Source organism: Cryptomeria japonica, chromosome 4, assembly GCF_030272615.1.
Source record: "Cryptomeria japonica chromosome 4, Sugi_1.0, whole genome shotgun sequence".
Taxonomy (NCBI): domain Eukaryota; kingdom Viridiplantae; phylum Streptophyta; class Pinopsida; order Cupressales; family Cupressaceae; genus Cryptomeria; species Cryptomeria japonica.
The window spans coordinates 181,909,477-181,981,565 of record NC_081408.1 but is presented as its reverse complement, the minus strand read 5'-3'; the positions used below and the strand labels follow the sequence as shown (position 1 = coordinate 181,981,565).

At 36.6% G+C, this 72,089-nt stretch overlaps 2 protein-coding genes across 3 annotated transcripts; both read left to right on the top strand.

The window, feature by feature from the left end:
• The first annotated feature begins 22,897 nt into the window (after nucleotides 1-22,897).
• On the top strand, nucleotides 22,898-29,039 carry LOC131875430 (TMV resistance protein N-like). The gene is made up of 5 exons (XM_059219682.1): nucleotides 22,898-23,624; nucleotides 25,331-26,030; nucleotides 26,275-26,553; nucleotides 26,722-27,924; nucleotides 28,251-29,039. The coding sequence occupies exons 1-5, from the start codon at nucleotides 22,996-22,998 to the stop codon at nucleotides 28,737-28,739; spliced, it is 3,300 nt and encodes a 1,099-aa protein (XP_059075665.1). The 5' UTR covers nucleotides 22,898-22,995; the 3' UTR covers nucleotides 28,740-29,039.
• Nucleotides 29,040-37,394: 8,355 nt separating this feature from the next.
• Nucleotides 37,395-43,919, top strand: LOC131028066 (TMV resistance protein N). Of its 2 annotated transcripts, XM_059219681.1 has the most exons (6): nucleotides 37,395-37,577; nucleotides 38,215-38,566; nucleotides 39,188-40,361; nucleotides 40,855-41,139; nucleotides 41,315-42,658; nucleotides 43,188-43,919. In XM_059219681.1, exons 2-6 carry the CDS (start codon nucleotides 38,367-38,369, stop codon nucleotides 43,692-43,694), a joined length of 3,510 nt encoding a protein of 1,169 aa, XP_059075664.1. In that variant the 5' UTR covers nucleotides 37,395-37,577; nucleotides 38,215-38,366; the 3' UTR covers nucleotides 43,695-43,919. The 2 variants fall into 2 exon arrangements, with proteins under 2 accessions (XP_059075664.1, XP_057814246.2); XM_057958263.2 differs by having other exon boundaries at nucleotides 37,395-38,566.
• The last annotated feature ends 28,170 nt before the right edge of the window (nucleotides 43,920-72,089 follow it).

Genomic DNA, 72,089 nt, shown 5'->3' with positions numbered 1-72,089 from the left:
TCCTGTTACTACAGATTCTACAAGCTGCACTTATGAAGATAAAGCTTTAGCTACTAAAGTTGAGGAGAAAGATGAATGGGTAATTGACAATGGTTTCTCTCATCATATGAAAGGTGATAAGAGTAAATTTTTGAACTTGGAAAGATATGATGGTTGTATAGTAAGATTTGGTGATAACAAAGCTTGTGTAATATGTGGTAGAGGTTCTATTTCTCTTGATGGTAAGCATAATATTGATGATGTGTTGTATGTTGAAGGTTTAAAGCATAATATTTTGAGTGTTGGTCAGATGGTTGATAAGGGATATACCTTGCAATTCAAGAATGGGAAATATGAGGTCTTCAGTAGCTCTGAAACTGAGATTGCATCAGGAACAAAGACTAAAGGTAATATCTTTCACTTGAATGGTGGTGGTAAAAGTTGTTTGATTGCTCAGATTGATGAAAATTGGTTATGGCATAAAAGGATGAGTCATGTAAATTTTGATTGCATGGTTAAGATAAGTTCCACTCAAGCAGTAAGAGATCTACCTAAGTTAATAAAGCCTTCTAATCTGGTATGTAAGGAATGTCAATTAGGTAAGCAGATAAGAGTTACTTATAAGAGAAAATAGTATAATTCTAATGGATTGTTGGATCTTGTGCATACTAATCTATGTGGTCCCTCTAGAGTGATAAGCTTGCAGGGTGATACGTATTTCATGTTGTTGATTAATGACTATTCAAGAATGATGTGGGTTACCTTCTTAAGGAAAAAGTCTGAAGCATTGGAGAAGTTCAAGATTTTCAAAGCTAGAGTTGAAACTGAGACTGGAATGAAGTTGAAGTGTCTGAGATCTGATAGAGGTAGAGAATTCACTTCATGTGAGTTTAATGCATATTGTGAAGAGGATGGAGTTAAGAGACAATTATCTACTCCTAGGACACCACATCAAAATGGTGTTGTGGAGAGGAAGGATAGAATAGTTCAAGAATATGCTAGAACCATGATGATTGAAGGAAATGTTCCACATATATTTTGGAGAGAAGGTATAAGTACTACAATATACACTCTTAACCAGGTAAATGTCAAAGGTGATACTGGTAAGAATCCTTATGAGTTATGGTTTGGTCATGCTCCTACTATTAGATATTTCATAATTTTTGGTAGTAAATGCTATATCAAAAGAGATGAAGATCTTGGAAAGTTTGATGCTAGATGTGATGAAGGAAGCTTTCTTGGTTATTCAACTAGAAGTAAGACTTATCAGTGTTATAATAAAAGATTGAGAAAGATGGTTGAAAGTGCTAATGTGAAGGTTGATGTAGGTAATATAAGATAGATTAGATCTTGCGGATATGATTTTGATGATCAAGACGTCAATTCAGATAAAGGAAAGCTAGTGCAAACCCTAAGTCAATTTCAAGTTGATCCAGAAAAGATAGAGAATCAAGGAGAAGTTGCAGATATTCAAGAACTTGAAATTCAAGAAAATCCAAAAACTCCTAGGTATGTGAGGTTGAATCATTCAAAAAATCAGATTATTGGTGACAAGAATAAAGGTGTGATGACTAGAAGAAGCCTTGCTGAAGAAATTTGTTTGATTTCTAAGATTGATCCTAAGAATGGCGATGAAGCATGCAAAGATGAGAATTGGATTAAATCTATGGAAGAAGAATTGAATCAAATTGAGAAAAATAATACATAGATTCTTGTTACTAGACCTAAGGATAAAAATGTAATTGGAACTAAATGGGTATTCCAGAATAAGTTGAATGAACGGGGTGAAGTTGTCTGAAATAAAAGTAGACTTGTTTGTAAAGGTTATTCACAGATGGAAGGAATTTATTATGAAGAGACTTTTGCTTCAATGGTTAGAATTGAAGTTGTTAGATTATGTCTTGCCTATGCTACTCACAAAGATTTAAAGGTTTATCAAATGGATGTCAAATCATCTTTTCTTAATGGCGGATTGGAAGAAGAAGTCTACATTGAGCAACTAGATGGATTTCAGGTGACAGATGAAAAGGACATGGTTTACCGATTGAAGAAAGCATTGTATGGATTGAAGTGAGCCCCTAGAGCCTAGTATGCCAAATTGGATAAGTATTTGATGAAGCTTGGATTCAATAAAGGTACTGTTGATAGTAATCTTTATTTCAAGATTGATCAAAATAATATTCTGATTGTTGAAGTTTTTGTTGATGACATTATATTTGGAGGAAATGATTGCCTATGTAAGAAATTTACTGAAGAGGTGCATAATGAATTTGAGATGTTTATGATTGGTGAAATGAATTTCTTTCTGGGATTGCAAATTACTCAGTTGGACAAAGGTATTTTCATATCTCGGTCTAAGTATGTGAAGGAATTGTTGAATAAATTTGGTTTTGAGGATTCTAAACCTGTTGGTACACCTATGGTGATTGGATGTAAGCTGACAAAGGATGATGACTCTTCGAAAGATAATTAGACCATATATAGATCTATGATTGGTGGTTTGTTGTATTTGACTCAGACTAGACTTGATATAATGAATGTTGTATGTCATGTTGCTAGATTTCGAGCTGATCGTAAGGAATATCATGTTAGTGCTATAAAAAGGATATTCAAATATTTGAAGGGAACTATTGATTTTGGTTTGTGGTATTCTAAGAATGATGAATTTATTTTGAGTGCTTCTACAGATGCTGATTGGGCAGGTGATGTTGATGATCCGAAGAGTACTACAGGTGGTACATTATTTTTGGGAAAGAAGGTTTGTTGGGCAAGTAAGAAGTAGAATGCTATTTCCTTATCTACTATAGAAGCTAAATACATTGTTGCTGCTAGCAATTGTACTCAGGTAATTTGGATGAAGCAGATGTTGAAGGATATATGAGTTATTTATGATGAGCCTATTGCTATATATTATGACAACTTAAGTGCTATCAATATTTCAAAGAATATAGTGTTGCATTCCAAGACAACACATATATCAATCAAGTTTCATTTCTTGAGAGAGAAGGTGATTGAGAAAGAAGGCAGACTAAAGTATGCATCTACGAAGGAATAGATTGCAGATATCTTTATGAAGCCTTTGCCTAAAGATACTTTTGAGTATCTTAAAGAAAAGTTAGGGGTAATTTCCCCTCCTGATGAGAAAAAAGGTGTATGGATCTGCATTAGTCTAGTGAACTTCACAGAGGTATTTTATGCTTCGGATTGATGAGTGCGACTGCTACTTGGGGGGAGTAGTCAGTGTCAGTGTTGGTGGTTCATATGTTCGGATTTGTAGGGAGAGAAGCCTGATTCTTGAGCCTTTATCATTGATGTCAAAGGGGGAGGTTGTTGGACAATGACTAATATGTTGTCATTGATGTCAACATATGTGGAGATTGTTGGAAAGTTTTTTGTGTATTCCAGTGTTGCAGTTTGATTGGATGAGTTGGTTTAGCCTACGTATTACAGATGAGCTGATGCGGTTTAAAGGGTTTCTTGTATGTTGTTTGTAGATGGTTCATTTCCATTTGTAGGGGTTCGTATGATGATTTGATCGAGTTATGAGATCCTATATTGGATGTTATGCAGTTGTTCATGTTATTTGGTATTTTGGTTTGTGCTTCGTATTGCTCCAGAATTTCTATATCTTTGTTTGTGGATGAGTGGAATGTGTTATGGACGTTGATGTGTGTCCTTAGTTAGTTTGGTTCATGATTTGGATATCCACAAGCAAATCTTTTAGGTTGACAGACAGTTATGTTGATGTTCTTGAGCTCTGGTAGAGAGATGATGATTCTGGTAATCTGAGTTGTTGCGGTTGTTGTGATGCAATTCACGTTACTTGTAAATGTCTTTAGATCATTTTATACATATTGGTGGTCTGCATTGATTTTTGTTTGTGTTATTGAATATTTTCCTTGTCGGGTGATGTTCTTCATGTTATGCGATATTCTTGGTGGTTGTAGCGCGTTGCAGATAATCGAGGCATAATTGTTGGAGGTGTTGCATATTTGTAGTATTGATTTGGGTCCAAACTATGTCTTATCTGACATTGTTTTGGTCTATATGTATTGTTTTAGCGTGTGAGGATATTATTTTATAATTTGTATTGACGGTTTAGCCAACCTCTATTTCATGGGTTGAAGGGTTTGTATAAATATATGTAATAATCATTGAAAGTGATCATGCTATGTATGAATATTGTATCAATCATTCAATAGCAGGGAAGTTGAGTGAAGTTATGTGAAGAAGTGTGTTGTAGTGAGGATTTGATATTGAGCTTAACTGAAACTGTACTCAAACATATGGAGATGCTATTTTCACAGTTCATATGATCCAGATTGTAGTCCAAAAGTTTTTGTAAGTTAGTGATATTTCCTGTAAGGCAGTGAGCCTTCCCTTAAGGTTGTAGCCTTTCTTGTTTTCTTATTTTGAGTAGTGAGCTCTAAGCAGTGTGCCTAAATGCATGTGCATTCCCATTGTAATATTTGCATTCACTGCTAACAGGGTATTATCTCATTATGCATAGGTTCCAACCATGGTTTTTCCCTTAAACATGTTTTCCACATCAAAAATCTTGATGTTATGTGTGTTATTGATGTGGTGTTGTTTAATGCTTTAACTGTTTAATTATTAGATCTATTTTGGGTGCAAACTGATTCAACCCCCCCTCTCAGTTTGTTGCATTGTTGCCAACAGATTTATCATTCACAAACCCAATCTAGTAATTCATTCATCACAATTCAAGACTCCTAATCCTTTACTCAAGTGCAGACCTAAGTACAACGAGTAGAAAGCTATAACAAGATATCTTCAAGTATGATTTCATGATGGATTTGTTATGGTTTATCATGTTATTGCACACTTGGATGAGTTGTCTAAAGAGGATTCCATCATCAGTATTATCAATCTTAACGTATAATCTTATCAATTTAGTATATCAAATATGATTTAGCCTCTACCCTACTAGGGGCAAGATCTCTTTTCATCATCATTATCTTTGTGAAGGTGGAAGCACCAACATGGGGTTTGACTTCTAAGGCAAGCTCCTAAACAACACAACATTTTCCCCCTCTTTTGTGTGTGTAGGTATAGATTTGACAACTAAAAGTTGTGGAATTGCGGAGAGTAGACTATGATAGACATTCTTTGATTTCGAACAAACAGAAACCCTAAACTAGTTTTCCCAACTCTATTGTCTAGCACTCTTTGATCGAATTTCAAGGAGGAATATCCACAAAGCCTCCTAACCCAAAATATCAAACCCTTAGTCAACAAAAGCACCTTCAGGAGTAGGGTGCCTAGTTCTAGTGTCCAACCTATTCTGCTCTTTATTGTTGTCATAGGATCTTTTGTATTTCTTGATTCTAGATTTGTACTTTTGTGTTGGTTTCTAGTTCTATATCTTTCTATTTATACTAAATCTTGTCACTTTCCTATCGTTTTACCTAGATCTTGCATATGTCAAATCATTTCATATCAAACACAAATACTTCAAAAAGGGAACACTTAATCAAAGTTGTCAGCTCTCTTTTGTACTGAAGTTAAACCTTATTGGTTGTTCCCCAATGAAGGAATCAATGGATGTTGGAAGTAGTGAATGAATAAGATCTTAGTTTATATCCCTCGGCTAGGGCTCCTATCTCCAACGTTTTACCTGAAGTCATATCAATTAGATTTCCCTTGCATAAGCAATATTGCTGAATACAAATCCTTAATCACAAGACTTGTAATGGCTATCAAATGATGTATAAGGGAACTTCAAGTTTATGGAGACTCATAACTTGTTATTAGACAAATTAATGATGATTATTCAAAAATAAAAGATGATAAGTTACTTCTTCCTTACAATCTAATATGATGGACAACTTTAAACACTCCTTTTACATGATCACTTTTGAACAAATGCCTAGAGTGAGTAGATTTATTGATGTTATGGCCACTGGATCTTTTCTAGATTTTCCTCATGGTAACCATTGGTATGAATTCTTAATTGAATAAATTTTGATCCTAGCATTTGACATTCCAGAATCTGAAATGGTATGCAAACTCATAGGTGCCAACTCCACTTGGTATCATTATGTTTAAACCTATCTGCATAACAATAAATTTCCATCTAATTTATCTAGTATTCAAAATAAGACATTCATCCACTGTACTTCCCATTTTACTATCCTAAGTGATATTTTGTATCGAAGGAGTCTTGATGGTATTCAAAAAAATCTAAAATTACTTTACATTAGCTACATGAGGGTATTTATGGGGCTCACTCTAATGGACCTACCCTTATCAAATAGTTTCTTCAAATAGGATATTTTTGGCCCAACATGGTACAAGATGCACAATAATTCATTAAGAAATATTGTCAATTTCAACATCATGGATATTCAATTCACATACCATCTCAAGAGTTGCAACCTATCACTACTCCTTGTCCTTTTCTCACAATGGAGATTCAATCTCATAGGAAAATCCATTCCCCTCATCTAATGGCCATAAGTTTATCTTTACCGCCATTGAGCATTACATGAAGTAGATGGAATCCATTCCCATAGCCAATATCACTAGAAAAAAATAGCACGATTTATCCTTCATCATATCATTTTACACTATGTTATCCCTCTTTGCATAATTATAAATAATGGTAAGCTAGGCTTCAATAAAATGTATACCCATGAACTTTGCCAACAATTCCATACCCAACACCATTTTTCTACCTCTTACTACCCACAAGGTAATGGTTAAGCTAATGGGGCTAGTCATGACTAACATTTCCAACTTAATCCTTCTTTATGGGCTTATCATAGTAAAGCCCATAAATTAGGATTAAGCTTCTAACAAAACTATATTGAAAATCCTTCAGAAAATAATTAATAAGGCTAGATTGGTGTTCAAATAATAATAATAATAATAATCTACAAATAATATTTCATTTTAAGCAAATAAAAAACTAAAAAAAGAATGAAAAAAATGAAAAAAAATGAAAGAAAAAAGAAACAAAAACAAGCAAATTACATGCACCTTAGATGAATTTGGAGGTGGAAATTGATCATCATGAATAAATATCAATTATTGGTTTTGATATCCATCTATTTTTGGTTGAGCTCTCGAAAGTTTCTCGTCGTGGTGGGTGAAAATGACTAACGATGGCTCTAATTTTCATTTTATTGTCTCATGAAACAAATATTCGTTGTGATCAGATGTCTAATCGAAATAAATATTTGTTTCCTATGTCAATTTTATTTCTTGACATGCTTTATTTTTAAAATATGATATTATTAATATATTATTATATTATTATATATAATAACTTATTAATATATAATATTTTATGGATTTTTTTGAATCGTCCACCAAATAATGAATATCCAATAATATTGAATATCAATTATGATGGGATATCCGTTAGTGACAAATATTCATTCCGCTTAGGTGTTTGCCATGGCAACATGTACTGACATCCAAGTAAAAACTCTACACGAATTTTCACATTTGTTGGCTAGTGAAAAAAGTTATTTTTTCACATCGCCACTTTTTGGTCTACCATGATCCTGCACATACCCCCACCAATCCAAAATTCACTACCAAGGGCATCCATTCTCGCACCATCTAGCGAACAAAGCACAATCCTTTAGATTGAATAAGGCTAGAGAAATAGTGTTTGATGATATTGTGGCATAGGAAATAGGACATCATCAAAGCAATATAAAAACATATTAAACATTATTAGCTCAATCACAAACACACATTGCAGTGATCTAATCCTAAGAACACTCAATAGAGACATAAAAACAAAGCATTCAAAAGCAAATATCATGCAAACCAGATGACGATTTGGATGCTTCTTCCATGCGGCTCCATTGTTCTTCTTTCCTCTTCAAATGGATTTGTGGATCTCACCTACAAGTGCACATACAATTGAAAGCAAGATTGACTTTGATGAAAAGCTCAAGAGTACTAGAATCATAAATTCGATAGTCTGATAGGGATCTTTTTTGATTGATGAAGATCATCCAATTTATAGAGAAATTTGAGAAATGAACAAATTAGCATGATAGTGATTCGAATAGAAATTCAAATCAAGAATAGCAAAGTTATGACATTTTGCTATGCAAAGATTTATGACAATTTTATGACAAATTCTATGACAAATTGCTATGTCAAGACAAATTCTATGACAAATTGCTATGTCAAGACAAATTCTATGACAAATTGCTATGTCAAGACAAATTCTATGACAAGTTTCTATGTCAAGAACTTATGACAATTTATGACAAATTTCTATGTCATTTCCATAAATTTAGGAGAGAAATAGGAGGAAATTGAATTTAAGAATTAAGAAATTAGAAAAATTAGAAAAATAGGAGGAATTAGGAAAATTAGGAAATTAATGAAAATTAGAAATTAGTGAATTAATTAATAATTTTTCATTTATTAATAATTCACAAAGAGGGAGAATTGATGAAAGATTAGGAAATTAATTAATAATTCTTCATTTATTAATTAATTCACAAAAAGAGGAATAATTGATGAAAGATTAGGAAATTAAGTGAATCAATTAATAATTTTTCATTTATTAATTAATTCACAAAGAGAGGAATAATTAGTTAGCCAATCAAATGAAACATTTAATTGTGACACGAAGACCTAGGATAAATAAATAAATTATTTAATCCTAGAGGAAGAAATGAAACACAAGGTTAAATGATTAAATCAAAAACCCTGGAAGACGAATTAGGTCTTGAAAGATAATTGACTCGATTTGATTTGATTTTGGATTGATAAATGACCAATGTGATAAATGATTTGATTGATAAATGCGCCAATTGACGAGGAACAAGACAAATTGATCCAAATTGACATAATTAAGACAGACAACGATCGATGACAAATGGGTCGCAAAATGACAAGATTGACAAAAGGACAAGAATCGATGACAAAATAGATTGCAAGATGACAAGATTGAAAACAACCATGATCAATGACAAATCGATCGCAAAATGACAAGATCAAACAATGACAACGATCGATGACAAATCGATCGCATGATAACAAGATTGAAAAGGGGACAAAACCCTAATTAGGATTGACGATGTCCAAAATGATAAGATTGATGAGATTGATAAGAGGACAAAACCCTAATTAGGATTGACGATGTCCAAAATGATGACAAATAAGCACGCACATTGATGCAACAAGATAAAATCGATCAAAATCATGACTGGATAATGTTGTCGACAAGACCAAATTCGAATGCGAGATGAATGAAGAATGTAGAAGAATGACTCGATGCTCGCAAATGATAAAAATCAAGTGCGTGACATAGGAGAAATGTTAATGCGATGCAAAAACCTAAAATGAGGCAATGCGCAATTGTTAAAGTATGACCTCGCAAGCGTTGACCATTTTTGGGTGTCTACATTTTGCCCCTCTTTGAGACAATGCGATTTTAAGCGTTGTTTCAAAGAACAATAACGAAAATGCCCCAGACAACTGACAATGACATATGCATGCCCCCTCGAGGAATTGGCCGGAAACATGCGGAAAAGAGGCCAATTGATCGATAAAAATGATAGGATCGAACGGACTGACAATCGGAGATCGGATGCATGAAGGACAAGCAATTTAAGGTGCACAAGACTGCGACCAACATAAGATGGAGAGGACGCGCGTCCATCTATGCAATGACAAAGAGCTATAAATGAGACCAAGAGAGTGAAAATTGCTCATTTGCACTAGCTAAAGAGGAGGATTTGTTGCTTTGGACAAGGACACGTGCAGAGAGATGGCGAACATTCCAATGGCGGATCACCTTGGGGAACGTGTACGCACATTCAGACGACTGGAGGACGTAGGAGCAGCGGTATGTATATCGAAAACCCATGTTTTGAATTTCATGAATTTTGATGGCTTACGGGACATTGCGGGGCCCACAGGGAATGCAAAAGGTGACTTCTGCGCTTGTGTCATCTAATTCTGCACTTGTGTCAGGTGTTCTACGCTTGTGTAGTAAGACACAAGCGCAATTTACCTAACACAAGCACAGTTTCTCTGACACAGGTGCAAGAGTCCATAAATGACTCACTTTTGATTCGAAACTGCATGCAAATGACCTGACAAGGGGGGAGAAGGGTAGGATAGACCAATGTAGATGAAAAACACCCTGATTGGACACGAAAATGAGGAAATGCAACCCGTAGGAGCAAACCCTAAAACTGACAAAAAAGATGCCCCGATTGTGATGCAGAGTCAACAGTATCCATTGATCACGCGGGAGAATCGACCTGACTGTTTCATGCTACGACATAGACTCAGGAGCACAGAGAGAGACACATTAGCAAGACTGGGGATATATTACATCACATACATGCTCGAGATTAGGGCAAACACAGGATTGCTTACTGCATTGGCAGAGCGATGGCACTCGGAGACCTCCTCATTCCATTTGGCGACTGGAGAGGCGACAGTGACTCTAGAGGATGTATGGCGCATCCTCCACATTCCGATACATGGAGAGATGATAGAGTATGACCCAGTGACAGGTAGAGATGCATTGTGTAGACTGTTTGAGTGAGACACAGATTATCTGGACATTGTTGAGAGGGAGATCGGTTGGGAGAGCATGGCTTCCGAGTATGACCGACGATATGTGGTGATAGCAGTTGTGATAGCATGTCTTCTAGCAGGTGACAGACGAGGGCATGGATTCTCGATTGGCTGGGGAAGAGTGCTAGAGCGGATGGTGACAGAGGGGACAGTGTACGCGTGGGGACCATGTGTACTGGCTATGCTCTATTTTCAGCTGCATCAGATAACGTATCAGGGAGTGCAGACATTGAGCTGTGGAGTCACGTTGCTTCAGGTATGGGCATTTGAGCATATTGCCATATGTCGATCGATTACAGATAGACAGGTAGTACCACACCGACCATATGTGTATAGCTATGGGGGAGCACTGAGACAGGGTCTGTTTGGATACATATTATACTGGCGACATGAGCTAGACAGACTGAGAGAGTTCATATGGAGGCCATATTGAGATTGCCCTGGATGGTCAGATGATCATGATGAGTTACCATATTGCAGACAGGAGAGGTACCTGATTGGGCGACCAGTAAATCACCAGAGAGTGATGGAGTTGTACCTGCTAGAGAGGGTCAGACGATAGTTTGGAGAGACACAGGATGTACCGTGGAGGACTGCATGCTTTGCCCAATCTCACAGAGAGACGAGTTAGTGGGGGAGTATGATTCAGCCACACATAGCATATGCCGACTTTGCACAGTTACAATAGAGACAGTGGGATTGGTGGTCAGATGTGGTAGATGCTGGGACGACAGAGGAGTATGAGACATGTTTTGCATGACGACAGCCAGTGCCTTTGACTGATCCTGATATTCCAGTACCGAGGAGACAGGAGGACTTCCCACTCACAGGAGAGGAGGGAGATGATGAGGACGAGGAGGATGAGGGAGATGGGGATGAGGACGGAGCTGATGGGGGTGATGAGGAGGATGAGGGAGATGACGAGGGTGATGAGGACGATGATGGTGGGGAGGACGATGATGAGCCAGACGCAGCGGATCAGGAGACATTGCAGGATATTCCTATAGAGCCAGAGACAGCTAGGACAGAGGAGATGGACATGTGCAGGGCTACCATAGCGAGTCAGCAGGATTATATTGCAACATTGGAGAGACAACATGAGCAGTTCAGAGCGGAGATAGCCAGACTCACAGAGGCTCAAGATACAGCCATAGCTCAGGCACAGCGAGAGGGACAGAGAGTCACTGAGTTCATTGGGTTGATTAGGGATGCTAGTGCACGGGAGATGGCACAGATGCTGGTAGAGACTAGCGAGGAGAGACTGTATTGGAGGACACTATATGAGAGTGCAGTTCCACCGGAGAGGAGAGCACCTTCATATCGGGCACGATTGAGGACAGAGAGTAGGTCACGCTCTCGGAGGTCATTGAGCAGCATGGGGGTGAGTGGACCGATGAGACCACCACAGCCAGGACCAGGAGGGACATCATCTGCGAGACATGGCAGGGATGAGGAGGATAGAGGGAGCACCCAGTGACAGAGGCACGTACTCCTTAGGATAGACAGTGGACATTATGTATTTTGACATTTTGTAGTCAGCCTGCGGGCCATACTTAGGACAGAGAGTTTGATTTTGTACTCCGATATTATTATGATGTGTGATGTGATATGCATCGATATGATGGGATGCTATATGTTATGATTTGTAGTTATTTTTATATATATGGATGACTTATGCACTGGTTTATGAACATGTATGGATGCATTTTTTATGTATTTTTGATGCATTTATAATATGAAATGGATAAATGTTTGATGTGATGCTTGATGCAATGCAAATGTACTAACCAATGAATGCAGGACACAATATGTGTTTGGATATCAGAGCACTAGACCAAACTGACTATCCGGACTGACGGAAGAAATGTTAGTAAGAAGAAATTAGACAGAGGACAGTTAGAGATGAAGAAAAACTTGCTTTCAGTAATGCACTTTGTAGGTGAGAACCTTTATTTTTATGTAGCAAAATGGATGCGTAGCATCATGGCATTGAAGGCCAGAGCTGAAATGCAACCCCTTTTGCAAAAGACAGACACATCATAGACAAACGACAATCACAACAAAAAAGAAAGGGAGCATGAGCCATCCTGGTCACTCTAAATCACTCAGTGACATCATCGAGCAACATAGGAACATGATCGAAGATAAATCAATAAAAAGATAAGACTCACGAATTCAAACAAATCAAACAAACATCTTGATCTTCATTGTCAAAAGTTGAAAGTGCTGATAGGAGGATCATGCTGTCTGGTTTCAGGAAATGTGATACCCCGTCTAAGACAGGACATAGTCTGGTTTCGAGTATACCACACCTTGTATAAGACCCATGATAGTAGGAACAAGGACAAATGATTTTGATACTGATATGCGATTGATAAGACAATTTTGATCAATTTGAATGCTTGGTTTGATTGAAAAGGTTCATCTATTAACGCATGATTTCATTAAAGCACAGTGTGAAATGGATTGCGAGTGTCGTTGGATGAATGCTCAGTGATTTGTCTATGCATAAAGGGAATACTTTATTGCAAAAATGCAGGTTTTTGTGAGTTTTATAAATTTGTTTTTTGTGTTCATTTTTTCAGGACTTTATATGATTTTTAGAGATTTTTTTCAGGACGTTATTCAATTTTTATGACTTTTTTCAGGACATTATTTGATTTTTATGAATTTTTTTAGGGCATTTTTCAATTTTTTTGGATTTTTTTCAAATTTTGCCCCCAATGTCTAGCAAGGCAAGGAATATGACAAATGGATAAACAGGCTTTCTGAAATGTTGGTGGATAGAGGGGAGACAAAGGCCTTTTATTATGGAGACAACGCAGATGCAATTTTCAAGGGCTATGGCGTGATGGGACAAGAGACTGGATATGATAATGTAAAGCAGGAACATGGCATGAGGGACATGTCAATAGGGTTTTGAAACCATGTTTAAATTTTGCGTTCTTATGTCAGATCAAGATCAAGGAATGAAAAAGAGTGTATAGATAGTGATAAGATATGGATAGGATAAGCAAGACCAAGAATGGATAAAGGACATGGATTGAAGGTCGGGATTGGCTAAGGGATAGTGGCAGAAAGTTGCAATAAGCTAGGGAATATGGATGAAAAGTTATAATAAGCAAATGGATAAAGACCAAAAGCTATGATGGACTAAAAGCTACAAACAAGATGCATGATGCTCATGATGATTCTCAGCCTTGTCAAGATCAAAGGTGGAAAGAGGAAATTGGACATGAGGGACAATAGGATAAGGAAGGGTAATAGGACATGAAGGAGTATGACATGGTATGATAGGATAATGAAGGGCAATAGGATATGAAGGAGGAAACCTGCCCCCAAGTGTGGTGTGCAAGAAGTTCATGGATTACACATGATGCCTGTTTGCCAGGTTTTCATCACAGTACTTGCCCAAGGCGCCTGTTTGCCAGGTTTTCACCAGTGGACGAATGATTTTTGCTTTATTTTTTTCTTTTGTCTTTTTTTTCTTTTTTTGATTTTTTTTTTTTTGATTGTTTCAATAGAAGATGGACACATGATAGGGGATGGAAGAAGGACTTAAGCATCTTTTTGTTTGGATAGTAGCCTTGAAAAAAAAAAAAAAATGGACCATGACCTTTAAAAGTATGCTCAAAGATGTTGGTAGGATAAGGACATGGAAAAAGAGATGAAACTAAAGCAAGGATTTATGTAAAGGATGGACCAGAGGGATGGAAGGATGGAAAATATGCATTGGATAATGGATGGGGTATTGGAAGAATTGGGGTTCAATGGATGGAAATGTTGGCAAGATCGACATTGGCACACACCTTGAGGGGTGATGGACTAATGGAGGACAAATGTATTTTGGATATTGAGATTTTGATGGAGGAAAGGCTATGGATTTTGGGACATAAGGGCCCAAAACGGATGAAGAAGGTGGTGGAGAAATAGACTTGGAAGGTTTGGATGGAGGAATAGCAATTTTGGATGCCAAGTTGGATTTTTCTTTTTGTGCTTCAAGAAGCTACTTAGGGATCCACATGGTTTTTGATTTTTCATGCTTTTGTGGTTCCTTGGAGTGCATTGCTTGCACAAGGGATTTAGGAACCCATATATATTTTGACTTTGCTTTATTTTGCTCAGTGGGCCTTTGTGGCCTTTTGGATATTTCTTTTTCTTTTTGGATCATATTGTTCTTTTTTTTGACATGTCGATTATATTGGACATGTTGATCCTTGAATACATGTGGATTGCTAGACTTATGATGCTTATACTTGGCATCTAAATTGCTTGGAGGAGAAAAGGAATGCATGGATGGATATGAATGAAATGGATTTCTTTTGCATTGATGAAATTTACTCAAGGATGTGTGCCTTTGCTGACCTTGCATAGAAGACGAAGGGATATAAGGACCTAAGATGGATGGAAGCGATGATGGGGAAGGTGGACATTTGGATTTTGACTTTGAAGGGATACCAACGCCTTGAGAGTGAGTTGTGTAGACATGACCATTAGTATATTCTTTGATATGGAGGGGTTCTTGCTCATGAAGGTCTACCCCTTTGCCTTTATCAATATTTTGACTAATAGGATACTCTTTGCTTTGGCAAGAAGATGCGAGTCCATTATGAGGTGGATATGATATGAGAGAAATAATTAGATCTTGAAGTGGATCAGATTGCACCAAAGTGGAAGAACCCATTGTGCATGTCGAGGGTTCATGAACATCTTGCACTAACACGTTAGAATCATGAGGGGGATTAGGATCATGAGGGGGACTAGGATTGTGTAGTGGACATGGTTCAATGACAGGCTCTTCAAGAGATGGAATGGGAGAAATAATGGGATCATCAAAAGAAATGTGATCTTGGAGTGTATATGGAGCATTAAGACAAGGAGATGGAGGAACAAGTGGATCTTGTGGAGGATCTGAAGGAAGAATTTGATCTTGACAAGGAGGAAGATCATTGGAATCCTCTTTAAAGGTGCTTTGCTCTTGACTTTCAATGGGATTGTCAGAAAGAATGGAAGGGATATCTTGATCTTGTTTAGGAAGTGGAATGTCAATGGGATTTGAAAGGACATTTTTTTCATGAAATGGAAGGGGATCATCTGGGATTGGATGGACTGGGATATCTTGATCTTGCTCGGGGAACAGAGTGTCAATAGGACTTTGGATAGGATGGACAAGAATAGGAGAATCATCGTGAGGGTCTCGGAAGATGGGATCCTGGTCAACAATTGGATGGGATGATAAGGTTTCGGGATCTTGATCTTGATTTTTTTCAAGACATGTTTCTTCATGCTCTAAATTATCCTCTTGACATGGGGTTGGACTTTGGATATGCATGGCAGATTCTGACAAGGAATCAATGTTTTGGGATAAAGGAAATACACTTTGAACATTTGTGATGGATTCTAGCAAGGAATCAATGCTTGAACATGAGGAAGAGGGACTTCGAATGGGGTCCTCTAAAACAGATAATGGCAATAAAGTGCATGGTGGCATTGGGTCTTGTATTTCTAAAACATGACAAGGATGTGCGTCATGAATTGGATTATCTTGGCAATCAATTATGGATAGCTCTTTGATAATTGCATCCTTGGGTGTATTGTTTGATGAGGACAATATGGAGGGTTCTTGTGAAACTTCTAAAGGTGTAGGGATAGATACCACTGGAGAGTCAATTTGCTTGTGGGGGGATGAGGCATTGCTAGACATAAGTGTATTATCTTGATCTTCCTCAATTTGTTTCCTTAAGAGCCTTGCAATAAAGCCACCTTTCTTTCAAGGTTTTGACATGATTGGACTTGGAATTTGAACTTGTTTTTGGTTTGATGTCACATTTTGATATTGGACCTGGTTCAATTGTTCTGACATGTTTGAAACTTGGGTTGGTGTGTGCTGCAACCTTTGTTTTTGAATGTTTGGTTGTTGTTGTTGACATTGATATTCCACCATTGGTTGAACTATTTGTTGACATTGTATAGTTGGTTGGACATATTGTTGAAATTGAATGATTGATTGTGTTGGTTGTATATGTTGGACCATTGGTTGAACCATGGGTTGTATTGGTTGTAAATGTGATTGATAGTAAACACCTTCTTGTTCTTGTTGTGGAGGCACATAATGTTGAAATTGATGTTGTCTCTTTTCTTGGAATTGTTTCATCATCTCTATTTGTGAGAGGAGAGCTGGTATGTCTGATCGTTCAAGAAGGGATCTTACATCAATTGGCTCAATTTTTGGATTTCAACCTTGAAATTTTTGAAGCATTTTGGACGTTTGTGATCTATTCTTCTGAATGTTTTTCACTCTTTGTTCCAATATCTCATTTTCTTGAGCTAGTTTCTCCTCTAGTTTTTGTATTTGGACATTTACATCATCATAAAAAGTTTGATCGATATTGCCTTGTTGTTGGGTTGGATATAATTGTGATTGCATTGTCAGTTGATATATCAAACTTTGTTGCATCATTGGTGCTTGGAACCTTGTTTCAATAGACATGTCACTATGCAAATGCAATATTTTTGGAATTTTTCAAGGATAATGTATGATATGCAACTAAATGCAAACTAAATAAATGAAAATGCAATCTATGTTTTTGGTTGTTTTTGAAGATTTTGACAAACTTATGAATGCAAATCTAAAAGAGACCCTTAGGAAATTGAAATGATGTCTATACCTCAAAGGACAAAAGGACTTAATTGAAAAAGGACAAGATGACAATGTCTCCCCTATATGCTTGGATACTAAGCTAGGTTTGACGAAATGACATGGATGACAAAAAGACAAAAGTTTGCTAAGGTCAAGACTTCCTAACAATAACTTAGGGTTTATCAAAGATTTGGATTACTCAAGTATGACAAGACCTAGTTTTGACACTATATGCAAAAGGACAATTGCTATGAAAATGACCCTAATATGATATGATAATGACTCAAGCTTAATGAAGAGACTTAGGGTATGCAAATATAAATGTATGACAATGATATGACTCTAATGCAAGAGGACATATACAAATGGATGGACCCTTATTGATATGCAAAGGAGTATGAATTAGGTGAAACCTAACCTTGGTACTTGACAATGACTTTGCAAAATGCAAACTAAGATGAACCTAAATGTAAGTGACATAAATGTTGAGACAAGTTTTTGAATAATGTTGGATAACCATGTTTGAAGATATGTTTTGAATCTTGTTGAACTTTTGTTGGATGAATGTCTCTTGTGTTTAACCTTGTTAGATCAACTTGTCTTGTTCTTGAAATGAGATAAAATTCAACTTTTTACAAACAAAGAAGACAAGATATTTCCACTTAGACTCAAGACAATCATGCTCATTCACACATTTCTTAGGGTTGGCAAGGACATTAGGTACTTGAGAGGTAGACTCATTATGGGATTCAAGGAGAATACATAGATGCTTGACCCCACGGGCTCCCCTCCACAGCACTCACTTCTCAAGGCAGCCAAGCATCAGTCCCCATGGAAATCTCCCCATGGCGAACTTAGTATCTCTTCCAAGTATCCGAACTTGTCCTTCTCAAGCAACTAGAAGGGTTTTTGGCCTCTAAAAACAAGGTGTTTAGTAAGGATTTCTGTTAAGTGTTACTCCTTGATGTCACGCAAGCATGATTGAGACATTAAGCCCATCAAGATACCAAACAAATGTAGTCGCGCAAGCACGATTTAGACCATGAGGTCCTACTTAGATGTTGATATGAGAAAGAGTCCAAGGGTCATCACTTCCCAAGTAACTACAATTCCCACGTAACACTTCCTTCAAAGCTTTCGCTCATCGGGTATTTTTTTATAGTGAGTTAGAATGCCAAGGTATTCTAGCCGTACTCACTTTGGGTCGTTCCCTTCTCACGATTATCACTTGCTTGCAAAAGCAAAGTGGTCGGGAAGGCAGGCCCTCTAAAGGAGACACTCAATCAACAACACAAGCATGGTATCGAAGATCTGGATTTCTGATCACCCTAAGAAGGATGAGAGCATACTCTCCTACTCCAATGTCATACTTAACAATCAAAGCAAACAAATGTTCATTCCCACCTATTTATAAATCACTAAATGCCTAATTAAAAATCTCAAACACACAGTTTGGTTGTTTCTCCAAGGCAACCTGCAAAACCCAAGTTAGAGGTTTGATTTGTTGTCTTTGACTATTGAATCTGCATAACACATGTTAGTAGTTTGATTTATAGTCTTTGCCATGCGTATGCCAAGATTTTGCACAAATAATTAGTACCAAAATCCAAAGCACAGAAAACAGAATGCAAAAACACCAAAAATTTCAAGTAAACACTGCATTTTTCACCTCTGTTCTGGACTTTACACAAGCGCAGAACTCATGACACAGGCGCAAGATGTCTGACACAAGCGCAGAATGTCACCTACACAAGCGCAAGATGCAGGACACAGGCGCAAGTTGTCTTACACAAGCGCAGAAGTGTCCAGAATACCCTGCACGACCCTGTTTTTGGGTTTTTGACCTGCAAAATCAACTTGAAAGCACTCCAAAACACAGTAAAGGGGTTAGAAGGTTAGTATTCACGTCAGGTTCACCAATTTATGTAGCATAGGAAATAGGACATCATCAAAGCAATATAAAAACATATTAAACATTATTAGCTCAATCACAAACACACATTGCAGTGATCTAATCCTAAGCACACTCAATAGAGACATAAAAACAAAGCATTCAAAAGCAAATATCATGCAAACCAGATGACGATTTGGATGCTTCTTCCATGCGGCTCCATTGTTCTTCTTTCCTCTTCAAATGGATTTGTGGATCTCACCTACAAGTGCACATATAATTGAAAGCAAGATTGACTTTGATGAAAAGCTCAAGAGTACTAGAATCATAAATTCGATAGTCTGATAGGGATCTTTTTTGATTGATGAAGATCATCCAATTTATAGAGAAATTGGAGAAATGAACAAATTAGCATGATAGTGATTCGAATAGAAATTCAAATCAAGAATAGCAAAGTTATGACATGTTGCTATGCAAAGATTGATGACAATTTTATGACAAATTCTATGACAAATTGCTATGTCAAGACAAATTCTATGACAAATTGCTATGTCAAGACAAATTCTATGACAAGTTTCTATGTCAAGAACTTATGACGATTTATGACAAATTTCTATGTCATTTCCATAAATTTAGGAGAGAAATAGGAGGAAATTGAATTTAAGAATTAAGAAATTAGAAAAATTAGAAAAATAGGAGGAATTAGGAAAATTAGGAATTAGAAATTAGGAAATTAATGAAAATTAGAAATTAGTGAATTAATTAATAATTTTTCATTTATTAATAATTCACAAAGAGGGAGAATTGATGAAAGATTAGGAAATTAATTAATAATTCTTCATTTATTAATTAATTCACAAAAAGAGGAATAATTGATGAAAGATTAGGAAATTAAGTGAATCAATTAATAATTTTTCATTTATTAATTAATTCACAAAGAGAGGAATAATTAGTTAGCCAATCAAATGAAACATTTAATTGCGACACGAAGACCTAGGATAAATAAATAAATTATTTAATCCTAGAGGAAGAAATGAAACACAAGGTTAAATGATTAAATCAAAAACCCTGGAAGACGAATTAGGTCTTGAAAGATAATTAACTCGATTTGATTTGATTTTGGATTGATAAATGACTAATGTGATAAATGATTTGATTGATAAATGCGCCAATTGACGAGGAACAATGACAAATTGATCCAAATTGACATAATTAAGACAGACAACGATCGATGACAAATCGGTCGCAAAATGACAAGATTGACAAAAGGACAAGAATCGATGACAAAATAGATTGCAAGACGACTTGAGATTGAAAACAACCACGATCAATGACAAATCGATTGCAAAATGACAAGATCGAACAATGACAACGATCGATGACAAATCGATCGCATGATGACAAGATTGAAAAGGGGACAAAACCCTAATTAGGATTGATGATGTCCAAAATGATAAGATTGATGAGATTGATAAGAGGACAAAACCCTAATTAGGATTGACGATGTCCAAAATGATGACAAATAAGCACGCACATTGATGCAACAAGATAAAATCGATCAAAATCATGACTGGATAATGTTGTCGACAAGACCAAATTCGAATGCGAGATGAATGAAGAATGTAGAAGAATGACTCGATGCTCGCAAATGATAAAAATCAAGTGCGTGACATAGGAGAAATGTTAATGCGACGCAAAAACCTAAAATGAGGCAATGCGCAATTGTTAAAGTATGACCTCTCAAGCGTTGACCATTTTTGGGTGTCTACAGATATAACAAAGGCTTTTCTTTGTGGTGGCTATGCAAAGTTTTGTTGATTGCCATTCTTATTGAAGCTATAATTCTAATATACCAAAACCTCCCATTCCTTGCAAATATTAGCTTTCCATCCATTTGTTGATGCCCTTGTGCTGCTTGAAAAGATCCACTTCCCTTGTTTTCTCTACCATCCCCATGTGGGATTGCATTTGCCCCAGTGACAAAAGTGGGGATCTATGAAGTAGGGTTTCCCAATCTATCAAAGAATAATTTCCTAATTTTTTTGCCCTACGTGCATATATGCACTATTTTTAAATTACCCAAGGTAATTATTTCTTCATATATAATCAAACATTACATATACTAAATCATACAAAAAAGAGAGTTCTATAAAATATGGAAGACAATATACATATAGACTAAACACAAAAGCTTACCAAAAGTCTTAGAAAAAACTTATCATCCTCTTTTAATTTTATTGGATGCAATTTTTAATTTTACCCTGACCATTCTTGGCTTATTATTTACCTACGATTTATGCCTTCCTCTATCGCCCTTTATATATTAACTTTTCAATTCAATTTAACTCAAACAAAGGAACACGTCTATTTTGGCTCCAAAACATTGCAAACGTGCATCGTGTTAATGATTGCTTGGAAAATCACAACCATTTAAAAAACGATCAACAGTGTGTAATGTGTGACTAACTTTCGTATTAATCTATTTTCTAACGAATGTACCATATTTTCGAAGCCAGTTTAGACTCAACCCAAACAAAGTGTACTCCAATAAACAACTTTTGCTTGATGTCCAAGAAAAGTAAGATGTTTTGAAACTTCCCCCATGGCAGTTGACTTAGATAATATTATGTCATTGTGAAAAAAAAGGCCTACACGATCGATAGGAACCTTTGGATATCTCTACATTTAGTGAAGATTTTGACTTTATTGGTGTTAACGGGTTTTGATATGCTCTCGTTGGTGCAAAGAATATTTACTCTGAAAACAAAAATTTATTACTAAGCTCCAACAACACGTTAACAAGATAAAATACTCATTTGAACGTTTCTTCCGGAATAAATTAATGTTCTTCGTTGGAGACTGCTCCGTAGTTTCAGCAAGAACAATGCTTATTCTAACTCGGAAAATTCAAAATTATACTACGTAATCGCATCGTCTAAATGATTTCATGAAGATTTCCCATCAACAATTTTATATTATGCGTTTCTAAGGTCTTCTGCTCAATTGGGAAGATTCTGAGAAAGTGTTCTAAATTGAGAATTTGGTGGAGCTAGCCTGCACAAAATTTTATTTGATATTGCATTGGGTTTCGATGAATCTTCCAAATTTTGGGATCATATTCATTTCATAACTTCAATACTCTTGAGCGTTGACTAAATTGATCAGTTTGGGTGTCATGGCAAAAGCTTTGCTCTTGCTCTGATGAACTGATCTGTGATTTTGTTCTTCCTGTTTTCTCTATGCCGCTTATATTCGGCTTCCTCAGTCCCCCAAAAAGAAAAAGGAAAAAAAAATTCGAGTTTGATTAAAATGCCAAGAGTACATTCCCAATAGTGATCTCCGTCTCAGATATTGCATATAAACAGCTAACAGTTGGAAAATTTACCCTAGAATTGCATATGGTAAGACCTCGGAGATGACACCCAATAGCAAGAAGAAACTTCCTAGCCATCCTCAAGAATAAACACCCAATAGTTTCCAACTCAGAGATTTCATTAATGATGGGAGAAATCGGCCCAACCTTGCAAACAGTACAAAGTCCAATTGTCTTTAGCTCAGAGGTTATAGGTCTCAAATTCAGAGATTAACATAAGCCCAATGGTCTCAATCTCTGATATTATAGGCATCTAGCCTTGTTAATATTGAAATTGCAGTAATCCCATCAATTGTCTGATCGAATGGATTTCTGATCGAAGTGATCGAAGGGAAGGGTGGGATGTTGTGGAAGGGTGGGATGTTGTGGATAAGGGACAATTATCATTGTTTCACATGTTGGAACATGTAATTGATAAAGATGGAATTGTTTAATGTTATGTTCTATGTTCTATGTTCCAAAAAGAAGTAGAAACAAATGGTAATCTGTCTCAGTGAATAGTGAATAGATTAGTTGCTTATTCTCATGGATAAGCAACTAGAATGTTGGTTTTCTGTGCTACTGCTGGTTACCAGTGTTGTGGTAGCCTTTTCTGTATTGCTATTGATAAGAAAGACGATGAGGCTTCATTATCCACCAGCTTTGCATGTTGTAGGAAACTTCTGTCTGCGAGGCCCAAAACCCAACGAGGCATTGTTTGCCCTTTCTAAGCAACATAGATACGACGTTTGCTTAAGTTTTAGAGGGCAGGACACAAGAAGATCATTTGTAGGTCACCTGCATGAATCCTTGGTCACTGCAGGGGTTAAGGTATTCCTGGATAGCTATAACATTGAAAGGGGAAATGAAATCAGCTTAGCTATTCAAGAGGCAATCCGGAACAGTGCCATCCTCATTCCAATTTTCTCCAAGAAGTTTGCAGACTCACACTGGTGCCTGGACGAAGTAGCTTACATGTGCAAAGCAAATGGTGTGATCATGCCCTTATTCTATGATGTCAAGCCAACAGAAGTAAGGAATCCTCGGATAGGTGCCTATGCCGAGGCTTTTAAGGGGAAGAAACAAAGATACACACAGGAAAGAATTAATGAGTGGGAAAGCGCTCTCCAAAAAGTTTCCTCCTTCCATGGCTGGTCTCGAGATGACATATCCAGGTATGAAATCTAAATGCTCATATTAACTATTGAAAGAAATCCTGAAAGAGATTGTATTCATTGCTACTCTGAAGAATTGCCGGAAAGTTTGGCCATTTTTAATTTAATTTGAGTCAAGAAAATAGTAATTTCAAGTCCATAGATTAATATCAATTCCACTCTGTGAACCGTAAAATACCAAAAGTTTCACCTCTATATACCTAGAAAGTCTAATTGCCCAAGTACTCTAACCTTAGTAAGATCAGTGTTATTTATGTGTTTAAGAAAGAAAAATGCTTGTTAGTTGTAAAATTAGGAAGAAATGCATCGAAAATTAGTGTTAAGATATTTCGATCATGCTACTCTGCGAGTCATAGAGTCATTACAGTATGAATATAAGTGCAATTTAAAATATGAAGTGTCAATGGATTTTTGGTCTGTTGGTGAAGTTCAAAGGTTTTAAATGAGTCCACTAGGGATAAAGTCTTGTTGAGTGCAAGGCTCTGACACTATAAAAATGAGACCGGTATTGTGCCCGAATCCTAGTTACCAGAAATGCGATGGGAGACTTCCGTTTCCCGTTTCAACGGCAGAAACGGGTTTCCCTTTGCAGACGGACGTTTCAGCCGTGATTTTCGTTTTTCTAGCAGTTGTCGTTAAAATTTAAATAAAAACTTAAGACATTTTTATCTTTTCCCCAATTTCGAGGTGGAGTTTACATTAGTTTATAAATGCCAATAAAGCTCAAGCTGGAGTTTACATTAATTTGCAATTTTTGTAAGCCAAGTTAAGTATCACACAAATTTATTTTTGTCCTCCTGGTTTTATTATACTTATTGTGTGAAATGTTTTATACAAATTATTTTAAATTGAAAGAATGAAATCAAAGAATGTTTAAAATTTTTATAGAGATATATGTTTTATAATTTTTTATTTTTAAAATTAATTTTATTATATATATATATATTAAAAATCCATTTCTTATACGCAACCTTTTAAACTTCGTTTCTCATCATGTTGCCGTTGCCGTTGCCGTTGCATTTCTCATTTCTGATAACATAGACCCGAATGAATACCCTCAGACTTTGACTCTTAACTGAATGGGACCCTAGATAGTTCCTTCTAAGAGGGCTTATGGAAATTATATATTGATGTAGATAATATAAGAGAAGAAACATATTTTTCATTCGCATTTTCTTTATTGGTACTGCTTTATGTTGTAAAATTTTCAACATAGCATGCTGTAGGTGATGACGAATTTTTTTTTAAGAAAGGCTAAAGCTGAATAATAGAGCGAGATTGGGAGGAATAGATTTGTCTGTCAATATTTTAAGAAAACTTTCTTCCTCGTCCAGTAGCTCTATACTTGTTTTTCTAAAATTCCATGCGTATTCACACATAGAATAATATCTAAATTTCTGACCCTTACTAATTTACACACTTTTCTTTAGCATCATTTCTTCTCTCTTTATCGTTCTTTAGTACTGTAACGTTAAATTTAAGAATAATAACGGTCAAACTTTGCAAGAATCTGTTGTTTCTCCTAAAGTGCATTGTGAAGTTTCTCTTATATGATTTTGAATCACAAATCCTACAAATTCTCACGTTAAACAACATTTTATTAATTAGTGCAAAGAGATCTATTTGTTGTTACAGTACACACATAATAATAATTATTACACAAAAACCGGACAATATCTTATTTTGCAAACTTGTCTGTCTCTCAGATCTGATCCAGAACTCATCAAGCTTGTAGTCAAGGAAGTTTCTGAGAAATTGGTTCAAAATGCGACCCCAGTGACTCTGCTCCAGCACTTGGAAGAAGACTCCCCAGATGCAACGTTTGACCCCAACATGAATGAAAATGGAAGGTTTGTGTATGAATTGCAGGGACTGTCTAAGGAAGATGCTCTTCAACATTTTAGCTGTCATGCTTTTATGAGAAATCAACCTGAAGAAGGTTACAAAGAATTGTCATGCAAAGCTGTAGATATTTGCGATGGGTTACCATTTTCACTTGAAGTTTTGGGTGCACATTTGTATAATAAAGATTTAAGCCATTGGAAACATGTCATTCAAACGCTAGAATGTTCAAGTTACCATGGCAGGTACGCCATTCTTAGACTTTGTTATGATGGCCTCAACTCTGAACAGAAGGAGATGTTGCTAGACATGGCTTGTTTATTCATAGGAAGGAGGGAAAGTGTAATTAGCTTTCGGGAAGTCAGTCATTTGTATCCCAATGTAGGCCTAACAGAAATGAAGCTGAAGTCACTCATTAAATTAGATGAGCATGAGAGACTTGTAATTCATAGTCAGACAAGGGATACGGGAAGGGCTATTGTAGCAGATGAATCAGCAGAACCAGGGAATCGTAGCAGACTGTGGAAGGTAGAAGAGGTTGAACTAGTTTTAATGGAAGAAAAGGTAAGGTTTTGAATTTCATTTACTTTATTCTTACTACCAATAGTTTTCTATTCTTTGAACTAAATCTGGTAGGAGATAGGAATCAGTTTCCTTACGAGTTGGACCAAACATTGTTGTAGAAGTGCTTCTACTTCTAGTATATGTTTGTATTTGGTCTTTCTACTGTATTTCATTGGCATGTTGCATAGGACAGTAGTTGTTTCTATTGATGCTAATAAAATTGTATCGATTGTAATATGACCAGGGAGCAGAAAGGGTGAGATGTCTTACATACCTTCAGCGAGATGTAAGACTTCAAACTGATAGTTTTCAAAGAATGTGTAATTTACAATTGCTTTGGCTTGATGGAACTCTTGTAGAGGGAGACTATAGAAAAATGCCTGCAGATTTGAAGTGGCTAAGATGGGAAAACTGCCCTCTAAAATGCTTGCCATGTGAATGGAATATGAAACATCTAGTAGTACTTGATCTAAGCTTCAGCAAAGGCATTGAGACACTGTGGCCAGAACCATGCAATGCAGAGGTGATTTCCAATTTTTTACTAAGTAAAAGAGATTAAGACAGAAAATGATACTTTATTATTTTTTCCATTGATTATCAAAATTACAAAAGCTTTAGTGATACCAAAAAAGTAAATAGACAGGATTATTTGCTTAGTGAGTTCCTAATGATATGCCTTTTCTGTTTGCAGGGTCTGAAAAACCTCAAAGTTCTTAAGCTAAATTATTGTACACAACTTCAAGTCCTTCAAGATTTAGCCAACCACACGTGTCTCATACAACTGGAGCTCTGTGGTTGTAAAATTTTGTCGGAACTGCCAGAGTCCATTGGATCTCTGACACAGCTTAAGTACCTTGATCTGTCAAATTGCTGCAACTTAAAATATCTGCCCGAATCCCTTAGATGGTTGTCCTGCTTAGAGAAGCTCTCTCTTCACGGTTGCCATAAATTAAGAAGCCTTCCTCAACCGATAGGAGATCTGAATAGCTTGCAGCATCTGGATTTGCATGGTTGTTCACTTTTACAGATTCTACCCGACTCAGCATATGAACTTGAAAGCTTATGCCAGTTGGATATGACTGGTTGTAAAAGAATCAGCTTAGGAGAGGAAATAGGGCAGCTTGTACATATGGAAAGGTTGATTCTAAGTAATTGTGCAGCAATATGGAAGTTGCCTATATCAATAGGTCAACTTAATTCTTTACAATATCTGAACCTGAATCACTGCACTTCATTGTTTCGACTGCCAGAGGAGTTGGGAAATCTGGTTTGTTTAAAGGAGTTGGTGCTCAATGAATGCTACAATTTATTGGAGCTTCCACAGAGCATCGGAAAGCTTTCTTGCCTACAGACTCTAGAAATGGAAGATACTTACAGCCTATCTGTTCTTCCACCTAGCTTTTTAAGACTTACTTCCTTAAATAATCTAAAAGCGGGTGGTTGTCCTCTACCACAACTTGTTGGAAAGTTGTCATCATTAGAAAATATGCATCTTAAATCATACAAAATGTCCATTTTGCCACCAACTTTTGGTACACTTTTGCGCCTGAGGAAACTCTATTTGCATCACTGTCCAAAGTTTTTGGAACTTCCTCATCTTCCGAAGGATCTCATTGAAGTGCATATTCATGACTGTTTGGGACTAAAAAAAATCTCTAGCATGTCACATATGAAGAGGCTTAAGCTTCTGAGGATACACAACAGCAGGGAACTTGTTGAACTGCCTGACTTTGGGTCCTTGCAGTCATTACAAGAGCTCTCAATATCAGAATGTAGGAATGTGAAGCGTATTCAAGGACTGGAAAGGTTGAAATCCCTAAGAAGAGTGCATATTATAGGTTGCAGATTGGCTGGCTCAGGAAGCTCAATATTGAAACCTCACCAATTAATCAAGGTATCTCTCATTAACTTCTAATCTAACGCCTATCAAATAGTAGAACCACTTATAGTGCAATTACATAGAAATCTTTTCATTGACAATGACCCCTAGAAGTGTGTTGGACACATGGTTACAGAAATAGCGTCAGCCCGAATCTTATGCAACTTGTGAGGCCTCATGTGTCCGATATGGGAGGCCTCATGGCTCCAACATGGAAAGTTGGAGCCATGTTTGACCCCGTATCGATAAACACAAAGTGATTGACATTCAGCTAAGATAGATTATTTACATTTTCAAAATTTGAAAGTACTAATTACCTTAATCTCCTATTGGAATTACAGGAAACACATTGTCTAGAGTTGCTCAGTTTTTCAGCAAATGGGGTTCCAGAGTGCTTAGAAAAGAAGATGGAAACCAACGGTGATTATTTACTCTATGTTACATTGGACAGTAACAAGAAATGTTCAGGGATTATTATGTGCATAATGGTGAGGTTCAAGAGTGTTATTAGTTCAGTGGATATAGAACTAAGCACTTTAAGGAATGGAGAGGAGATTTTCAATACCAGACTTGTTAACGATTCAAAAACTGTAGGAGGAGATCAGATATTTGTACACATTTTGCATAAAAATCACCCCATGGTTCTGATGGTGCAGAGTGGAGATGTGGTCCGGGCAAAGGCAGACAGAGATGAAGAAAGAATGATAAGAAGTGGTGGAATGCAACTCCTTTCTGAAGGAGAAGATGGGAAAAGAAAAAATTTGGGAAGAGAGTTGACAATATTAATGGAAAATTACCGTGAAAGTCTAGCCTTTGAAGAGGAGGAATAAAACTGGATCTGCAAAATCTTCTCTGTTTACTGTTTTGGTTAATATGGCCGAGTTTTAGGATGGTCTCCTCTTTCTAAGTAGCCTCAAAAAATATGATGGTATCTGTAAATGTTTTAAACCAGAAACAAGGGTAAGTTATCTAGGTCCTATATTACATATATGTGATGTTACAAGTCCAATATGAGCAACTGCAACTAAGTCAATTCAAATAGTTCACACTGCCCATTCAAATGGACTTCAGATGGAAGCAAACCTGTTTGCAAAACTATGTAAATTGTATATAAATAGCGAAAAAATTCTTAGATCCTATATATGTTTGAGATATCAACAAAAGTATTCTATTCTATATATTGTAATGATTGTCAATTAGTCCCGGTTTTTAAAGGATGAACTTTATCATGCTCATTTCTCTTATTATGAAGATGAGTGATAATTTCTATAACCCAGTTATAGATTAACTGCTTAACAAATATCATAGAAAAGAAACAAGAATTATCTATCTGATTTGTAATAGACAATATTCTAGGTTAATTAACAAAATGAACAGCAGAAGCAAATTCACACATAAACAAAATAACACAAATAACAGAATAACACTGATATACACAGGAAACCCCAATGTGGGGAAAAACCTGCAAATGTTGAATCTTCTATTTAGCCTCAAGAACAAAATTTCCTTCAAGAATCCAATCCTAGTTGCTACAATGATCTTACATATATAGCCCTCAAGTGATGAAACATCAACATGCAAGAGGAGAGAAACTTTCCTTACACAACATGAACTAAGAGAAACTTTCCTTACATGATGCAAGAGAAAATAATCTTGTCTCACACAACTCAAACTAACACACACATAAAACCATTCTTGGTGTTAACCACACAACTCTTGGAAACATTCTATTTACAGAATAGAAAGCATGCTCTTGCTGAACATTCAACTTGTGCTGCACTTGAGCAATTTCCACACTCCACACCTTTCGAGCTATAGAAAACTCAACACTCTCTCTTAGCGAGGAAGGTGTTCTCCACAACACCCAGCTTATCCCTAAAGAATACAAATGTACTCTTCATCAAAGCCTTGGTCAGGATGTCTGCTATCTATTCATCCATAGAAATGTATTGTAACTTCACGATCCCCTTCTCAATACAATCTCTGATGAAGTGATACTTGATCTTAATGTGCTTTGACTTGTCATGAAACACGAGATTTTTAGAGAGTTTTATACAACTCTTATTATCACAGCAAATGACTATAGGATCTAGCTCCTAATCAAAGAGCTCAGCTAGAATTTTTCAAAGCCATATAGCATCACATGTAGCCATACATGCTGCCATATACTTGGCCTCTACAGAACTTAGTGCAACTAACTTTTGTTTCTTGTTGTACCAAGAGACTGCTCTCGATCCCAAGATGAAACAACACCCTGAAGTGCTCTTCCTATCAGTTGTACTGCATGCCCAATCTACATCTGTGAACTCCTCGAGCTTCACTCCATCCTGTTGAATATACATTAGTCCATAATCAACTATGCCTCAAAGATACCTCAAAACATGCTTCATAGATATCCAATGCACACATTTAGGTTCCACCATAAACTGGCAAAGTAAATTCACCGCAAAATAAATGTCTAGCCTTGTGTTGACCGGATACATAAGAGAGCCTATCAACTATCTGTATAAAGTTGGGTTCACTAACTCTAATCTAGAAGCATCAATCTTCTTCCAGTTGGTCACAAGTGGTGTGGACATGGGCTTACAGTCTTCCATCCTGAATCGCTTCAGGATATCAATTATGTACTTCCTTGTCCAAGGAAGATTTATCCCCCTTTTTGTCACAACTCTAACCCCAAAAATTAGTGCATCAATCGCAAGTCCATCATCTCAAACTCTCCTGCAAGATCCTACTTATATTGTGCTATGAGCTCTTCTAACCCTGTAAGAAAAAAGTCATCAACATATAACACCAATATGAGAAGATCGATCTTCACTTGAACATAGTATAGGTTTGGATATACCTCACTCTTGGTGAAGCCCACACTTCACAAGTAACTGTCAATATGCACATACCATGCCTTGGGAGCCTGCTTGAGCCCATACAATGCTCTCTTCTACTTGCATACATGGGAATCCCTCCCATGCACCTCAAAACCCTCTGGTTGTTCTATGTAAATCTCTTCCTCAATCACTCCATTGAGGAAGGTTGTCTTCACATCCATCTAGTGAATCCTTCAACCCATCTGTGCTACTATAGAATTGATAACCCTTGTGGATGAGTACCTAGCTACTAGAGAAAAAGTCTCGTCATAGTCGATCCCTTCCTTCTGAGAAAACTCCTTAGCCACAAACCGAACTTTAAACTTTTCTACACTACCTTCTACAACATGCTTGATCTTATACAACCATCTTGACCCTACCACTAACTTATTTTCGGGCCATGACACTACCTCCCACATGTTATTCTTCATGATGGAAGAATACTCTTCCACCATGGTATCCCGCCATACCCGATGCTTGGACGCAACCTAGAAGCTGGAAGGCTCCACCTCAATCAGTTCACTCATAAAGTGCCATATAATCATAATAACGTTTGGGAGCTTTTCTATGTCTGAGTGGATCCTAAGGATCACCAACATTCTCTTGGCCCTCTCTTAGTATTTTCTCAATCGCCTTGTTTCCCCTCCTCCTTGTGATAGGAGTTTGAGGTTGAGGAATCCTTTGTTCCTCCTCTTGATCAACTTTCTCGACCTACTTGCTCTACTCTCTATCTTGCATGACTGAAGTCTGAGGAATTTGTGCAGCCTCAATCTTTGGTGCCTGCTCCTCCTCTTGAACCTTCATCAAGCTATTAGACTTTTGAAGAGCCCTTCCCTCCTCAAATTTCACATCTCTACTAGTTAACAACTATTTTTCTGAGTGCGGGAATGTAAAACTGATAGGCCTTCGAAGTATCACTATGCCCAACAAGGATACCCTTCTCTATAGTTGGTTCTAGTTTGGTTCTCTTCTCCACATGAATATGACAGTACACAAGGCATCCAAAGATGCAAATGTGCTCCAAAATATGGTTTCTTCGTAGTGAACGCCTCTTCTAGAGTCAATTTTCCCAACACTTCATGTGGGCTCCTAGTTTACAAATACATAGTTGTATTGCAAGCTTTTCCCCATAAAAACCAAGGCAGATCTTGATCATGAAGCATGGCCTTAGCTACTCCAACTATAGCCCTATTTTTCCATTTAGTAACCCCATTCTGCTGAAGGTTGTACGAAGCCATCAACTCTTTCTTGATACCTTCTTGAGCACGAAAATCTTTGAAGATATTTGAGGTATACTCGCCTCCATTATTAGACCTTAGTATCTTGATCTTCCTCCCTATTTGGTTCTCCATGAGAGCCTTAAACTCTTTGAACCTACTAAAGACTTCATCTTTATTCTTTAGAAAATATATCCATGTCTTCCTAGAGAAATCATCAATGAAAGTAACATAATACTCATTCCCATTTAAGGATCCTGTTGACATAAGCCCACACACATTTGAGTGTACGAAATCCAAAATCCCTTTGGATCTAGCGTCACTACTTGGAAAACTGGTCTTATCATATTTCCCAAGAGCACGACCCTTGCACACCTCATACTTTTTTATCTTCATTTCAAGAAGCTCCGTCAATATTTCCTTGAGCACATTAAGTGCTCCATGGTGAATATGAGCCATCCTCCCATGCCACAATTCTCCTAGCCCTCTACAACTACTTACCAATGCATGTGTTGGCTCAAACTGTACCGAAACAAACTGGCATTCCTAACTCCAATCACTTTTTCTTTCTTGGAATTCTTAGGACAGATATAGACTTTTCCCCCTTCAAAGGGTAACCCTTGTCCTTCAAAGTAGAAATCGAGATTAAGCTTTTTGTCATTCCTCGGACATACAACATGTCCTCCACCAATAAAGGTTTGCCAGACTCCCTTTGAAACTTGATTGTGCCAACACCAGTTGCTTGGTACTTGGCATTGTCTCCAAGCTCAATATAGAAATCCAACTCCTCCTCTAGCTTAGTGAAACATTTTCTGACTCTTGTCATGTGGCAAGAAGCCCCACTATCAATATACCATACATTGTTGGCAACTGAACTTGAGAGATAGACAATGAGTGAAAACTCATTCTCAAACCATGCTACAAACTTGTTCACCTCTGTAGTAGTTGTTTATGGTGAAAATGGATAACAATAATGAAAGACTAAAATAGATTCAACCACAAAACCCTAGCCTAACAACAACAAAGATCCACCATAACATATGAAGATTACCTAAGACAATGCAAATCAATGAAATCACAAAGATTATACCATCACATGTCCAATAGGGTTTGGATCTCCATTGATCTTGCTTGATATATTTGCTCTCAAATTTTATGCAAGAGCTCAACAAAGAACGGAAATGTGGTTGATAGCTAGATTGCATATGAAAGTTCGAAAGTGCTGTTAGGGTTGATAATGAAGGAAGTATCTCCTTATATAGAAGACACTATAAGAAATGGAGGGATAAGATTGAGAGGTGTAAAAGATAAATGGTCGGCTAGGATTAGAGGGTAGGTAAAAGAAATAAGAAAATAATGAGAGGGTAGGTAGTGTAGGAATTGAGAGATGAATGACATGTGTCATAGGTGGAAAAGGCCAATGAATTAATTAAATAAATAAAGATTTATTTAATTAATAGAGGAAGTGGGATCAATTAAATAAATAAAAGAATTTATTTAATTTAGGAAAAGGACAATTTAAATAAATAAATGTATTTATTTAAATGAGAAATAAGGCTAGAAGAGGATAAACAAATTAATTAAATAAATAAAGATTTATTTAATTAATAGAAGAATTAGGCTTAAATAATTAAAAAAATAAAGATATTTATTTAATTAGACAGGACAATTTTAGGTGTCTACAGTAGCAACAACTTGCTTCTTCTTCTTGTCCTTATTTTTCTTATTAGGATAGTGACTGGCATAGTGACCCATCTGATGGCAACAAAAACACTTTATCTTTCTCAAGTCTTTTTTCTTCCCATCATTGGAAGAAGACCCTTTAGTTTGCCCTTTTAGTGAACTTTTGCTTACCCTTTCTTACAAGAGCAAGATTTTCTTCATTGTCAACCTTCTTTGTCTGACCTTGTCGATGAGCATTTTCATGGATCTCTTCCTAGAAAAAATCATCACAAAGCCTCACCCAGTCGCGTAGGCGATCTTTGCCGACAACAAACTTGATAAACACTTCCTAGTGCTTTGGAAAACCATTCAAGGCTATCCACATCAACTCATCATCAACAATCATCTCTCCAACACCAGCAAACTCATCCCTGACCTGTGTCAACCTAGACAAGTAAGAGGTCACACTCTCATCCTTGGACATCTTAGTGTTATGAAAATTGTCCTTGAGCATCATCTTACAACTCTGATAGTTGCTTTGATAAAGTTTTGTGAGTGTATCCCACATTTCCTTATCGATGTCTTTCTTGAATAGACGAGGAATCAAATGATATTTTACCCCATCAAGGATAATCCTCTGATCCTTGACCTCCTTGACTTCATGTGAATCTAGGGCAATAGGATCATTTATTGGTGGAGTCACTTTTGTACTAGCATGGATCCATAACTAGTTCTCCTTGAGAATGAATGTAATCCTAACCTTCCACTATAAGAAGTTAGATGCACCCTCAAGCCTATCCTCATATCAAACATTGGTTGCCATAGTCACAAAAGAAAATAGAGATAGAATTCTGATTTTTTTCTTAAAATCTACATCACAAATCTTGGCTTTGTATTTAGTGTTTAGTGCTCTGATACCATGTTAATTTCTATAACCCAGTTACAGATAAATTGCTCAACAAATATCACAGAAAAGAAACAAGAATAATGTTTACCTATCTGACTTGTAACAACCAATACTTTGGGTTAATGAATATAATGAACAATGGAAGCAAATTCACATGAAACCAAACACATAAACAAAATAACACAGATAACAGAATAACACCGACATACCCAGAAAACCCCAATGTGGAGAAAAACCTTCAAATGTTGAATCTTTTATTCAACCTCAAGAGCAAACTTTCCTTCAAGAATCCAATCCTAGTTGCTACAATGATCTTACATATATAGTCCTCTTGATGAAACATCAACATGCAAGAGAAGAGAAACTTTCCCTACATAACATGACCTAAGAGAAACATTCCTTACGTGATGCAAGGGAAAATAAACTTGTCTCATACAACTTAGACTAACACACACATAAAACCACTCTTTGTGTTAACCTCACAACTTTAGGAAACATTCTATCTACATAATAGAAAACATGCTCTTGCTATAGAAAATTAAACAATGAGTTGGTGAGATCTCTTTGATGCGTAAAAAATAATGATTTATAATTGATGATTAGGGGGAGAGTGATCACTGCGATGAATGCTTGTTCGTCTCTTACCTATTCACCTCTACGTTAGTATGAGTCCTTCAATGCATAATTACTACGTAATAACTTCCCATCCATCAACCATTGACAAATAGGTTGCACTTATGTTGGAGATTTATGGCATTTGTAAAGATATGTATTCAATCCTTGGCCTTAGCAATGGCTGTTGTGCAGTGAGGGTCGAGTGACATAGCACTTTGGATTTGTTGGGGGGGGGAGATTGGGACCTAGCGAGGATGATGCATTAATTTGTTTCTTTGTGTTTTTCAACATATTCAATTGAAAAGAAAAAATAAACATTACTCAGTCATGGTAGAGATGTTGTCTTTCACCTCATTATGCTAATGATCTTCTATTAGGGGAGAGGACCCAGTAGTTGAGCACCCTAGCTTTGTGCTTCTCAAAATTCTACATGGCAATTTCAAATCACTCTCAATTTTTACAACATCTTACTTCCCCTTCTTATAACTAAGGTTTCAGGACCGCATCATCAAATATGATGCCACATCAACATGTTTTTTGCCAAGGTGTCCAAAACAACCCCCAAAAAAGGTGAGACCAATAGTCATGCATAAGGGGCCCCTGTATTTGTACAACTGATGTGACATCACATGATTGATTGCTTTTTACAACTAAGGGTAAATTTCATTCAGTTATAGGTATTAAAGTCACAACTATTGGTGCAATGTTGTCAAATAAATTGGACATTAAATCAACAAGTATAGGTATTAAATCAACAACTACTACCACAACAATTGGAACATGCTCAACTACTAGGTCCTCTCCCCTAATATTTATTTTTATTAGTTTTGAATTGCTTGTTATGATTATACATTTTTTTTCATTTCTATATATATGTATGTCTGCAATTTTTTAATAGTTCTTGTTGTACACACTATTAATGTCAAAAATCTATTTCAAAATCAATTGAAAAAATCAATTCAACTTCATCATACATCCCACTTTGCATGTCATAAACATATACATAAAAAAATGCATTCAACAACCACAATAGGATAGTGAGGTTGTCTTTCAACCTCATCACGACAGAGGCCATCTATTAAATGTTTATTTCTATAGGTTTTGAATTGGTTTTTATAGTTATGCAATTTGTTTTCCATTTAAATATATATGTATATGTGCAAATTACTTTTTCCAACATTGACCAATAGTGTGTGTGAACATTAAGGATTGTATATACTAAGAGTTACAATTCGGGATATAGTAGTATGACATACATTTTTTCTTTTAGATAGTCGAGATCAATTGTGGTAACCAACTATTTTGGTCAATGTTGAGAAAAGGAAATTCTTTTTATTTTTTCCAATGTATGAGTAGTTGTGATCATACTTGTTCTCTTTACTCACAAAGGGCTTGAGGTTCTATTGGTTTGAAGATTAACATGTTATTGTTTACCATTGGAACTATTTATTTACTCCATTCAAGCGGATTATATGTATTGTATGCTTGTTCAATTACACTAAGTGTTACATGTGGGGCAATTTCTAGCCCCACCCCCTTTTCACCTGCTCAAATTTGCAAGCCTAAAAAGTAGGGGCTCCTAGTTTTTTGGAAAAGATTCCAAATAATCTTGCAACACAATTTTTTATTCACAAGACCACCTCTTGCTTAAAACTAGAGCTTAAGCCCTCTTGATGGGACCCCTAGCTTATAGATAGAAAAAATAAACTGAACTTCTCCTATGCTATCATGCCCTACTCCACTAATACCTCATGACCGAGTTTCCCCGAGAAGAGTCATCAGTGTTAATTTTCAATTCTAACAAATTTTAGCTTGCTATTTCCATACAGATGACCCTTTGTACATTAACTTTTCAATCCAATTTTATTATAAACAATTTTTGCTTGATGTCCAAGAAAACCAAGGTGGCTTGAACCTTCCCCCATTCTTTCAAGTTGACCTCTATAATCTTATGTCATCGTGAAAGAGGCCTACACAATCGATAGAAACCTTTGAATATCTCTACATATATTGAAGATTTCGATGGGGACAGGCCATACCTTTGGATATCTCTACATGTAGTTACGATTTTGACTTTATTTGTATTAATATGTTGTGTCGTTGGTGCCAAAGAAGTTTTTACCCTGAAAACAAAAAATTATTACCTAAGCTTCGGCAAACATGACAAATTAACAAAATAAAATACTTATTTGGGTTTCTTCTCGAATAAATTAATAATAATAGGATACCTCTGCTCTTCGTTGGAGATTTAGCCGGAGTTTCAGCGAGAACAATGCTTACGTTAGCTAGGAAATTTCGAAATTCTGCGACGTTCGCATCGTCTAAATGATTCCCTGAAGATTTGTGCTCGATAATTTTACATTACGCGTTTTAAAGTCTTCTGTTTAAGTGAGAAAATTCCATGTAAGTGTTCTAAATTGCGGTTTTGGTGGAATTACAACCTGCACAAAGTTTTTATTATTATTTGATATTGCATTGGGTTGACTACAATGATGTTTGGGCTCTGATGAACTGATCTGTGATCCTTTTGTTCCTGTTTTTTCTATGCTGCTCATATTCGGTTTCTTCAATACTACCCACAAAAAATGGGGTTTGATTTATCGGAATCACCCCGTGGGAAGAGTAAAGGCCCAATTGCCAGAAGTCCTATCCCTAACAAATTGCATATGGTAAGAAACACCCAATAGTCTCGAACTCAGAGATTGTAGGTCTCAAATTCGGAGATTAACTCAAGACCAATGGTCTCAAACTCTGAGAGTACAGAGATCTAGCCCTGTAAATACTAAAATCACAATAATCTGACTTTTACACACTAGGAAAAAGGAATTGTGCTTTGTTTTCAAAGAGACGAAGAAGAGAGCATTGTAATAAGCGGTAATCTGTCTGTAATTTAACTGATAGATAATGTCTATGACTAGATACAATCCCTTACCCAAGATTATGTCCTCTTCATCCAAGAGATATGATGTTTTCTTGACTTTCAGAGGGCAGGACGTAAGAACTTTTGTAGATCACCTGTATGCTTCCTTGGAAAATGCAGGGGTTAATGTTGTCCTGGATAGCCAAACGTTGAAAATAGGGGACGAGATCAGTTCAACTGTTCAAGAGACAATCGGCAACAGTACCATCCTCATTCCTATTTTCTCCAAGAAGTTTGCAGAGTCCCTTTGGTGCCTGGACGAGCTAACCCACATGTGCAAATCAAATGGTATAATTATACCCTTATTCTATGATGTCAAGCCGACAGAAGTAAGGGATCCTTGGACAGGTGCCTTTGCAAATGCTTTTGAGGAGAAGAAACAAAGATACACACCGGAAAGAATTGGTGAGTGGGAAAGCGCTCTCCATAGAGTTTCTTCCTTCTCTGGCTGGTGTACAGATGACACATCCGGGTATGAAAGATAACTGCTTATTTTTTGAAAATTGTTAGTCATATTAACTATTGAAAGAAATGCATTAGGAAAGTTTGGTAATATTTAATTTGAGCTACTGAGGCTCAATACTCAAATGCTAGGATGCAGCTATTAGAATTTGAAGTTAAACTGCCAAGAAAATTTCCTTTGCTTGACCTTAGCTGCACATAAATTCTTGTGCAAATGATACTCATCATTTGTGCGAAGTGCAGATTAAACCTTTGGCTACAGGTGGAATCATTCCACTCTCTGAACCGTAAGCTTCTTTATACCTAGAAAGTGCATTTGTCATACCCAGTTGGACCTATGCCCAAATACTCTTACCTTAGTAAGATCAGTGTTATTTATGTCTAAGAAAATTACTTGTTACTTGTAAAATTAGAAAGAAATGCATCCAGAATGAACTTTAAGATACTTTGATCATGCTACTCTGTGAGCCATAGATTTTGAAGATCGCAAATTCTAGAAGTTCTCATTTTAAACAGAATTTTACTTATTAGAAACAGTCTAAGAGAGCTTTTAACTGTTACAGGAAACACATTAATAATTATTACACAAAAACCGGGCAATACCTATTTTATAAACTCATTTGTCTTTCAGGTTTGCAGCAGAACTCGTCAAGCTTATAGTCCAGGATGTTTTCAAGATATTAGATGAAAATACGACCCCAGTGGAGGAAGCTCTGCCCCAGCCCTTAGACGAGGATCCCTCAGACACAATACTCCAGGAGATCAGAAATGAACCACTTAGAATATCAAAGACAATCTTAATGGGTATGGAAGAACACATGAGTAAAGTTATAAAAATGCTCGATACAGATTCTGATGAGAATGTCCGCACAGTCACCATTTATGGAAATGGGGGTGTGGGGAAAACCTCGCTCGCAAAGGCCATCCACAATCACATTTATCTCAAATTTGATGCTACCTGCGTTGTATATGATGTGCGCCATAAAGCCCAAAATACAAATGGTGTAGCTAAGATGCAACGCCAGATATTGAAAGACCTTGTCAAGTTCAAGGATAAAGTTAATGATGAGGTTCATGGAAAGATGTTGATGAAGGGCCGTTTGAGGTCCATCAAGGCCCTTGTTATTCTGGAATATGTTGATGACTGGAGGCAGTTAGAGGCTCTACGAGGTGATTGGTTTGGACCAGGTAGTAGAGTGCTTGTAACAACACTTTACCCCAACATACTAAAGAACGAAAATGGAAGTTTTGTTTATGAATTGCAGGGGCTTGCTAAGGAACACGCTCTTCAATTTTTCAGCTGGCATGCTTTCATGAGAGATCATCCTGAAGAAGATTATAAAGAATTGTCATCCAAAGCTGTGGATATTTGCAATAGGCTGCCATTTTCACTTGAAGTTCTGGGTGCTCATTTGTATAATAGAGATTTAAGTCATTGGAAACAAGCCATTCAAACACTAGAATATTCAAGTTACTATGGCAAGAACGCCATTCTTAGACTCTGTTACGATGGCCTCGAACCTGAAGAGAAGGAGATGTTTTTAGACATGGCTTGTTTATTCATTGGAGGAAAGAGGGAAAGTGTGATTAGCTTTTGGGAAGCCAATCATTTGTGTCCCAATGTGGGCCTAACAAAATTGAAGCTGAAGTCACTCATTAAATTAGATGAGCACGATAGATTTGTAATGCATAGTGAGCTAAGGGATATGGGACGAGCTATTGTAGCAGAGGAATCAGCAGAACCAGGGAAGCGTAGCAGATTGTGGAAGCCAGAAGAGGTTGAACCAGTTATAATGGAAGGAAAGGTGAGGCTTTGAATTCAATTTACTCTTTTCTTCCACTGAATATTTTCTAGTCCTTGAACTAAATCTGGGAAGCGATAGAAGATCGGTTTCCTTATGAGTTGGACCAAATGTTGTTGAAGACGTTTCAGATCAGATATGATGTTTCCACAGATCATATTACTGAAATTGAGTGTTTCTATATTGTACTCCCTGTGTTTATCATCATCAATATTTTAGGTCACACTACACAATCTATCATCTGGATGAAGAGAGCAAAAAGAATGGTGATGGAAAATGCAGTGTGATCCAAAATGTTGATGATAAATAAATACACAGTTGAATTCAAAAGCACTCAATTTTGGTATTTGAGAAGTGCTTCTAGTTTCTTTGTGATTGATCTTTCCACTGTATTTATAGACACGTTACATATGACAGTAGTTGTTTCTATTCTCATTAGCACAATATAAGGTCAATATTGATGCAAATAAGTTTGTATCAATTGTAATCTGATCAGGGAACAGAAAGGGTGCGATGTCTTATGGTTAGCTACCTTCAGCAAAATGTTAAACTTCAAACTCATAATTTGCAAAGAATGTGTACTTTGCAATTGCTTTGGCTTGATGGAGCTCTTGTAGAGGGAGATTATACAAAACTGCCTCCAGATTTGAAGTGGGTAAGATGGGAAAACTGCCCTCTAAAATACTTGCCATGTGAATGGAATATGAAACATCTAGTAGTACTTGATCTAAGCTTCAGCAAAGGCATTGAGGCACTGTGGCCAGAACCATCCAATAAAAAGGTAATTTCCTAAGAAAAATTCAAGTAAAGGAGATTGAAGACACGAAATAATCATTTAATCTTTTTTCCAATGATTTAACAAAATCACAAAGCTTTACCGATATCAAGAAACAAAGGGAGAAAAGATGGAACTATCTGCTTATGTGTTCCTAATGATATGTTTAATGTGTTTGCAGGGACCGAAAAACCTCAAAGTCCTAAAGCTAAATTACTGCACAAATCTTCAAGTCCTTCCAGATTTAGCCAACCACACGTCTCTCATGCAACTGGAGCTCAGTGGTTGTAAAGAGTTGAGAGAATTGCCAGAGTCCATTGGATTTCTGGCAGAGCTTAAGTACCTTGATCTGTCAAATTGCTGCAACTTAATCCAGCTTCCAAACACCATAGCTAACCTAAAATCCCTGGAGGTATTCTTTCTATCAAATTGTCGCGGCATCAGAATGTTACCTGACTCATTTGAAGATCTGGGAGTTCTAAAAAAAGTTAAATTGGATGGAATGCCCTTAAAGAATTTGCCCAAATCCTTTAAACGGTTGTCCTGCTTGGAGAAGTTGTCTCTTCATGGTTGCCATAAATTAAGAAGCCTTCCTCAAACAATAGGAGAATTAAAACGCTTGCGGTATATGGATTTAAATGGTTGTTCTAGTTTACAGACTCTTCCCGATTCGGTCTATGAACTTGAAAGCTTATGCCGGTTAGATATGACGGGGTGCAAAAGAATCAGCTTTGGAGAAGAAATAGGGCACCTTGTTCGTATGGAAAGGTTGGTTCTAAGTAATTGTGCGGCGATATGGAGCTTGCCTAGATCAATAGGCCAACTTAATTGTTTACAACATCTGAACCTGAATCACTGCACTTCCTTGTTTGAATTGCCAGAGGAGTTGGGAAATCTCGTCTGTTTAGAAGAATTGTTGCTCAATGAATGCTACAATCTATGTGAACTTCCACAGAGCATTGGGAATCTGTCTTGCCTAAAGTCTCTAGAAATGGAAGAAACCTATAGCCTAGCTTGTCTTCCACCTAGCTTTTCAAGACTCACTACCTTAAAGTATCTAAAGGCAAGTGGTTGCCCTCTACCAAAACGTACTGGAGAGTTTTCATCATTAGAAATGTTGCAACTTAAATCCTACAAAATGACCTCTTTGCCACAAACTTTTGACTCACTTTTGCGACTAAGCAAACTCTACCTACATCACTGCACAGAGTTTGCGGAACTTCCACATCTTCCAAAGGATCTCATTGAAGTGCATATTCAAGACTGTTTAGGACTAAAAATAATCTCTAACATGTCACATATGAAGAGGCTAAAGCTACTGAGGATACACAACTGCAGGGAACTTGTTGAATTGCCTGACTTTGGGTCCTTGCAGTCTTTGCAAGAGCTCACAATATCAGAATGTAGGAATGTGAAGCGCATTCAAGGCATGGAAGGGCTGAAATCCCTAAGAAGAGTGCATATTATAGGTTGCAGATTGGCCGGCTCAGGAAGCTCAATATTGAAACCTCGCCAATTAATCAAGGTATCTCTCATTTTCTTTTTAATCTAATGCTTATCAAATACCAGAACCACTTAATGATGTAGTTATATTGGTTACTAGTTTCAGCATATTATAGGAAAGAAAGCTCAAGGACACCAGATTCTATTTGTAGCGGGCCTCGAAACCTTTTCTTCGGCAATAACTCTTTAGAAATATGGGGTAAAAAGGATCCAGGACACATGATTATACAGATAGCTTCATTAGCTTAAGTTAGTAACCCCAACATGCACCCGGCATACAACTGGGGATGTCTCATGTGTCTGTGTTGGGATATTTAAGAATCCGACGTGAGATATCCAAGAATCCAACCTGTATATTAAACATAGAAATTAGTTACCTTCCTGAGGAGTCTCTTTTTGTCTCTTGATTAGGAACCCATGTCCACAAGTACAAAGTGACGAGTTCCATTCTAATTGACATGCAGCTATGATAGATTATTTACATTTTCAAAATTTGAGAGTACCTTGTATACTAATCACCATAATCTTCTATTGGAAATTTGGAATTACAGGAAACACATTGTCTAGAGTTACTCAGTTTTTCTGCAAATGGGGTTCCCGAGTGCTTAGAAAAGAAGATGGAAACAAAAGGTAATGATTTACTCTATGTTATATTGGACAGTAATGAGCAATGTTCAGGGATTATTTTATGCTTTATGGTGAGCTTCAAGGGTGACATTAGCTCGGTCGATATAGAGCTAGGCACTTTAAGAGATGGCAAGGAGATTTTCAATACCAGGCTTGTTAACCACTCAAAAATTATAGAGGGAAATCAGATTTTTGTGCACATTTTGCATAAAAACCACCCCATGGTTATGATGGTGCAGAGTGGAGATGTGGTCCTGGCGAAGGCAGATAGAAATGAAGAAAAATTGTTAATAAGGAGTGGTGGAATGCAGTTCTTCTCGGAAGGAGAAGATGGGAAAAGAGAAGATCTAGTACTCGAGAGCTTGGGAAAGGGTTTGACAATGTTAATGGAAGATTCACAAGAAAATCTAGTCTTTGAAGATAAGGAATAAAGCTGGAGCTGGGAAATCTTTTCAGTGTACTGTTCTAGTCAATGAGGCTCAGTTTTAATAGGATGGTCCCCTGTTTTCTAAGTAGCCTTAAAAATAGCATGATAAATATTTTTAACCATAAACAAGCGTCAAGTTAGCTAGATCATATATTACATACATGTGATATTGCAGTGTCCTATACGGGCAACTGCAATTAAGTCAATAAAATTAGTTCACATTATCATAGAGTGGAAGCAAAACTGTTTGCAACAACTACGTAAACTGCATAGAATCATCAAAATTCCTTAAAATCTTTTCTTTCTCGTAGATCCTACATTTCTGGGATATCATAAAAATGTCCTTATTCTATTCTGTATACAGTAATGATTTTCAATTAGTCTCAGGTTTTGTAGGATGAGCCTTATGTCGTTCATTTTTGCAATTATGAAGAAGTGTTGTGCGAGATCTGTTTCATGTGTAAGAAATAATGATTTGTAATTGATAATTATTCTAGCTCCTGAGGAATGTTGTAGCTATATTCAAATCTCACATTCTATTTGATATAAAATACACAATGAAAGTTGTTTATATCATTTGTTTGTAGCTAATCAATACCATAAATAGGCTTGAATATGGTTTTTTTGTCATAGCCAACACTCCTAAGCACTTAACCATGGGCGTGTAGACCATTTTCTCCATAGCATAATAACATGCTTAAAATACACCACTAACGGTAGAAGCACTCAGATGGCAATATTTTGCATTTCCAAGAGGATATTGGATATAATAGCTCCATTGTTCTCACATAATTGCTTATGAAACCTGAATTTGTTCTATTAAATTAGGGGATAAACTCCACCAAAGAGATTTCATCTCATCTCTGCCTCTTATGCTTCCACCCTTGTTATTTTCCATGGCTTAGTGTTCAAGAAAATCCTCAAAATGATCTTGCTTTTATGATGTATTGTTGGAATATAATGTTTCAACAGTTAGAGTTCGAATAAGAATCAAATAAGATTTGTAGATCTGTTTTAGTTAGCTGTTAAGAGTTTCCAATTGAAAGTCAATCAGTTTAAGTTAGTTGGCAATATTCTTAGTTAATTGTCATTTCTATTTGAATATTTATAAGATGATGTTGAGGCCAGTTGAGTCTATATATTTGTATTTTCCAATGATGAATAACAAGTGGTGAGTTTGATGTTTTGTTCTACTGTTCTATTTTCTATTTTCTTGTATATCTCTGTTTTTAGCATGGAGCAAATCATGTTCCTTTGGAGAAGGAATTTGAATAATAGTTAGAGTTGACTGTTTTGCTGAGGAGATGGCTGTCCAGCAAAGAAATAGAAGCTTTGGCTGCAGAGGAAGAGTTTAGGAGAGTGCAAAATTGCTGTGCAACATTCACAAAGGCACATTGTTGCATTTCATCACAGAAGTATCTGAAAATGGAACTCATTTCAGAAAAAATTAATGGTCATAATTTTCATATATGGAAGGTGAAAATGCAAATGCAATTGACGAACAAAAGTTTATGGGGCATAGTGAATGGCACTAAAGTAGTACCTATAGGCTATAGATGCTAAAAAGAAGATTGATCAGGAAACTAGAGATGAAAAAGCCAAGTTCATTATAGGCCTTCCTCTTTCAAATTTAGAACTACATCATGTTGATTTAGAAAAATCATCTAAAGAAATTTGAGATGAACTAAATAAGTTATTTGGAAAAAAAGCCAGTGCAAAGTTTTCTTTGAAGCTGCAATTATTTAAATTCAAGTTTCTTTGAAGCTGCAATTATTTAAATTCAAGATGTTTGATGAAATTACTATGTCTAATCACATAAGCAATTTGAGATCTCTCATTAAATAGTTAGTAGAAGTTGGTGTCAATATTGATAAAGAGGATGCTAAAGCTATCTTGTTGAATATTTTTCCTTCAAAATATAGCAATGTTATATTTACTCTTAGTCAGACGTCTTCACAGACTTTAGAAACTGTGATTTTAAACTCTTAGTTGAAGAAAAAAGCAATTACAGGTGATTCAAGAGAAGATACTTAGCTTGATCTTGCATTATACTCAAAGAAAAGGATGGGAAAGGGAGTGTTAGGTAAGAATGTGATTGAATGTTATTGCTATAGGAAATTACGTCATTTTGCAATTAATTGTAAAATTAATGCAAGTGACCTTCTCAAAGGTAAAGTTAAAGAAGCAGTAAAGATAGTTGTTGTTGAGGAATCACCAGATATTGTTAGTGACGATGACATCATTGAAGATGAAGAACTTGTTCTATTTTGAAGAGGCCGACACTTTGAGGACAAGGAAGGATGCAATAGATGATAGCTAGATGCCTGATATTTTGAGTTGCTTGTGGATGGAGAAACTATACCTCATTGGGATTATGAGACATACATGTGAAGATTGGTGTCCAATAGTTCAAAGGGAGATCCAAAAATTGGAAGTTCAACATTATACCTTTACGAGGGTGATGAGACACTTCATGTGCAAATGGTGTTCAATGATGTTGGGAACTTGGATGATAGCTAGGTAACAATAGTTGGGGAGTAGATTGAATAATTCTTACTAATTCAAGAACTTTTTTCAAAGAACAAATTATACATAATGTATTTCCTATTATTTTATGTTTAAGTTAGTTTAATGTTGTAACATTAAGAGAGGGTGTTGGAATATAATGCTCCAACAGTTTGAGTTTGAATAGAAATCAAATGAAATATCCTAGACTTAGATATTGCTTCAAATTTGATATGGGATTCGTTTTTGCTTATGTTTTGTTTCATCCTAATGTAATGTTACGACATGCAAACATGCAGATTGAACATGCAAGATGAACAATATAGATTTTCAAGGAAATCAATCAATGAAATATAGAGAATCTAAATAAGTCAATGAAATTATTTTGATATAAAAATGTATTGCTGTTTACAAACACATGTTGCTGTTACAAATCAGAAAATGCCTAATGCCATCAAGTAAAGACATACCCTAGAATGCCTCCATGCATAAAATAACAAACCCTCTAAAAATCTGTGAGATAGATCATTAAATCTCCGTGAAAATTGATCATTGACATGCAACTGTGAATCCTGAGATGAATTCACCAAGTGCGTTGATCTAGGTTTCTGTCCAAATAGCCAAAACCTCTAGGGTTTCTATCCTAGGGTTTAGTGAACCTACAAGCTAAAAATCTCAAGCTCTCAAGGAAAAGTTTCTTTGAAAATAACAACTCAAGTATGAATCCTCATTGCACTTCTTCCTCCTTTTATAATACTTTTCCTTTTCGAAAGTAGTACTTTATTTTATTTCTTTTTTAAATTACTTTTCCCTTCAAAAGTGACTTTACATTATAATTTGTCATTAACATTATTTTATAATCTGAGATCTTATGAGACAAGATTCAGATTTATTTCAACATCCTCAATAGAGTACTTGCAAAATGCACACAATGTAAACCAAAATCCAAACTAAAAATACACATGCATGCCATAAAAACTACTCCATTGCACTTCTATCAACCAATATCTTGTGTTAAAAAATGATGCTCTTAGAAGCACACGCACAAGAAGCTATGGTGAATGAAGATTTGAAATATGATGGGTGCAAAATAAGAATGCTAGAATGCCAAAAAGTTGCAAAAAATACGCTCCAATGCTAGATTGCTAGATTTCTAGATTGCTTATTAGGATTGATAAGAATGAGGAAATCCTCTTATATAGAGAACACCTTAGAAAATGAAGGGATAGGATTAAGAGGTGAAAGAATAAATGGTCAACTAGGATTAAAGGGTAGGTAAGAAAATGATAAAATAATAAGAGGGTAGTTAGGAAAAATAATAAAATAATGAAGGGGGTAGGTAGAGGAAAATTAAAAGATAAATGACATGTCATAGAGTGAAAAAACTAATGAATTAATTAAATAAATAAAGATTTATTTAATATAAAGAAAGTGGGACCAATTTAATAAATAAAATATTTTTTTAATTTAGGGAAAGGATAATTTAAATACATAAAAAATATTATTTAAATAGGGAAAAACTAGAAAAAAGATAAATGAATTATTTAAATAAATAAAAAATTATTTAATTAATATAAGACTGAGGATAAAATAATTAAATAAATAAAATATTTATTTAATTAATAGAAGACTGAGGATAAAATAATTAAATCAATAAAATACTTATTTAATTAAGCTAGACAATTTTAGGTGTCTACATTTTGCCCCTCTTTGAGACAATGCAACTTGTTGCATTGGCTCAAAGAAGATAAACCGATACATGCCCCAGAGATATCCTAGTAAGGGTGATGATTGATTGGTTATGCCTCCTCGAGAGATTACGAGAGAGAAGATTGGATAATTGGTATTGCGCATGTGATTAAGTGGAGATGCACATTCAATGGGAATGCACAACTGATGAGGAGTAACTGAACAATTGATTGAAATGATCAGTATAGCCATGTTGGTAAGCTGATTAAGCTGATTTAACTGATGAAGCTGATAAGGATTGATGCTAGCGGACGATAAGGTGATCCAAAGATTGACTGATTAATTGATCCAAGGGCATTGAGATTGCAAGAAGCAAGTTGGTTGATTTGATAAAGCAAATACAAATTCAGAGACATGCATCAGTTGGATAAAGTGTTTGATTGATCTCATTGCAATGAGAAGAATGAAGAAGATGATGAAAGAAATGACGAAAGAGAGAGATGAAAGAGGTGATGAAAAGAGAAAAGTGATGAGAAGAAGAATGATGAGAAAGAGGATATGAAAAATGATAAGAATTCTTGTGCTTTTGTAAGTGCTTATATCATCATCGAGCTTATTATAGCAAAAGGATAAAACTCATCTAGATATGAATAAGACCCAAATGAATCGTCATACCAATTGCGTGAAAGAAAACATATCAGACAACAAAGGAATGCCTCGGTTTGCATCAGACCGTTATGTCCTCGAGGATCTTAGATGATCATGTCTTAAGATGAGTCATCATATTACTAAGGAACAATCCACAAGCAGCAAATAGGTGAAGATGCCTCATCCTCGCCTTTCTAGTCAAAGACATCCTAGAGATAAAATCTCTAGTCAGAGACATCCCAGAAAAGCTAAAAGACATGTCACCAAAGATAAAATTAAAAGAATCAGAAGACATAATCAAACAAATAGATAGACATTGTGCTTCATGCCAAATTGATTTACATTCATAGTTAATGTGTTTGGTTTTTGATAAGTCAATAGGGTGTTGTTATGTCTGCTCAATCGTAATCTCATCACGTCATGATTTCATTGAAGTTCAAAGTTGCATGCTTGTTCGAAGTGTTTGTGTTTGCAACGTTTATTACAAGTTTTTTGATGAAAAGTTTTACGATTTTTAGAGTTTTTAAATGTTTTAATTTTTAGAGTTTTTTTGGGGACTTTTTAATGATTTTTTAAGGACTTTTTCCCATGTTTTCACCAAGGCGCTTGTTTCCCAAGTTTTCACCAAAGTGATTTTTTTTCAGGATCTTTTTCTCTCTTTTTTTTTTTTTTTGTGTCACAAGGCGCTTGTTTGCTAGGTTTTCACCAAAATGACAATTTTTTTCAGGTCTTTTTCTCATTTTTTTGGTATTTTTTCAGGATCTTTTAAAGAAATTCTCTGAAATATTCAGGCCTAGAACTCATGAAGGTGAATGCTATTGATTGGATCTTCAAGCGGTTCACCCTTGGGAGTAGCCAACTGATATGCACCTGATCCATATGCAATAGTGTGATAGCCCTGAAAATTGATTGCATAAAAAATTCAAATTTTAGCCCAAAACATTGATTTTCAGGTTGTTACTTTTATCCTTTGAGAACATTTCAAGGCTTAGGGTTTAGGAGTTATCAAAATTTCTTATATTTTTTGAGAAAAACCCTGGAAAGGATATATTTCATTGTTACTTTTTCCCACTTAAACCAAGGGTACCCTTTCCATAAACGGGGCCACATTTTTTCTCCAAGGCAAAAGTTGGTAAACTGGTTCATGAGATAATATTTCCTAAGTCAAGTTCATAACTTCCTTATCACTGGTCCCCTTTTATTTAAGCCCGTGCTTATTTTTCCTAAGTCTGGCAAGTGCTAAATATCCTGACCACCTGTTAAAGAATGGATAGATCTAACGGCAAGCGCTTCCCTGCGATTAAATATGTGAAGATTTTAATGACCGCGGTATCACGAGATGATGCCGCGTGTTATCATCAAAACCGACAGGGTTAGCAACATAACCAGTTGAAAGCTTTGTAATACCGATTTGCAGGCAGTAAAGTCTGGTCTACTAATAGTTTCATCAATTTGCACATGTTCAAAATGATCGAGGATGTTTTATTCTGAGGAAAAAGGTGCACGACTTTTAAGTCCTGAAGGAGTTGACGGGTAGTATGCACAGTGGTAAAGATCGAACATATCGGACAATCCTCGTGTTCCCGCAATGGAATTTGCGAGGTGGTTACAGACCGCGGAATCACGAGATGATGCCACGTGTCCTTGTCAAATCAGGAAGACTTGCAAGGAGGTTGCTGACAGAGTTTGAACGAAGGATGATATGGCACTGCCCAGTTAGAATTTTGTGGGTCCACAGATACAGTTGGAAGATCAAACTGCTAAGTTGGGAGAGAATGACCGTTAGATTTGTGAGGTTAGATGAGATCTGCGGCTGAGTTTCAAATGAGAAGTTTGGAGGGATTTCTAAAGGCACCGGTTATAGCTCGCGGGAAAGGGCAAAACGAATGGGATTCAGACTTGTCGATTCAAGGTTGATTTGACAGTCAAAGATGATAGCTCAGAGATGTGAAAGGATTTGGATAAGTTTCTAGTTCAGGTGTGATGAATCACGAGTTCTCTGATGAATTCAGAGATTTGTTTGTCGACAGAAATCCCGAAGTAGGAGATTGTACATTGAAAAGAGGAGTAAGATCATAATAAAATCGTTCGCATCAGGAGAAATTTGACAGAAGAATGTAGTAGATGTGATATGCATGAATTCTAGTGTCTATAGTTGGCAGAGCAAATTGAGAACATTAGAGTGATGATGTTTCAGGAACAACCACTACTTGATGAAGTATGTTTCAGCTATAAATACAACAAGGTGGTGACCGAATTGGTAGAAGAGTATGAAACCTTTTCATTTTCTAGGTGCAGTTTTTCTCTCTGCAGAAGAAATGATGTTTGAGCATGCTTATAGATGGAGTTGTAGTATGCTCTGTGATACCGGATGGAGCCTTTCTTTTGTGTGTGAATATGTCTATTGCCATAGGGGATGTGAAAGTGGGGAGGATTGCCATAGGGGATGCGAAAGTGGGGAGGATTGCCATTGGGGGGTGTGAAAGCCCTCTCTTGCAAAAAAAGGTCACGCATGGCGCAACCTCTGTGTCATGTCAGTCTCTGGGTGGCAGATGGTTTTGAGTCAAAGCTCGCAGAGAAACAAAAAAGGGACATGCTTGTGTAGGGAGTGGCAGCAATCCATCCATGTAGCTGTATGGAAGCTACGACCCCTCCCCAACATGTTATGTTTCCCCCCTAACTTCACCTCCCATTGCCTCTGATCCTGGGCATGAAGGTTGAGTTCCTCCTGTAGCTTGAGGAGCAACTTTACCTCTTTTCGGGATCATGTTTCCCTTTCCAAGGAAAGGAAATGGTCTATGGGACAAAAATGCAACATCTCACACGCCATCCGAAGGTGTCAGGGCGATAACAACATGACTCAAACGGTTTTGCTTCTACCAATCTTCGGTTCAAAAACAATGATTCACAGGTGCCAACACATAGGCATGTGAATATTTTGAAACATAATTGTACATAGCCTTTAGGGCTAATTATCAAGAAATGAATCTTCTGTTGACAAGTGTCTAATGGTTTGAAGCTTGTTGCTCCCTTGCTTTCTATAAAAGGGATTTCAAGGCCATTAGTTCATGTCCGATTTTTTTTGAAAAAGATCTCTGTAAAATAGATCTTTTCTGCAGGATTAGGTCCAAAGTAGTTCTAGAGAGTCATAGGAAATAGCAGGGACTGTAATGTTATTTTGCAGAGCAAAATTGTAATAAAATAGTTGCAGTTTCCCCTTTTCAAATGGGTGATTTTGTTGGCTATCATTTGATAAAGGATAGCTCATATTATTAATGCAAATATAGTTTTCGAATCTTTACTCTCCTGTGTGTGATTTTATCTTCTTTTAAGCAAATGGGATCAAGGGTTTCTTTTGTTTATTGCATTGTTATGATGTATGTATTCTTTTATTCAATGCTTTAATCCAAGGGGTTAATTAAAAATGCTTGAATAAGATTACAGAGATAATAAGACTCGCCATGGGGTTTGCTAAGTAGTTCAGATATAGGATCATAAGCAGAATAATACTGTAAGGTAGTATTATTTCAAGGCAAGACTAGTTATTAGATAAATTTTTATTAGATTTTCAGCAACATCTTTCATCGAATCTGTAGCCCAAATGAATAAGGCACTGGTATTAGCTAGCAAATCTTATTAGGTTATCAGTTTTTCAGTTTTATCTTCTTCATGATCTCTAAGAACGAATATTGTAAACAATCAGAACAATCATTGCTAAGATTTATGTATTTTCTGAAAAATAGTCTCACCATCTCTCATACTCCAAGTTAAGGTTGAGGATCACTGAAGGAATTGCCATCCTTGAGCATTCTCCCTTTCTGTTGAGTTTTATTAATGAGATAATCTGCTTTGTTTTCAGTAAGTTCCCTGAATATCCTTACGGAGAGCAGGATGGTTCTTACTGAAGGGATCACCCTCCCTGGTTTTTCAGAGCCTAAAGTGCAGAAGGACCCTCCTTCCTTGTTATTGTTGGTCCAAGCCTGACAGGTATTGATAGTTGGAGGTGGCTCTCCATAGATATTTGGAGGCAATCAACTTGGTCTCTACCCTGTTAGCACTGTATACCCATGATCCGTTTTTGGGAACCAACAAAAAATGGCGACTCTGCTGGGGAAGGAATGAACTGTTGAGAATCTCTAGTTAAAAATAATGTATAGTTGAGATTACCCCACAGAGTGAAGAAGTTTCTTAATCCATCCCTTGTTGGTTTGAGTCAATTCTCATAAATGTCATCAAGAATCTGCTATAAGTTCTCATTCTACAAGGAGTTCAGTCCAGATCTATCCGTTTTTCAAGATTATGTGTAATACCTCACGATCGTGAGTGACGACTCTGAGACTCTAAGATCTATGCACCAGTGTGTGCTCGCTGTCCAAAGAGAACCAAGAAATTTGCAGGAAGGATGAAGCAGATTTAAGCTCTTATGATGAAGTACCCCGACAAGTTGAGGATAGAATTAGTAGCACCGTTTGAATGTTAAGGAAATGTGGTAGTGTTGTGTTAGAACAAATCTGACTTGTGAAGAAATTTTAGCTATTCGAGTATTGGTCCTCTGCAAGGAGGTGGCGACTCTGTCAAAGATCAGTGTTAAAGATTTGAAGGAATGAAGGTGATTTTGCAAATCCCAAGTTGAAGAAGGCATCGACATTTCTAGGTATTTAGATTTTCATGAGTCGTGTGTTTTCAATAAGTTTGTAAAAAAAATGTGTTCCCTAAGTAGTGAAAGAAGCACTAAGGAAGAGAATGGTAGTAATTATTTTACATGCTCCCGTGATTTGATTTTCATCTTTGTTGTATAAGATTAGATGGAGTATGTGTTGAGCCTCATAATGAAATAATGTAAGAGAAGGATAAAGAGATAAGGGAATGAATGAAAATATGTATGATATGTCTGCATTTCCTTATGAAATATCAAGAACAGATGTGCAATCTATGTCAAGTCATCATAGAGCTTTCTTTAAGGAAAGATATAAACTATTAATTTTTGATGGTATCCAAGGTTTCCCAAATCCTTTTCCTGTAGGGGTTAGGGAACAATTACTAGGATTTAATGGGAAGAAGTCAGAATCAACAAGACAACATTTATAGGAGTTTTCTGAATTGATGGAAGATTTTGAAATAAATCAGGAATATGTTTTCATGAAGTTATTTGTTCAGACTTTGAAGGAAAATGCTAGAGATTGGTTCTCTTACATGCCAGTATGTTCTATCACATCATGGGATGAGTTGAAGGAGGCATTCATTGAACCGTTTGGTGAAAGAATTGATCTGAGCTCAGTTATGAAAACATTCATGGACATTCAGAAAGAAGAGGATGAGTTAGTACCTGCTTTTAATCTCAGATTTGCTAAGACATTGGATAACATTCCTAGCAGTTACAAACCAAATGATGAAGTATGCCTAGTTGTTTATTTGGCTACCTTTGAAGAGGAAATGAGTTATTTGTTAAGAGATAAGGATCCTAAAACCTTGCATCAGGCTTATAGGATGGCAATGGAGATTGAAAACAATTTGAAATATGGGATCCCTAGGGGATATTTATCTACAAAGGTATATTATCCTAAGATGATAGGGTTCGAAGCGAAGTATGAATCTGAAACAAAAGGACCTTGCCAAGACTTGTACATTCCTACTGATTACATTAGCCCAGATATTGATTATGATATGAGCAAAAATGTGAGTGAAGAGGACTTGTCCCAGGCAGCGGTCATTCCTCATATTGATGAAGAAGAGGCTAATGAGATAATGTCTGACATATTAAATGAAGAGACATATATGGTGTCTACTTTATTGAAATACAACAATAGTGATTTTCCAAGGAGAATGCCTCACAGGAGATTTGTTTGCAGTCTTGTGTTTCAGATAGATATGACAATGGATATGAAGAATTGGAAAGTTTTATGTCTGAAGCAGTTGCAGATTTGCATGACTGATAATAAAAATTCAGATGATGAGATATCATCAATTTTTGGCGAAATAATTTGTGAGGATTGTATTATTGAGTGTTGTTCTAATTTAGATTCTGAATCCTGGTTTCCTAATAAAAAACCTGAAGGTGAGATCAGAAATAATTTCAGCGAAAATATCAATGCATTATTTGATGAAGATTCAGATGAAGATCGATTGGTTCTCTATTACAATATTTTTGAGAAGGGTCTTCATGTTATTCTTAACCCTTTATATGAAGAAGCAAATGAGAATCTGGAGATTATTGCATCAACTTTTGAAATGGACTATTGTGAAGATGAAGGTGCAATATCTAATTCAGAGGTGAGTAACTTTGAACAGTCTTCCCCTGTTGCTGATATTGTTGATATTAGATTAGAAACATAGCATGAAAATGAAACATATGAAGAGGTCATTTATGATCCTTTCCTTCCCCTTGATAATATCTTGCTGGACATGATCAGTAAGAAGGAGGATTCTTTGGAGAATCCTCATTTTAGTAGGCAAGTTGACAATACAAAAGAGGCATGTATTTTCAGTTATGTGCCAGAATATGAGATTTTCCTTTTCCAACAAGATGATGCATTTGTAGAAAAGGATATTGGTTGTAGTCAGGGTGTGTGCTATATCGAATACATAGCATATATGTCACAAGATTGCAAATGTACTATGTCATTGCATAATTTTCAGATTTTCAATAGTAATTGTAGTGATAAAGTTAAGCATAGTGGATAGACAGGACTAGCCAACAAATTTGAAAAATGGTCTTCCATTTATGTTACTAGATTATATTTGATGCTTTCAAAAGAAAATCATGTTTATGACATAGGAAAGCAAAAGTTGACATTGGTAGATGGCTTTGAGCCATCACACTTGGTCTCATGCTGCAGGCCACAAGTGAATTGGGATAGAGTGGTTTCTTTGACTCTATGCCCAACAGAGTTATGAATAATTTCCTTCTTAATTGCTTGTTCATGGACAATTTTGAGGTTCTACTTTTCTTAAAGTAGTTGTTATCCATGAGCATTAGTTAGGTTTGCTTTGTTAGTTTAGTTTCTTTTCAATTGAAGTTACCCTGTCCAGGTGATTTCTTCTTGGTTTGCTCTGCAGTTGGTCTACTTTACCCAGAGATTTTAGTTTCTCGCTTCATTCCTGAAAAATGAGTGTCCCCAACTAGAGCCACTGATAGCCCTGAAAATTGATTGCATAAAAAATTCAAATTTTAGCCCAAAACATTGATTTTCAGCTTGTTACTTTTATCCTTTGAGAACATTTCAAGGCTTAGGGTTTAGGAGTTATCAAAATTTCTTATATTTTTTGAGGAAAACCCTAGAAAGGATATATTTCGCTGTTACTTTTTCCCACTTAAACCAAGGGTACCCTTTCCATAAACGGGGCCACATTTTTTCCCTAAGGCAAAAGTTGGTAAACCGGTTCATGAGATAATATTTCCTAAGTCAAGTTCATAACTTCCTTATCACTGGTCCCCTTTTATTTAAGCCCGCGCTTATTTTTCCTAAGTCTGACAAGTGCTAAATACCCCGACCACCTGTTAAAGAATGGATAGATCTAACGGCAAGCGCTTCCCCGCGATTAAAGATGTGAGGATTTTAATGACCGCGATATCATGAGATGATGCCGCGTGTTATCAGCAAAACCGACAGGGTTAGCAACATAACCAGTTAAAAGCTTTGTAATATTGGTTCACAAGTGGTAAAGTCTGGTCTACTAATAGTTTCATCAATTTGCACATGTTCAAAATGAACGAGGATGTTTTATCCCGAGGAAAAAGGTGCACGATTTTTAAGCCCCGAAGGAGTTGGTGGGCAGTATGCACAGTGGTAAAGATCGAACAGATCGGACGACCCTCGTGTTCCCGCAATGGAATTTGCGAGGTCGTTACGGACCGCAGAATCACGAGATGATGGTTACGTGTCCTTTTCAAATCAGGAGGACTTGCAGGGAGGTTGCTGACAGAGTTTGAATGAAGGATGGTATGGCACTACCCAGTCAGAATTTTGCGGGTCCACAGATATAGTTGGAAGGTCAAACTGCTAAGTTGGCAGAGAATGACTGTTAGATTTGTCAGGTTAGATGGGATCTGCGGCTAAGTTTCAAATGAGAAGTTTGGAGGGATTTTTGAAGGCACCGGTTATAGCTCGCGGGAAAGGGCAAAACGAATGGGATTTAGACTTGTCGATTCAAGGTTGATTTGACAGTCAAAGATGATAGCTCAGAGATGTGAAAGGATTTGGATAAGTTTCCAGTTCAGGCGTGATGAATCACGAGTTCTCTGATGAATTCAGAGATTTGTTTGTCGACAGAAATCCTGAAGTAGGAGATTGTACACTGAAAAGAGGAGTAAGATCAAAATAAAATCGTTCGCATCAGGAGAAATTTGACAGAAGAATGTAGTAGATGTGATATGCATGAATTCTAGTGTCTATAGTTGGCAGAGCAAATTGAGAACATTAGAGTGATGATGTTTCAAGAACAACCACTACTTGATGAAGTATGTTTCAGTTATAAATACAACAAGGTGGTGACCGAATTGGTAGAAGAGTATGAAACCTTTTCATTTTCTAGGTGCAATTTTTCTCTCTGCAGAAGAAATGATGTTTGAACATGCTTATAGATGGACTTGTAGTATACTCTGTGATACCGTATGGAGCCTTTCTTTTGTGTGTGAGTATGTGTATTTCCATAGGGGATATGAAAGTGGGGAGGATTGCCAGAGGGGGCGTGAAAGCCCTCTCTTGGAAAGAAAGGTCACGCATGGCGCAACTTCTGTGTCATGTCAGTCTCTGGGTGGTAGAGGGTTTTGAGACAGAGCTCACATAGAAACAAAAAAGGGACATGCCTGGGTAGGGAATGGCAACAATCTATCCATGTAGTTGCATGGAAGCTGCAACCCCTCCCCAACATGTTATGTTTCCCCCCTAACTTCACCTCCCACTGCCTCTAATCCTGGGTATGAAGGTTGAGTTCCTCCTCTATCTTGAGGAGCAACTTTACCTCTTTCCGGGATCATGTTTCCCTTTCTAAGAAAGGGAAATGCTCTATGGGACAAAAATGCAACATCTCATACGCTATCTGAAGGTGTCAGGGCAATAACAACATGACTCAAATGGTTTTGCTTCTACCAATCTTCAGTTAGAAAACAATGATTCATAGGTGCCAGCACATAGACATGTGGATATTTTGAAACAGAATTGTACATAGCCTTTAGGGCTAATTATCAAGAAATGAATCTTCTGTTGACAAGTGTCTAATGGTCTGAAGCTTGTCGCTCCCTTGCTTTCTATAGAAGGGATTTCAAGGCCATTAGTTCATGTCCGAATTTTTTTGAAAAATATCTCTGTAAAATAGATCTTTTCTGCAGGATTAAGTCCAAAGTAGTTCTAGAGAGTCATAGGAAATAGCAAGGATTGTAATGTTATTTTGCAGAGAAAAATTGTAATAAAATAGTTGCAGTTTCCCCTTTTGAAATGGGTCACTCTGTATTTGATTTTGTTGGCTATAATCTGATAAAAGATAGCTCATATTATTAATGCAAATATAGTTTCCGAATCTTTACTCTCTTGTGTGTGATTTTATCTTCTTTTAAGCAAATGGGATCAAGGGTTTCTTTTGCTTATTGCATTTTTATGATGTATGTATTCTTTTATTCAATGCTTTAATCCAAGGGGTTAATTAAATATGCTTGAATAAGATTATAGAGAAAATAAGGCTCGCCATGGGATTTGCTAAGTAGTTCAGATATAGGATCATAAGCGGAATAATACTATACGACAGTATTATTTCAAGGCAAGACTAGCTATGAGATAAATTTTTATCAGATTTTCAACATCTTTCATCGACTGTGTAGCCCAAATGAATAAGGCACTGATATTAGCTAGCAAATCTCATTAGGTTATCAGTTTTTCGGTTTTGTCTTCTTCATGATCTCTCAGAACGAATATTGTAAACAATCAGAACAATCATTTGCTAAGATTTATGTATTTTTTGAAAAATAGTCTCACCATCTCTCATACTCCAGGTTAAGGTTGAGGATGACTGAAGGATTTTCCATCCTTGAGCATTCTCCCTTTCTATTGAGTTTTATTAATGAGATAATCTGCTTTGTTTTCAGTAAGTTCCCTGAATATCTTTACGAAGAGTAGGATGGTTCTTACTGAAGGGATCACCCTCCCTAGTTCTGCAGAGCCTAAAGTGTAGGAGGACCCTTCGTCCTTGTTATTGTTGGTGCAAGCCTGACAGATATTGATAGTTGGAGGTGGCTCTCCATAGATATTTGGAGGAAATCAGCTTGGTCTCTGCCCTGCTAGTAGTGTAAACCCGTCGTCTGTTTTTGGGAACCAACACAGTGATAATATATGGACCTAGCCAGTTAGGTTCAAACTTGCCCTTTTTCTCTCTGTCTAGTTGATTTTTTTGATTTTTCTAAGGACAAGATCACCAACATTAAATGTGCTTGGTCTGATTCTGTGGTTTCAACTTCTGTGCATGCGTTGCTGATATGCTCTAAGCTAGTCCAAATCAGTTTGTCTTCTTTCATCCAACAATTTTAAGTCATGCAAGTGGGAGACTCTATAGTTTTCATCATTGATCAGGTTGTGCAAAGAGACCCATAGGGAAGGTATCTTAACCTTAATGGGCAATATAGCTTCAACAACATAAACAAGGGAGTATGGAGTGGCACCTATGGGAGTGCGGACATTTGTGCGGGAAGCCCACAGGGCGGGGTTCAACTGAATATGCCAATCATGACCAACTTCATTGACTGTCTTTTTGTGGATTCTAAGGATATTTTTGCTAGAGGTCTCAACTTGGCCATTACCTTGAGGGTAGTATGGTGTGGAGAAACGGTGTTGGATGTGGAATTTCTCACAGATCTCACAGACATCTTGATTCTTGAAGGGACGATCGTTATCAGTAATGATGGAAAGGGGGACACCATACCGACATATGATGTAGTTCAGGATAAATGTGGCAATTTGTTTTCTAGTGACATGGGTAAGAGGAATGACTTCAATCCATTTTGTGAAATACTCAGTAGTAGTGATGATGAATTTGTGGCCATTGGATGAGGGTGGATGGATTTTTCCCACGAGGTCGAGTCCCCACTAATAGAAGGGCCAAGATGTGATAATAGGTTGCAATTCTTATGTCGGTGCATGTATCAAGTCTCCATGTATTTGGCATTGCTTGCATTTTTTAACAAACTGATAAACGTCTTTCTCCATAGTAGGCCAGTAGTAACCAATACACAAGAGTTTCCTAGCTAGGGTAGGACCACTCGAATTTGCCCCGCATATACCTCTGTGCACCTCTCACAAGGCAGTGATGGCTTCATCACGCTCAATACATCTAAGGTACCATCAAGACCTGACGATATAGGGTATCAGCTAAAATGGCATAACGTGAGGCTCAGCGAATAAAGGTTTTTCGGGCTGTATTGGATAGTTCAGGAGATAAGGTATTATCATGTAAGTGGGCATAAATATCTCCATACCATTGGGAATTAGGACCAATGATGAGGCATATCATTTTAAATTGTGGTATATTTTAGGTAGGCTCTAAGAGTGGTTCAACCAAGAACTCACAATATTTGACGTTACTTGGCATTATTACAAGGGATGCAATTGTAGCCATTGCATCAATTGCTCTTTTGTTGTCCCGAGGAATTTGCTCAAATGTGATTTTGGTAAAATAAGCCTTGAAATCATCCACTATCCTCTTGTATGGCATAAGCTTTTCATCTTTTGTCTTATAATCATCATTAACCTATCTGATCACTAATTGAGAGTCACCAAGAACACGCAACTCTAAGATTTTCCATTGTACAACCATATGGAGTCCATAAAGTAATGCTTCATATTCTGCAATATTGTTGGTACATGGAAATTGTATCTTATAAGCCTTAGGTATGCAATCCCCGTGTGGTGTGACAAAGATGATTCCAATACTAGAACCACCATGTGTGAAGGAGAAATCAAAATATAAAGTCCAGAGATTTGAAGATTCCATGTTGAGGATTGACTCATTAGGTAACTCTATGATAAGTGGATGATCATCTGTGACAGGAGCATCAACAAGTCGATTTGCTATAGCTTGTTCCTTGATTGCTTTTCTTTCTACATATTCAATGTCAAACTCACTAAGAATCATGACCCATTTAGCCAATCGTCCTGTAAGAGCCCCTTTACTCATAAGATATTTAAGTGGATCAATTTTTGTAATGGGCTTTTCTTGGTGTGTAAGCATGTAATGGCATAGTTCCTGTGATGCAAAGTCTACAACAAGACACACTCTCTCAATAGGACTATAATTGAGCTCATATCCCACTAAAGTACGACTAATGTAATAGATTGCACGTTCTTTTCCTCTACAATCATGTTGCGCCAAAAGTGCTCCCAATGCTGTGGCAGTTGTGGATATATACACTAGTAAAGGCTTGTCATCTGTAGGAGGTACTAACATTGGTGGTGACATTAGGTATTCTTTCATCCGTTGAAAATCTTGTTCACATTTGTCCCATCTGAATGAAACATTCTTATGTAGTAGGTTTTGGAATGGTTAACACTTATCCACTAGTTGTGCTATAAAGTGACAGATAGATTGAAGTTTTCCTTGTAACGATCTCAACTGACGTATATTCCTTGGTGGTGGCATCTCAAGTATGGCTTTTACTTTTTCAGGAGCAACTTCAATTCCTTTAGATGAAATAATGTATCCAAGGAGCTTCCTAGAGGTTACTCCAAAGACACATTTCTTTGGATTCAATCGGACTTTATATTTTTCCAACCTTGTAAAGATTTTATCCATGATTTCTAAATGTCCCTTCCTGGTGTAAGATTTTCTGAGCAAGTCATCTACATAATCTTTCAAATATATATGCATCATGTCATGAAAAATAATGGTCATTGCATGCTGATAAGTAGCTTCGACATTCTTCAATTTGAAGGGCATGACATTCCAACAAAAAGTTCCCCAAGGACAAGTGAATGATGTTTCGATTTGATCCTTAGGAGCAATTTCGATCTGATTATAGCCCAAATAACCATCCATGAGGGATAACATCTCGTGTCCTTCTATAGAATTCACTATCATGTCAATATTTGGTAGTGGGAAGTCATCCTTAGGACAAGATTTATTTAAATCTTTGAAATCTGAGCAAACTCTAACATTCCCATCAAGTTTTGAAACAGGTACCAAGTTGAAAATCCATTGAACATAGTCAACAGGTCTTATAAATCCAACATCTAGCAACTTTTGTATTTTTTCCTTTACCAATAGTGCCACATGAGGATGCATTTTTCTCAATGTTTGTTTGACAGGCTTTTCCCCTGCTGACAAAGACAAGTGATGCATAACTAAATCAGGGTCAAGTCCTGACATTTTTACATAGGACCATGCAAAATTAATTTGTCTTTCCTTGTAAAACTAGATATGCTCTATTCTCTCTTTATGTTTCAATGATTCGGCTAGATGCATAATCTTTGGTTGCTCTTCTATGCCCAAGTTTGTTGGTACTGTCTTTTCCACTAACATAGATGACTTCTCATGATATAATGCTAGGGGAAGTGTGTCAATCTTTCCATCCTCAAGCGCCTCAAAGAGTTTTCAATTTCGGATACATCCTTTATTTTTACTTTTTTTTCAGGTATAATAGCGCTGCATAACGATTTTCACTAGAAGACCTATTGATATTTTCCATAATTTTGTGACTGAAAGGCTTGGCATCTTCTCCAAAGTAAGCTACATTGTTGAGTTCTATGGTGAATCCAACTCTATGATCTCCAAGGGGTAAGTCACTTCGTGCTCCCAGAAAGTTTATGATTGCCTCATCGTTTTGAAAAACATCTAAGTGGAGTGGTCCTAATTGGTCCCAATCAATAAGTTGCGAGTGAACAAGAGATAAGGGATCATGATTAGGGTCAAGATTATGAATGGGCTCAAGGGTACACATAGAATCGTAGTCATATATCAATTAAATCGTCAGAGTCATCGATGGCACCTTCCTCGTCAGTTTGTGTTGCGTTAGAATACTCTCTTACCTCACTCGACTTACCCTTAGTACTCAAGGTCTTATCTTTTTGTGTATCATACCTTAGACCAAGAACCTTACATCCACCATCAAGTTTGATTGATTCAAGTATACCTTGTTTGTGTAAACCAAGAGGATTGTGACCATCACAGCCATATCTTTTCATTACCTTTAGTCCCTTTCCATATTGCTCAGTTGGTATTTTGACTTCAGGTTTTGCAATTTGTTCTTTCTCTATATCTTCGTCTTTTCAAGAGATCCTCTTCTTCCATTTCATCATACAAAGCTTCCCATGTTTTGAAAATTTTAGGTTTATGGATTATAGTAGTGGTGTTCGATGTGGTTTCGGTCATTTGTGGTTTTCCATAAGTGCGAGGGGACAAAGGTAGCTTTCCAATGCAGAGAGCACGACTCATAGAATATTCCCCTACTCCATGGTCTTTTACTTTTATTTTGATCTCAGCTTCATTGGATTTGGAAGTGGATGCTTTTAAGGAATTGAGATCAATGTATGCTTGGGAAGGAGGTGCTTCACGGTTGCTTGAAATGATGGATTCAGTCTTAGAACTCAGGTTGTTGCAATACATAAAAGGGTTAGGATCTCCTGGTATAGCTATTTTGGAACCATTGTGCGAAAATTTGATACATTGATGGTAGGTAGAAGGTACAACTTGCATTGCATGGATCTAGGGCCTTCCGAGGAGAATGTTATAGGTCAAGAGGAGATCCAGGACTCAGAAAATCACATCCTTCACCACAGGTCCCACTTTAATAGGCAATGTATCTGATCCCTTAGACGAGCGTTCATTTTCATCATACACCTTTATAGTAATCTTTTTATTTGGATTAATTACACTTTCATTGGACCTATTGGAACCTTAATTTTTGCACTTTCATCGGACCTATTAAAACCTTAATTTTTGGCAAAAAAATATTTTTCCTCAAGTTCTCAAATGCCCATTGTCCTAGACCTTGTGTACATGTCACCAAGATTTTTGTATTTCATTAACCTGGGAGAAAATTCTTTACCTTGCTGACATTCAACTCTTCCAATCTATGGACACTGGTTTGAGAAGAATGGTTTATTTAATCACCAGAAGAGGTTATCATTGTTACAAGTTCATTAATGAAAGACATGCTATATGTGGGGTAAAATGCAGCTCCCACAAGGGTAGAGCCCAATGTATAGCTTCATAAACAGAGATTACTAAAATATCCTCTACAGGGAAGTCCTCTTTTCGATAATGCATGATATGTCTTTCAACAATAAAGGAAGAACATTATACTTCTCTTTGTGTAAAAGACCCTATTTTGGCAAAGCACATTGAACTCTACAATGACAAGACACCATTTCGTGTTAATTTTAGGATCAGATTAATAACAGTAAACAAAAAATAACAAATACACCACACATAACACAGTGATACCCTAGGAAACCCTCCCTTTTAGAGGTGAAAAACCCAACAAGAATGTCTCAAATCAGATTAGGATAAACACATTAGCAGATTGCAATCTTAACCCTTCTTAGGGCACACAATAACTTATCTGATATATAGTTCTGATCAGACTTGATGTCACCACCCAAAATGCAGATTGTTGATCATATATTGGAGTTCGCTTGTCTTGGAGAGAGGTCGCTCAACATGAACAAGAACTCAATAGTGCATAGCAGGTTCAACAACCCAGAATGATAGTTCGCCCAGCCTAGGAAGAGTTCGCCCAACGAGTTCGCTTTACCTAGAAGTTGATTGCTCAACATAAAATAGGATTTCGCCAGATCTAAGATAGGTTTGTTGACCGGGACTTCAATTCGCTGCTCTACGATGATAACCAAACCTGAAGCTGCTGCCCTTTAGTTATTCGCTGATGCAGAGATGATTTGAACAAATGAATGACAGATAGATAGCTTGATGATAATGTGATCTTCAGTTGATCTTACATATATTGGGAATGATCCATTTAATTACCCTTGGTCAGCGTTGTAAAGTTTTGGCACTAAGTTACGATTTAATTCACAAGTTACATCAGTATAGGACTTGACCTATATCATTAATACAAGTTACACCCATTGCCCAAATAGGGGCTGACCCAAATAGGGTTTACGCATTTACACAATAAAGTAAGATGCCAAAATGCTAAGGTCTACAAACCACTTAGCATTAGATGTACTAGGTCGACCCTAGAAGGGATCCGACCTAGCTACACTTCAACATTTTAGAGTAGCAAGCAACACTGACAAAGTGAAAATAACCTTCTCCAAAAAGTTAAGTTACATCGAAAAGCCTCTATATCGGAGTAACTCCCTTCAGGCTTCACCGAAAAAGTAAGCATCGGTATAACTTGGCTGTTCTGCCAAGCATAGAAATGTCTTGTTGAAAATAGATGCTACAGTGAAAAGAAACTTATCAGAGAATCTTCTTACCCATCTTGCCGAAGTCATTGGTTTTCGGTGTAATAACCAAAATCTGTCAAGCCCAAAAATGCTTTACCGAAATAAGATGTTATGTCGAAAGTGTAGTGGGCCCCATAACTGTGGAAGAAAGCTGAAGTAAATTATTGACAAAACCTGTCAATGGTCTTGCCGAATTATTTGTTTTGGTATAACTGTATGAGTCGATAAGAAGTATAAATGCTATGCCGAAGGCCAACACTACATCGAAATAAAGGACATTGGAGAAGTTGAAAACAACTATACTGACGAGGGCTTGTTTTTCGTTATAGTTGAAAACAACAGGGAAGGAAGAAATGCTTTCATCAAACAAGCAAGTTACACTGAAAAGCTCAAGTGATGATAAAATAAGTTTTGAAGTTCTCCGACATTAATGTGCACCAATCCAAAGTCATGTCACACAAATTTTTGAATTTGAGCATTTAATGACCGTTCTGTAACCATCTCACAAGCAACGTGAACTGAATCATGAAAGTTTAAAAGGCAAATTTTGTGTGCTTCCAGTCACTATGAGATATTCAGACAGAAAAGGCAAGAGTAATTGGGAGCAAGAAGCAAGCAAAGATCCAAAATTGGTGTCTTGATTCCAAATAATTGCTTAATAATAAGAATTACCTTGTTGATTCAATTGCTCTATTTATGCTACAATGGAAGGTTCCTCCAAGAAATCTAGGGCTAGAAAGCAGAAAGAAAAGGCCACTGAAGTAGAGAGCCCTCAGGAAGCCAAACCTAAAAAACAGAAGAAGGAAGGGAGGCATTTGAATCAAGACTTAATGGACCAATTTTTTAGATTCCGGTCCTAGATCGAAAAGATCTTCTCAATTGAAATTAGATATCATAGGGGATAAATATGAAGACTTAGGGGATGTCTGGACGCCAATGAGGGGATACGAATTGATGTTATAGCATTTTAGAAAGAGAAACAAGGCAGAGCCCATATGCAACCCATTGGTCTACAACATAGGAAAATTGGTAGTTCCAAATATCGTTATGAGTGTCGACTTGATGTTTCTGTTGGCTAAGAACTATGATCCCAAAACTAAAACAATATTTGATGTTGTTGGGAAACCACTAGTACCTATAACTAGGGACTTCATGTCTAGAGTGTTTGATCTAGACTTAACCCTAGATCAGCCAATCGACGTCACACTCCTAGAAAATGAGTACTCCAGGCTTAAAGAAGTATACAAAAGATGGAGATTTCCGGCTCACATACCAAAGGATGTAAACAATCTTAGGATATTTGAAGAAAATGATGAGCCTCCATATGATTTAGATTTATTTGAAGAATATTTCAGGTATACCTATTTATCCATTTGTCAGATTATGGGAATTGAGGTCGGTGTTTTGATGGATATGGCACCCATGATATTGTCTGTGAATGTGCAAACACATGATGCTTGACCTTTTGATTATGTGTCATTGATGGCAGATCAAATTAACCATGGGTCAGAGAGAATTAAGAATAACCTTGATAAAATTCACTTCAGACATTATTCCGTGCTGATGCATATGCTTCTGTGTGTTGGGCAAGGATTAGGTCTATGGGTTGACAATCTTAGGGTCATAGAATATGACAGACATGGAATAAGGAAGCTAGTGCAAATGTGGACTACCATATAGGTTCAGAGTTGTCTGTGGTCCCAATACCTGTGCTTTGAAGAATATTTTGTTAAGCATTTGTATCACCTTCTAGGTCATTCATGTAATTATACCCTAACTCCAGAAATTCAAAATTTTCTTAGGCTAAAAGAATATGATGAGTGACAATTGATTAGCCACAACCGGGGAGACTGGTATGCCTTCAAGGATTATACAAAGATCAGGGTATATGGATTTGAGGGTGCCCCTCTGCTGGTTTCAATAACAGTGCCAAGCAGAATTGCTTACCTAGAGATTGTGAGGCAACTGGCCGAAGCAATCTCTACACACCTAGGAGCGCATGAGAAACAATCCCTCATGGCTGGATACTTGTGGTTTGGAGAATTTACAATTTTTTCAACTAAATGATATGACCTCATTAAAATTAAATTGGCCTATTATGGCCCAACACAAGATGAACCTAAGGTCGGTTTCGATCTTGAAGGATTCATTAGCTTAGCTAAGCAGTCACATAATTTGCGCTCTTATGAGCATGTGCCACTTGAACAGGAAGATTTGATTAGGAATTTGGATGAGGTGCATGCTATGGATAAATTGGAAGCTTATGACAAGATTGTTAGGGCAAAAGAATGGGAGAAAAATCATGATTTTATGCAGTCCAATGCTTATTCAAGCATCCGGGATCCTATTGCTTGTATAAATGCAAAGATCACTCATCTTGATGAAATAATTCAAGGGGTTCCCCCAAGTGTTTTGAACAAAAATGCAAGGAGACCTCTAGGAAGAAGTATATAGGTTGTGACACCTCTTGTCCATCTATCACCACAGACTACTCCCTCAATACAGAGTGATGTAGAGGATATCCGGGAGCATGACCCACCTCATGTTCCAAGAGAAGAGGAAATTGTAATAGAGGACACATATGACAGGGAGGATATTAGGCAACTAGCTGGTGAGAAGTTTATTTCTGATGATGAATTTGTCCTCTCACAAGAATTCAAAACATTCTTGTACAATTATAGGGGGAAATTACTTAGACAACAGGTTGACGAGATCACCCAAAAAATGAAAATGAATTGCTTGAGAAGTTGCAGCAAGATGTTGATAATGAGGTGGCCACAATCACCCCCATCAAAGGATGACAACTCCTATAGGATGCTGGTGTGCTTATTGTACCAGGGTGGGATACGAGTTCAACCATATTGTTTGATAGTTTTGTGAAAAATAATGACAACCAAATGAAAATGTTACCACAAGATATTGACATGATTTACTTCGGTTCATGTTTTTATCCAGACAAGAAGGCATTATTGCAATGGGCCTTGTACGTTAGAAACAAAATGCCAACTTTGGTAGAAACTGACAAAGTGTTTGGACATCTTATGGTGCAAAGAGTTGGAGAGACTGATCCAATGGAAACAACAGATTTGAATGTAAATGTAGCCCAATTTAATAAAGCTCAAATGAAACATGTGGTCAAAGAAAGAGATTTTTACAAGTTCAAGTATGAGAAATCAGAAGACCTGAAGCTACAATGTGAAGAAAGGTTGAAGGCCATCACTAATAAGGGAGAATTATCATATGAACGAGAGTGGCAAATAACTGAAGCACTTCATGATACAAACTATTGGATGTACCAAGCAGAAAAGCTTTAGAAAACATTAAAGAAAAGTGAGGAGCAAAAGAAAAAAACCACATATGACATGATGGTAGAATTGGTCACCCACAGTTTTAATGAAATTATACTGAATGCTAATGATTATTGGAACACCCATGTGGGAACTTTTAGAGCATTACATGAACATGGCAGATTGACAGAAAGAGTGAAAGAGATAGTTGACAAAGCATAGGACCCTAAATCTTCCTAGCTACCCAAGGACATTAGAAAGTTATGGTCTAAACATATGGAATACAAGGAGGAGTTGGAAGATGATATGAGTCGACTAGATACAAAAGACACAAGAAGCGTCCGTTCCCCGCTAAACAACGAAGATGGTACACCAATGCCCCAAGAACAATGGAAGGAATTGCTATCACAAGAACTCCCTCGAACACTAGATGAGATCAACGATGAAGACCATGTTCTAGATAGCATGAAGATTATCTTAGATAGGCTCTATAGGAAAGAGTATGTTATGAGACATTTTGTCTCAAACATTACTAATTATAAAGAGCAGAGTATATATATAATTTAGGGGCAATTAATTTGTTTCTGTTGAATCGTTAATTTTTTTTTTTGCTTGGTTAGTTACACCATGTAACTAATTTGTGTTTTATTTTTCAAAAAGACATGATGTTTCAAATTATTTCGATCTTTCCTTATAAAAGGAAGATCATTTGTTTTAGGTGAAAGAGACATAGAAAAATACACATATATACCTCTGCAAGTAATATAATCAGCTAGCTTTCATATCTAAGTTGTGTGAAGATTATGGTGGATGTCTTTTAGAGTTTGATCTATTTTTTTTTATTCAAGTAATCAAAGTTTGTTTAATTATTTTCCTGTGCACAGTGGTTGTTTTATTATTTTCATTATGTTAAATCAAGGATTCCGTGGATTAATCAAGGAAGATTTCTATTCTTGGATGATTATTGTGTTTTCTTCTTTCAAGGAAAGATTAAATGCATGCATAGTAGTTGTCATAATAAAATTACTCATCAAGTATAAGGAAGTAAGCAGTTGATAGTTTCATACTAGGTGTGAAATTAAAAACTGTCTAACAAGGAGAATATAAGGAAAGAGATTCGCTTGACTCTGAGACCAATTGGTGAAGAAGGCACTGATCAAAATCTAGCATTCAATAATCTAGAAAATCTATTTATTTATTTATTTATTTTTTCAGTTTTATACAAGTAAGAGATGGAGTAAAATCAAAAGGTAAATTAATCTACTATAGAAGTTCATGCCATTCTGAAGTAGAGATAGAGGATAGAATAAAATAGAAGAGAATCAATAATCTACTTAATTAGAAGGTACACTCGCCTAGGATTTGTAGTACTTGAAGTGAAGGGAATTAAAACCAAATTGGTTATTCCAACAATTGGCCAAAATTGATTCCCTAACTTGATCATAGAACTTGGCATCTTCTTAGAGTTTGAAAACTTGCCATTTTGAGCTCCAATAAATTGGTGACTCTGCTGGGGAAAATATAAAAGATTATATCCCAAGAGAAATCATAACAGATAAAAACCATCAAGTGACTACTATGGAAAATGAATAATTCCCTGAAAGGGGTGGCGACTCTGGTTGTGTTTAATATAAATTTCAGACATACATAGCTTTGAATGTGGGGTAGAAGATCATTAAATAAGGGTCATTCACTAGATCATATAGAATTGAAACCTGAATGAACCAACAAAAAAAAGAACAAGGATCAAAGTCAACAACCAATAAACCAAGCTGAGATGGAACCTCACAAAGATAAAAATGGACATCACTTTAGCTAGTACTCAAACCCTCTCTCTGATGATAATAACTTGCAAACATAAGCATAAAAGGATATTCAAAACCACTATAATGAAATGATACTAAATCAAGCACAGGGAAATATGACACATCAATATCAAAAAAGAGATAATAGTACACCAAGATTTTTCAGACCTCTTCCAGGATTTTCAATATCTGGAAGCATCGGCAATGAGTCATCCTCATCAAGTAGCCAGATGCAAGGATCTTTGGATCAAGACTTTCAGGATGAGATATTTAGGCTTGAAAAGGATAAAAGGTTGATGCTGATACACAGGAGAGATATGATAGCCCAGGAAGTGGCTCAATTATCAACACAAGTACCCCATGTGTCCACTCAGTTGCATCAAACTATGACCATGACTAGTAATTTCTCATATTCATTAATGGCTACTTCAACAACAAATAACTCATACTACACTCAATACACTATGCCAATGACTTCTACTCCTATTAGTAGCTTTGCCCATTCAACTACAATGTCTATACCCCTTGGAACTAGTGTAGCCATGAGTTAGGGAGGGACAAGTTATAACTCTTATAGGCCTAGATATTACATATCATAATTATCTGAATAACACAAACTACCAAGTATCACCGCAATATCAATACCAGTATGGAGGTCAATATCAGTATCAAGAAAACACATTCACTAGGGGTCCCATGAATTTAGATAGGTAAAAGCAAATGGACTTCACATGAATCTTTGGATATCCGAACCCTATTAGTGATGAACTTAGGAAGGCAATACCCAAGTTCTCAAGAAGTGGAAAAATGTTAGGAGAAGATCACACAAGGAGATTTCATAACACTTTAGATGATTTTGATGTGCGAGATGAAGATGTTTTTATGAGGTTATTCATGCAGTCCCTTATTGAGGATGCCAGAGATTGGTATAAAAGCCTGCCAAATTCATCAATTCACAATTGAGATGAATTCAAGACACTTTTTATTGATTAATATGGGAGTCATATAGATCCAAAAGGGCTACAATGAATTAGTATCTAGTTTTAATATGAGGTTTACAAAACTATTAAATAAATTACCACCTCATTTGAAGCCCAATGATTCAATGAGCCAATCATTTTACATTGATGCTTTTAAACCCAAGACAAGGTATGAACTAAGAACAAGGAATCCCCCAATCTAGATGAGGCTTTCAAGGATGCAATCATTATTGAAAGCAATAGAAAAGCCTCTAGAAAGATGAGAAAAAGTTATGATGCTAGATTATACAATCCAAAAGCACAAAATAAGCAAGCCAAGGAGGAAGATAAAATGGATAAAGTAAAAAATGCTTTGAAAGGCCTTACCCATAAAGTCACAAGAAATGATAGACCACAGTTTGAGAGGAATGACAGGCCAAGACTACATGATATGCCATATAAAACGAATTGGATGGATGGTAGACCTATTGATGAAAATAAAGAGACTCCTGATCCATTGAAAAAGCAAATTAACCATTTTGTGGAGGAAACTCCATGGTGTATGGCTTGCAATCTACCACACTCCCAAATGCAATATATTGTAGCTCAGAACCTGCAGTATGATGAAGAAGGGTACCATGAAAATGAAGAGTATGATGACAGCCGAATCATTAATATGTTGTTTGCAATAGGATAATATGAATCATCTGATGATGATGGATGTGAATATGATGTAGCTTACCAAAGACGAACTAAGTAATGGTATTAGCAAGAGGTATTTTCAGACAATGGTGATAACACTGACATAAAAGCTTGGGGATGAAATGATGTGGTATCATTAAGGAGACCTTCCGAAGAAGAAATTAAAGCCCTCACTATCGTTGCTGTAGAGAAGGCTAAAATCAATTACAACCCAAGGAATAGGACAATCAATCAGGATCAAGGTAAGCCAGTGCTACCCTTTAAAAATTCAAATCATGACTTAGTTGATTCCATCCATGTCCATTTCTCAAGATTCTCCTTGTTCACCTTCATAATTTAAGTGTTAAGTCATGGTCCTTGTGTAATTCCAAAGTTAGTCGTGCATCGTTCACTCTCTCTAGCTGTGGTCGCGGAAG

Excerpts from the sequence above, each read along its gene's own strand:
- LOC131875430 (XM_059219682.1), top strand. The coding sequence starts at position 22,996 with ATGGATAAGCAACTAGAATGTTGGTTTTCTGTGCTACTGCTGGTTACC. Across the intron at positions 23,625-25,330 it reads TCTCGAGATGACATATCCAG|ATCTGATCCAGAACTCATCA; the intron begins GTATGAAATCTA and ends TCTGTCTCTCAG. Across the intron at positions 26,031-26,274 it reads TAGTTTTAATGGAAGAAAAG|GGAGCAGAAAGGGTGAGATG; the intron begins GTAAGGTTTTGA and ends TAATATGACCAG.
- LOC131028066 (XM_057958263.2), top strand. The coding sequence starts at position 38,079 with ATGTCTATGACTAGATACAATCCCTTACCCAAGATTATGTCCTCTTCA. Across the intron at positions 38,567-39,187 it reads TGTACAGATGACACATCCGG|GTTTGCAGCAGAACTCGTCA; the intron begins GTATGAAAGATA and ends TTTGTCTTTCAG. Across the intron at positions 41,140-41,314 it reads CAGAACCATCCAATAAAAAG|GGACCGAAAAACCTCAAAGT; the intron begins GTAATTTCCTAA and ends ATGTGTTTGCAG.